Source organism: Eriocheir sinensis, chromosome 63 (assembly GCF_024679095.1).
Source record: "Eriocheir sinensis breed Jianghai 21 chromosome 63, ASM2467909v1, whole genome shotgun sequence".
NCBI classification, from domain to species: Eukaryota; Metazoa; Arthropoda; class Malacostraca; order Decapoda; family Varunidae; genus Eriocheir; species Eriocheir sinensis.
Genome location: NC_066571.1, coordinates 1,286,279 through 1,358,367, shown reverse-complemented (window position 1 = coordinate 1,358,367; position 72,089 = coordinate 1,286,279). Strand labels below are relative to the sequence as shown.

The 72,089-nt window shown below is 43.9% G+C and overlaps 1 protein-coding gene and 1 long non-coding RNA gene across 6 annotated transcripts in view; both read left to right on the top strand.

Annotated features, from left to right (window-relative positions):
* Positions 1 to 19,601: 19,601 nt before the first annotated feature.
* On the top strand, positions 19,602 to 59,006 carry LOC126986810 (ATP-binding cassette sub-family F member 2-like). Of its 4 annotated transcripts, none has more exons than XM_050843174.1 (11): positions 19,602 to 19,724; positions 21,701 to 21,812; positions 22,058 to 22,154; positions 23,630 to 23,807; positions 35,628 to 35,845; positions 38,377 to 38,681; positions 43,129 to 43,290; positions 44,397 to 44,561; positions 45,264 to 45,566; positions 56,925 to 57,173; positions 57,324 to 59,006. In XM_050843174.1, exons 2-11 carry the CDS (start codon positions 21,714 to 21,716, stop codon positions 57,450 to 57,452), a joined length of 1,905 nt encoding a protein of 634 aa, XP_050699131.1. In that variant the 5' UTR covers positions 19,602 to 19,724; positions 21,701 to 21,713; the 3' UTR covers positions 57,453 to 59,006. The 4 variants fall into 4 exon arrangements, with proteins under 4 accessions (XP_050699131.1, XP_050699130.1, XP_050699133.1 ...); XM_050843173.1 differs by having other exon boundaries at positions 22,055 to 22,154; XM_050843176.1 differs by having other exon boundaries at positions 19,604 to 19,728.
* A 9,621-nt stretch (positions 59,007 to 68,627) lies between these two features.
* The window catches only part of LOC126986815 (uncharacterized), a 9,962-nt gene continuing 6,500 nt past the window's right edge, over positions 68,628 to 72,089 (top strand). The window contains exons 1-2 of one of the 2 annotated variants that reach the window (XR_007739981.1): positions 68,628 to 69,179; positions 72,023 to 72,089. The exon at positions 72,023 to 72,089 is cut by the window's right edge and continues 11 nt beyond it. This is a non-coding gene — a long non-coding RNA (uncharacterized LOC126986815). Of the gene's footprint in view, positions 69,180 to 70,953; positions 71,287 to 72,022 lie in introns of those variants that run through there. The other variant, XR_007739982.1, reaches the window with a different exon arrangement.

Sequence of the window (72,089 nt, the reverse complement as noted above, 5' to 3'; positions counted from 1 at the left end):
TAAGGTATTGGTGGAGGAGTTCTTCTGTCGCTTCGGTGTGCCTAACGAGCTCCATTCCGACCAGGGAAGGAATTTTTAGTCAACAGTCCTTGCTGAGTGATGCAAGCTTCTGGGTATGAAGAAGACCCGGACCACCCCTCTGCACCCACAGTCAGATGGAATGGTGGAGAGGTTTAATTGGAGGTTGGGCCAGGAGTTGGCCAAGCAGTGCAACAATGATCAGTCTTCATGGGATCAGAAGCTACCTGCGCTCCTCATGGCCTACAGGTCTGCTGCCCACGAGACAACGGGGTATTCGCCGGCAAAGCTGATGTTTGGACGTGAGCTGCAATTGTCGGTGGACCTACTGACAGGAAGCCTCCTTGGGACAGCCCTCCAAGGGACGCCTCCAGTTTTGCCCGTCAGCTAGAAGAACGGCTGGAAGAGGTGCACCATCAAGTCCATGGTGCCTTGAAGTTCTCCGTGGAGGCCATGAAGCGCGGTTACAATGTGAGGGCAAGCCACGTTGACTTCAAGGAAGGAGACCAAATCTGGCTTTACAACCCGCAGAGGAAGAAAGGACAGTCTCCGAAGTTACAGAGCCCCTGGGAAGGCCCTTATACTGTACTATAGTCTGTTCGGAGCATGAAGGCGGTTCAAGGTGTGGCAGACTCCAGAATTCCCATGAGTGCAGCGCTGCCAGTTCGACCGCCAATTATCAGATTAGCACTCTCTCCCGGCCTACCCACCCACAACCCACCTGTTTCTCTCTCTCTCTCTCCCTCTCGACCCGGGGGAGGGACCTAGGGGGACACACCGACCACCACCACCACCACCACTACCAACACCACAACGTGGCAACATGGGAAAAATCGCTGCCACATGTCATAGAATTTATTCAAATCCTTGTTACAATCCTAAACATCGACACTCATTGTACTATGTAGCTTCCTTTACTATATACAGAATATATAAAATATCGCTTTCAAATAGCACATGGATGGGAAATAAGAGAGACGCATGTACGAAGGCTGATTTGGCAGAATGGGTAGAGGTAAACGACGATACCAGTTCCACCCTGAACCGCTTTCTTGCTCTGAACAGACTATAGAACGCCTCTCCGACGTGACTTACCGAATCCGGAGAACGGAAAGGACCAAGCCGAAAGTTGTCCACGTCAACCGGCTATGGAGGTACCACGATCCGGGAAACTACACCTGGAACAACTACAAACACCCAGCAGCCGACGAAAACGCAAGGGACGTCCAGGACCGAGAGGAGGTCGACGACGACATAGGCCTTCTGGACCTTTCAGCCGAGGGAGATAACCTCCCGGCTTCGGCAGATGTTCCAGGGACACCCCAAGAAGCGGACGACGACGAGGCGCACCAGGAGACAGACGCGCAGGAGGCAGCGAACAGAAGACAAAGAGAACGCAGGCGTCCACGGTGATACGACGATTATTATGTTTTTCATTAATTTTCTTATGTTTGTATACAGTTAAGTGTGTGATCGGGACGATCACAATTAAGAGGGGGGAATATTATTGTGCTGGAAGCTTCCCCCGGGGTCTATGGGCCTCTGGAAGACTCTGGGAGGAGCGAGTAGAGGGGCGGGGAGCAAGGCCCCGCCCGCGCCCCGCGGGGCTCGCAGCCAAGCGCCAGGCGGGAAGTGTTGCCAACTCGCATATATTTTTGCTACATGTTCTTGTATAATCTAATATATACTGTAACGTTCTAGACTGTACTGTTCGGTATATATATATATATATATATATATATATATATATATATATATATATAGGAGAAGAGGGCGAGAGGAGTCAGTCTCAGTCATAGTAAGCTAGTGGTCAGTGAAGAGTCAGAGTGAATTGTACTACTAAGGAAGAATATTAAACCACAGAAGCTGTGCAAGGTGTTTACATATCTCCCTCCCACGGAGTCTCCTGACGGCGACACGGAACCCAAGTAACACGTCCGGCATAACAGTAGGAAGTTGCGTGCAGCCGAGAGAAACTACTCTACGGTAGAATTAGAGCTCCTTGCAGTAGTAGAAGGAATCAAGAAATATTACTTTTACCTATATGGCGACCAATTCGTTCTCGAAACTGATCATAAGTCCCTAGCCAGTTTGAAAACTTCTAAGAACGCAAATGCACGTCTGATGCGTTGGGCGTTGTATCTCCAGCAGTTTCAGTTCACTGTAAAGTACATAAAGGGACAAGCCAACGTTGGGGCGGACTTCTTGTCGCGTCTGGTAGCAGAGTAATATGATTGTGAGTAGTGTGGGAATTCTGGAGCTGCCCCGTGTTCTTATGTCTTATGTGCTAACTAAGTGACTGAAGTGGACAGGCCCGGTTAGGTGGCTCGGAGACTATGTTCTGATCTTGGGACCTCGGATTCAGCTGAATCGAGGAACCAAGTGACGAAAGTGTGCAGACTAGGTGGTTTCGAGGATGGTTGGCGGAGCACCCCGCCATCCGGCCATGTGTTTTTCGAGCAGATAGGAGCTGTCGTGAACCGTAGGTGGTGGAGTCGTAAATGCAACCCTGCAAAGCTGGTTTGGCCGAGAGTTTTGCGGAATGCTTAAAATTTAAGTTGCATGATATGGTGCATGGTGTGATAATGTAGGAAAAATTAGGCAGATAGCCAGGAATTTATACAATAAGCTACGCCATTTTACACCTACCTACATCTACTCCACATCTGTCCCACCTACACCATGTATACATACATAACACCACTTACCTACCTTACACTACCTTACCTACATTTACAACCTTGACTCTTCTGAATTTTCCACCATCTGGCTAAGACTTCATTGTCATTCTATTACTAAATACATCTGTGCTGTTTATCTCTCACCTAACTCTACCAACTATGTAAAATTCTTTGACTATTTGAATTCTAAAGTGGAGCACATCTTGACCCACTCTCCCTTCGCTGAAATCTCCATCCTAGGAGATTTCAATGTTCACCACCAGCTTTGGCTTTCATCCTCTTTCACTGACCATCCTGGTGAACAAGCCTACAACTTTGCTATCCTCAACGACCTAGAGCAGTTGGTCCAGCACCCTACACGTATTCCCGACCGTCTTGGAGATCGGCCCAACATTCTAGACCTCTTCCTTACCTCAAACCCTTCTGCTTATTCTGTCAAACTGTTCTCTCCGTTGGGCTCCTCCGATCACAATCTTATTTCTGCATCCTGTCCTATCGCTCCTGTACACCCTCTGGACCCACCGAAGAGGCGATGCTTCTGGCATTTGCTTCAGCTCGGTGGGACGACCTGAGGATGTACTTTTCCGATTTCCCGTGGAATGATTATTGCTTCCAGGATAGAGACCCCTCTGTGTGTGCTCAGCGCATCACAGAGGTGATTGTCTCTGGAATGGAGGCATACATTCCTCGTTCTTTCTCTACTCCTCACGCTAAAAAGCCTTGGTTTAATCACGCTTGTTCTCGTGTTGTCAATGATAGAGAGGTAGCTCACAAAAGATACCAGAGCCTTCAAACTAATGCTAATTATGAACTTTACATTTCTGCCCGAAATCGTGCCAAATCTATTCTCCGACTAACCAAAAATTCTTTCATTAATAGAAAATGTCAAAACCTTGCTTTCTCTAACTCTTCCCGTGACTTCTGGCATCTAGCCAAAAACATCTCCTCTAACTTCACTTCTTCATCTTTCCCTCCACTCCTCAGTCCTGACGGCAACACTGCCGTCTCATCTATCTCTAAGGCTGATCTCTTCTCTCAAACTTTTTCTAAAAACTCCACTCTGGACGATTCTGGGCATATTCCTCCTACTCATCCCCCCTCTGACTCCTTTATGCCTGTTATAAAGATTCTTCAAAATGATGTTTTCTATGCCCTCTCTGGCCTCACTCCTCAGAAGGCTTATGGACTTGATGGAGTGCCTCCTATTGTCCTTAAAAACTGTGCCTCCGTGCTGTCACCCTGCCTGGTCAAACTCTTTCGCCTCTGCCTGTCAACATCTACCTTTCCTTCTTGCTGGAAGTATGTCTTCATACAGCCTGTGGCTAAGAAGGGTGACCGCTCCAATCCCTCAAACTACCGTCCTATAGCTTTACTTTCTTGTCTATCTAAAGCTTTTGAATCAATCCTTAACCGGAAGATTCAAAAGCACCTTTCCACTTCTGACCTTCTATCTGATCGCCAGTATGGGTTCCGCAAGGTGCGTTCTACTGGTGATCTACTATCCTTCATAACTGACTCTTGGTCATCCTCTCTTAGCCGTTTCGGTGAAACTTTTGCTATTGCGCTGGACATATCAAAAGCTTTTGATAGGGTCTGGCACAAATCTTTGCTTTCTAAACTACCCTCCTACGGTTTCTATCCTTCTCTCTGTACCTTTATCTCCAGTTTCCTTTCTGACCGTTCTATTTCTGCCGTGGTAGACGGTCACTGTTCTTCCCCTAAATCTATTAACAGTGGTGTCCCACAGGGTTCTGTCCTATCTCTCACTCTTTTTCTGTTGTTCATTGATGATCTTCTTTCCAAAACGAACTGTCCTATCCATTCCTACGCCGATGATTCCACTCTGCATTACTCAACTTCTTTTAATAGAAGACCCACCCTTCAGGAACTTAACGACTCAAGGCTGGAGGCTGCAGAACGCTTAGCCTCAGACCTTACTATTATTTCCGATTGGGACAAGAAGAACCTGGTGTTCTTCAACGCCTCAAAAACACAGTTTCTCCACCTATCCACTCGACACAATCTTCCAAACAACTATCCCCTATTCTTTGACAACACCCAGCTATCACCTTCCTCAACACTAAACATCCTCGGTCTATCCTTAACTCAAAATCTCAACTGGAAACTTCATATCTCATCTCTTACTAAATCAGCTTCCTCGAGGCTGGGCGTTCTGTACCGTCTCCGCCAGTTCTTCTCTCCTGCACAGTTGCTGTCCATATACAGGGGCCTTGTCCGCCCTCGTATGGAGTATGCATCTCATGTGGGGGGCTCCACTCACAGCTCTTCTGGACAGAGTGGAGGCTAAGGCTCTTCGTCTCATCAGCTCTCCTCATACTGATAGTCTTCTACCTCTTAAATTCCGCCGCAATGTTGCCTCTCTTTCTATCTTCTATCGATATTTCCACGCTGACTGCTCTTCTGAACTTGCTAACTGCATGCCTCCCCCCCTCCCGCGGCCCCGCTGCACTCGACTTTCTACTCATGCTCATCCCTATACTCTCCAAACCCCTTATGCAAGAGTTAACCAGCATCTTCACTCTTTCATCCCTTACGCTGGTAAACTCTGGAACAATCTTCCTTCATCTGTATTTCCTCCTGCCTACGACTTGAACTCTTTCAAGAGGAGGGTATCAGGACACCTCTCCTCCTGTATTTGATCTTCCTTTCGGCCACCTCTTTTGTTTTACTTTAGGAGCAGCGAGTAGCGGGCTTTTTTTATTATTGATTTTTTTTTTGTTGCCCTTGAGCTGCCTCCTTTGTTGTAAAAAAAAAAAAAAAAAAAAAAACATATTGTGAATAATTGTGGAGAAGTTCGCCAAGCCCGCTCTAACAGGAATGACGCCTCGCTAGGGAGATTTCCCTCCAGTTTGAGTATTAACGTAAATGTTGAGGTTTTTCACTCACAGTTACCGGAGCAGAGGTTAACTGACATACACCACAGTACGAGAGGATGTGTGAAAAGTGTTAGAACGTACTGTCAGGAACATGCTAATTCGGTAGGTGCAGGTGTAGGGCATGTTACCAGTGTTGGCAGCGTATCACAGTCAGAGAAACTTTTCTCTGAAGACAAAAGTTTTCTTAAAGGGGGGGCGAAATGTCATGATTTCATTATTCAAGAAATAGCCCGTGGAAAAATACCGCGGCAGTCCCCGCCATTTTGATTGAGAGAGCGGGAAAACCAGGCAGGCGGGAAACAGGACCCTATTCAAATCATATTCGTTATTGCTGCCAAAGCTGAACTATGTGTGGGATGCATGACTCACTATTACCTAGTGCATGGTGTTAAGTTATTAATAAATAATAAACCATAGCCGTTAGGGCGTTTAGTGTAAGTGTTACACAGAAAGAGAGATGTCAGTTGTGGCGAGTGCTGGCATCTTGACCGCGGCCGGGGCGAGCTGAGGATTCTGGGTCAGCGGGCCGCACGTCCAGCCACCTCTTCCTGAGAGATACCACCGTGACCAGACGTCCCTCACCAACCTCCCGCGCCACGTGTCCATCGTGGTGGTTTTCCTGCCCTGATAGTATCCACAAGTCAGGATGACTGTGTACTGCAGGCGAGGGAAGCCCTGAAGAGGCCACGAGACGGCGGCGTGTTGCTGAGAGGTACGAGAGAGGACTGAAGGAGGACCAGTGCGTGAACGGACCATGTGGTAGATCAGGTGTGGCTTCTGCTTCGCCCACCCACAGTTAAGTACACTTATTGCATAGGATGTTTTAAGATAGTTAGCTAGGTTGCTGTGTACCTGGAATTAATTAATTATTCCTTATTTTCCAGCGAGTTTTCTTTGTTGCTTTAAATAAACTTAAGAGCAGGTTCATCTGGTCTTTGTTTGTCGTGGGGTAGCTGTGACTGGTCATAAACAAGAGACGAGAAGGGGCTGTGAGTCTGAGAACTCAATTTTCAGATACTTTATTTTATATTTTTTTTATTGCTGAGAATTTTACGAGGTCTCAAGAAGTCCAGACCTTTCAAGAACCCCACACCTCGGTCACGCTTACCTGTCAGTTGTTCATTGTGGACCGTCCCGGTTCTGAGTGTGGCGACAGTTACGCCGGTCAGATGGAGAAACCGTTGTCGACCAGCTTAAGCAAGTTTTCTGCGAGCGAGGAGCATCTGTCGAGCTGCTCAGTGATAACGACACCATCTTCCGTGGACACAGATTCGCAGCCTTTGCCGCACGTTGGGGCGTGTCACTGCGCTACAGGGCGGCATATGCACCCACCGGCAATGGCACTGTGTAGAGGAATCATCGAACAGTTAAGGTGATCACCTCCAGAAAACGCTGTTCAATCCCCGAAGCAGTGCTGTACAACGTGACGCCGCGCGATGGGAAGACTATGGCAGAAGCTACTGCAAGCGGCGTGTACAGCTACGAGGTACGGGACTGCGTCCAACAAGCTCACGAGCAGCATGCGCGTGACACCGCGCCTGACGGTGAAAGAGGCGATGAATACAGCGAGAGAGATCCTATATGGATTAGAAACCGTGGTGAACGCTGCACCTCAACGTGTCGTCACCAGAGTGAACTCGCTGCAGGTACTGGAGGTTGACGGTGTCCCGCGGCACGTGCGGGACCTGAGGCACAGAGACCCTGCCCCGCCCGAGGAAAGCAGCAGGCCAGACGCTCACGAGGCTTACGACGACCCCCCCACTGTACATAGGAGTGCAAGCCCTGCCGCAGCCGCAGCAGGAGCAGGAACGGCGGGACCCACAAGCACAGACCAGACGGGCCGTGCACCCTGAGTCCGACCCTGCGGCGGCAGAATAGGAAATTGTACTGAGGCCTTCCTCCAAGACTGAGGCGATCGAAGTACCCGGATTCGAGACCCTGCGCAACGATTTTGCTGTGATCTTGGAGATGAGGTTGGGGTGTGATGTACTGGCGTATGGGTGTCTGTGTGAGCGTGTGTGAGTGTGCGTGAATGAGTAATTATGTTTAAATTTACTATCAAACGAGTGTAAGTGGTTGTACTAGTGCACGTATATCATTGTATAGGGCAGTGGTCAGACTGCTTGTTTAACTGTTGGTGACGTCAGGGGCGGAAGGCGAAGCAAGGTGAGGTGGTTCACACGTTGAGGCCGAAAGGCAGCTAGTGGCCTTCCAACCCACGAATCCCCCTGAGGCCTGGAGGAAATAAATGCCAACAGCATGAGAAGCTTTCATTAACAACCACAAATACAATATCAGTTTTTCTAGCACGCTGCTTATCCATCTATTTGTGTCCCATTTTTTAGTTTTCCCCTTTATTTCTTCTGATCTGTCCTTTCAACTTGGTGCAAGCTAATACCAACTATGCTCCTATAGCTTTTTACCTTATTATCCACTTGTTTCTACTGTCTTCAAACTCTTGTAGAAATATCTCATGTCATTTCTTTCTTGTAGAATGTTTGGAAAACATTTCTTAGGTTTGATGTTGCATGTTTTGCTTGATGAGGCACCTATTTCTCCCTCAAGGGTTCTGTGACTGTGTATCCCTGTAATTTCAATATTCTTTTCAGCATGCTTAGGTTCTCTTCATAGTTGAAATTTCAGATGTATACAGGGTTGATGGTAATGCCAGCCCTTTCCAACAAGTCTTGCCTAACAGGAGTCTGTTGTAACTTCTCTCTAGCATTTCCCATTTTTGTAGCCTTGTTTATCCTGTTCTTTATACGTTCCTTGAAACATATTGTATAGCTGGAGTTGGCGTTCATGAACTATTCAGGTAATAGGCCTCAAATCAGTCTCACAAATTAATTGCTGGTTTGACACAAAGCAATTCCAGTGATATCACATGATGCTGCATAGGCACTTATTACCAAAGGCATCAATTCGCCTCTTTAAGTTGTTATGCAGTGCCCATGTCTCATAGCCATTGAGTAAGACCCGGAGCACAAGTGATTTGAAGATCCGAGTCTTCGCCCTCTTGCATAGGTATTGACAACACCATATACTCATTCTGAGCGAGTCCACAACACCTTGGGCCAAGCCTGTCCTCTAAAGTTTCCTGATGAGCCGCTGCTGTTTTTCTGAGCTCTGCCACCAAGGTATGTGACATTTTCCAAGATACCAATATCCTCATCACATGCATGAACAAACTGTACTGTTTCATTTAGAAAGTCTCTAGACACCTGTACCTTGGTATTGGCCTTGGAGACCCGGGGTCCCAAGGGCTTCACATCTTCATTTATGCAGTTTTGAGAGTTTGAGAGTCATCAGCTGAACCTCCAGTGACTCCGCAAGGATTACTGCATCACTGGCAAAGATAAGGTCAGCAACCCTACTATTCCCAAAAGATGATCCACAATGGCTCTGATCCACAACACTGCCAAATATATATACCCAGTCCAAACAATTGTTGAATTTCGAGATGGGACAAGGATACAGCTATGCCTCACTCCTGCATTCATGGGAAAGAAGCTTCATGAACACGCCACCCCCATACTTCACTGCAGTCTTAGTCTCAGAGTACAGGTCAGTCAATAGACCTGTTGAGCTGGAAGCTTCCCCCGGCGTCTATGGGCCTCAAGAAGGCTCCGGGAGGAGCGAGCAGGGGGGCGGGGAGCAACGCCCCGTCCGCGCCCCGCGGGGCAAGCGGCCAGGCGCCAGGCGGGAAGTGTTGCCAACTCGCACATATTTTTGCTACATGTTCTTGTATGATCTAAAATATACTGTAACGTTCTAGACTGTAATGTTCTGGATATATATAGGAGAAGAGGGCGAGAGGAGACAGTCCCAGTCATAGTAAGCTAGTGGCCAGTCAAGAGTGAAGTGTACTACTAAGGAAAAATATTAAACTACAGAAGTTGTGCAAAGTGTTTACATATCTCCCTCCCACGGAGTCTTGTGACGGCAACACGGAACCCAGTAATACGTCCGGCACAACAGACCGATGGTCCTTACAGAAATCTTACGGAATCGCAGATTCCAGATCGAGTACCTCGCGATGTACTGAATCACAAGGTAAAGAGAATAGAAGGTAGGTTCACCAGGGGGGGGGGGGGGGGCGACGTACCTAAATTTGTCTCTTCTGCGCATGACGTCACGTGAAATATGACTGAGGGGTCCGCCCGGTCCGACCAAGTAAGAGAGGTCAGTCTCGCGCGCACCAGCCTCCTGACTTGAGCTCTCACTCACTCAATGGGAAACTTAGCTAAAATGTGTTTTCTTTCAATATGCCAACTATTTGTATTGTGCGCGGTTGACGAGTAGTTTATGTGAGAGGAAACAGTAATATATTGTTACACCACCGGCCCGCGCGCCACACCCCAAACACGGGCAAGCGGTGTGCCTCAACGCCAGACCACCACACACGGGCGGTGAACACCCAGAACAGCCACGATCGACACACCACGCCAACACTCCCAAGGCCGCCAACGCGAGGGGTCAAGGCAAGGCAAAGACAGGCTCACAAGGCAGGTTTTCCACTATAATCCACAGCTCCAACCACTAGTTTAAAGGCACAGTAACTCCAGGCACTCACAGGGGGCACAGATACGACACTGGGCTCACAGAAGCGGGCGGGGGCACGGAGACAAGGCAGCGCGTGTTGACCGGGCAGTCGCTCTATCTATCCTCGGCAGCTCAAACCTCTCTGCCTCTCCGCGACGGGGCTCGCTTCCTTCCCGCCCGCCGCGATGCACCCCACGCCGCCGGCCATCACACAGCCCTCCGCGCCCCAAACTAGCACCCCCCACACAAACAATACTGTTATGCCGGACGTGTTACTTGGGTTCCGTGTCGCCGTCAGGAGACTCCGTGGGAGGGAGATATGTAAACACTTTGCACAGCTTCTGTAGTTTAATATTCTTCCTTAGTAGTACACTTCACTTTGACTCTTCACTTACCACTAGCTTACTATGACTGGGACTGGGACTCTCTCGCCCTCTTCTCCTATATATATCCAGAACAGTACAGTCTAGAATGTTACAGTATATTTTAGATCATACAAGAACATGTAGCAAAAATATATGCGAGTTGGCAACACTTCCCGCCTGGCGCTTGGCCGCGCCCCGCGGGGCGCGGACGGCTCGCCTTGCTCGTTTCTCCGGGAGCCTTCTAGAGGCCTATGGTCGCCGGGGGAAGCTTCCAGCACAACACTATCCCCCCCTCTTAATTGTGATCGTCCCGATCACACACTTAACTATATACAAACGTAAGAGAATTAATCAAAAACATAATAATCGTCGTATCGCTGTGGACGCCTGCGTTGTCTCTGTCTTCTGCTCGGTGCCTTCTGCACGTCTGTCTCCTGGTGCGCCCCGTCGTCGTCCGCTTCTTGGGGTGTCCTTGGAACATCTGCCGAAGCCGGGAGGTTATCTCCCTCGGCTGAAAGGTCCAGAAGGCTTATGTCGTCGTCGACCTCCTCTCGGTCCTGGACGTCCCTTGCGTTTTCGTCGGCTGCTGGGTGTCTGTAGTTGTTCCAGGTGTAGTTTCCCGGACCGTGGTACCTCCATAGGCGGTTGACATGGACAACTTTCGGCTTGGTCTTTTCCGTTCTCCGGATTCGGTAAGTCACGTCGGAGAGGCGTTCTAGCACAGTGTAAGGGCCTTCCCAGGGGCTCTGTAACTTCGGAGACTGTCCTTTCTTCCTCTGCGGGTTGTAAAGCCAGACTCGGTCTCCTTCCTTGAAGTCAACGTGGCTTGCCCTCATATTGTAACCGCGCTTCATGGCCTCCCCGGAGAACTTCAATGCACCTCGGACTTGATGGTGCACCTCTTCCAGCCGTTCCTCTAGTTGACGGGCAAAACTAGAGGCGTCCCTTGGAAGGCTTTCCCCAGGAGGCCTTCCTGTCAGTAGGTCCACCGGCAATCGCAGCTCACGTCCAAACATCAGCTTTGCCGGTGAATACCCCGTAGTCTCGTGGGCGGCAGACCTGTAGGCCATGAGAAGCGCAGGCAGCTTCTGATCCCATGAAGACTGATCATTGTTGCACTGCTTGGCCAACTCCTGGCCCAACGTCCAATTAAACCTCTCCACCATTCCATCTGACTGTGGGTGCAGAGGGGTGGTCCGGGTCTTCTTGATACCCAGGAGCTTGCAGCACTCAGCAAGGACTGTTGACTCAAAATGCGGCGGCACATATTCTGGACGCTTTCCCTCTGGAGGCAATGTTGACACTCAGGTTGGCAGGGGCGCCGGCTCAAGCTGTCCGCGTTACCGTGTGTTAGCCCAGATCGATGCACAATAGTGTAGTGATGTTGCTCTAGTTTACCTATCCAGCGAGCAAGCTGGCCCTCAGGGTTTTTCAGTGACTTCAACCACCGCAATGCAGCGTGATCCGTGCGGATGGTGAAAGTTGCACCGTACAGGTAAGTATGGAAAAAGTCAAGGCTCTTGACTACTGCCAGGAGTTCTTTCCGGGTCACGCAATAGTTTTTCTCGGCTGGGGTGAGCTTCTTGCTGAAGTAGGCCACAACCCGTTCCATGTCGGCACATGCCTGAGACAGCACTCCACCAATCCCCTCATCACTGGCATCACAATCCAGTATAAAAGGCTTAGAGGGGTCTGGGTAGGTGAGTACGGGCGAGCTGATGAGGGCCTCCTTGAGCTTCTCAAAGGCAACCTGAGTTTCCGCTGTCCACTCAAACTTGCGCCCCTTCTTCGTCAGGAGGTGCAGTGGTGCAGCAATCGTAGCGAAGCCTTTCACAAACCTGCGGTAGTATGAGCACAACCCGAGGAAGCTCCGCAGCTCCTTCACGTTAGTGGGTGTCGGCCAGTCCCTTACCGCAGCCACCTTCTCAAGATCAGTGCGTACTCCAGCCTCGCTCACGATGTGTCCCAAGTATTGGACCTCCTTTTGGAACAGACAGCATTTCTTCGGGCTGAGCTTAAGGTGTGCAGCTCTAAACCGGGCGAAAACCTCTGATAGCCTTTCCATCTCCTGCTCGAAGGTCTGGCCAAAGACAATCACGTCGTCGAAGTAGATGACTGCCGTCTTCCAGTGAAGTCCCTCCAGCACCCTCTCCATCAGCCGCTCGAACGTGGCCGGCGCGTTGCACAGGCCAAAGGGCATGACCTTAAACCGCCACAGGCCTTGACCGTAGGAGAAGGCTGTTTTCTCTTTGTCCTGCTCCGACATTTTGACTTGGTGATACCCAGACTTCATATCCAGTGTTGAAAACCACTTGGAGCCCACCAAGGCGTCGAGCGTGTCGTCGATCCGTGGGAGTGGGTATGAATCCTTGATGGTGAGATCGTTGAGGGCTCGGTAGTCCACACAGCACCTGAGGGAACCGTCCTTTTTCCTGACGAGCACTACAGCGGACGCCCACGGGCTGCTGGACCGCTCGATTAACCCCTGTTGCCGGAGATCATCCATCACCTCATCCATCTCCTTGCGACGGACTGGTGCCATCCTTCGAGGAGCTTGCTTCACTGGGCGGTGGCTACCTGTGTCGATGTGGTGCTCTACCAGGTCCGTACACCCCAAGTCCAGGTCTCCTGTGGAAAACACATCTGCATTCCTCACGAGAAGCTTCCTGAGCTGTTCCACTTGGGGTTCCTCTAGACACTTGGAGCTCCAGTCAAACAGGTCGCGCAGGTAGTCAGGCAGCTCCTCCTGGGGCTTCGTCAGGGTTCTCCTGCAGACACAGGTTCTTGGTTTCTGGTCGATCTCTTGGCACAACCCCACCATGGTCCTTTGTTTTATTTTCTTTGGGCTGAAGGAGACATTGGCCACGACGACAGGCACTTCCGCTGCAGCAGGGTCTACCAAAGTACTGCCTACAATCACCCCGTTTTCTACCGGGCATCGACTTCCACTCTCTACCACACACAGGCTAGCCGGGGGGGCACCCGTAATTTGACAGGGTAACAGCATCTCCGACCTCGGAGGAATAATGGTGGTGCGCTTGACCGTCACTGGCAGGTCTACCTTGTTCACAGTCGTCAGTGGCACCCTCCTTCCTCCTACAGTCAGCTGCTTAGCGCGGAAGTCCAGCTCGCACCTGTGGGAGACAAGATAATCCATACCTAGGATGCAGGGGTCATCCATGTCGGCCACGTACACAGAGAGGAACTCTTCCTTTCCTCCGAGCTCAAACTTCACGTCCACTGGGCCTCTGAGCTCTGCGTAGTGTCCTGTGACTCCGCACAGTCGATGCGGCGTCTTAGGAAGCCGACGATGACTCACCACGTCAGGCCGCACCAATGTGCGTTCCGAGCCTGTGTCGACGACCGCAGGCCACAACACTCCGTCAACCTTGCCCTCCACTTGGCAGCTTGTCATGGTGGTTCTCCTGCACACTGATATCTTCGGGGCATGTACAGGACAGACTGGTCGTTGCCCCCGTGAACCAGTCCTTCTTAGTTTCCCGAGTGGTGGTCCCTCGTTGGGGGCACATTTTTCCGACACTCATTCTTCCAGTGTCCCTTTTCTCCACAGGTCCAGCACTTGGGTCCTTCCCTGGGCTTCTTCTTAGCGCCACCTTCATATTCCTTCTTCCTCTTATAGCATTCGTTCTCCTTGTGCCCAACCTTCTCGCAGTACCAGCACGTTCCTTGGAACCTGTCTGTGTCGCTGACAGCGCCCTTTCGTGCCCTAAAGCCAGAAGTCGAGTCGTCCCTGAAGCTTGACAAGCTAGACCTAACAAAGGACTCAAACTCCATGGCACGTGCCAGAGCTACCTGCATTGATGTTGGCTTAGCTTGGTTCACTTGTATCTTCAGCTGAGGGCTGTCCAGGGCATCGATGAATTGATCACGCAGCAAAACCGTCAGCAGGTCAGGGGTGGCACCTGGGTATGCCTTGTGCGCCATGCTCTCAAGGTCCTGAGCGAGTTCCTGAAGACACTCGCCGCGCCTCCTGTTGCGGGTTCTGAACCTAACTCTGAAGAGCTCGTTCTGGTGCTTGGTCCCATATCGTTGCTCCAGCGCCTGTGCCAGCCCGCTGTAGCTGCCCTTTGTCGCATTGTCGAGCTGAGCAAGGACCTCCAGCGCCGCCCCTTTGAGGCTAGTGGCCAGCTGTACCGCGCACTCTTGGTCATCCCATCCTTTCCGAGCTGCCAACAGCTGAAACTGAGCGCGGTAAGCCTCCCAGGAGACCTTGCCATCAAACTCCTGAGGCTTCTTTCTAACAGGCGAACCCACCAGACCCATGGGGCTGGCGGAACTTCTTGCGGGGATAAACTCAGGCGAAACAGGGCTCAAACTACCCCGGACTTGCGTAGGAGGAGCATCTTGGGTACAACTAGCCCCTGCAGGCACTGGCTGTCCGTTTCCAGCCAAGCAGTCTTCAAGGGCCTTCACTCTGTCACTTACTTCTAGTATTTCTTTGTGTGTCGTCTCCCGTACCACCTCCATCTCTTGTTGAAGATTTGTGTGTTCTTTCTCCACTTCTATCAGGCGTTGTCCTAAGTTCGTGGTCACATCAGTCATTTCTCTTCGCACTGACTCACTTCCATCTTGTACTGCTTTTAGCTGTAGCTGTAATCCTGTGAAGCGATCTTCTAGCTGTTCTTTGAGTTCTTGGAGTGTTCCTTCTTGTTGTTGCTGTGCTCTTTCTTGATGTTGCTGTGCTCTTTCTTGTTGTTCTTTGAGTTCTTGGTGTGCTTTTTCTTGTTGTTCTTTGAGTTCTTGGAGTGCTGTTTCTTGTTTCTCCCCCTGTAGTCTCAAGGCTTCCAAAAGTTCAGTCAACATGTCGTCCCTCTGGGCAGCTTGGGAACGAGTCTCCATGGCGAAAAACAAATGCCTACACTCCTGACACCAGTGTTATGCCGGACGTGTTACTTGGGTTCCGTGTCGCCGTCAGGAGACTCCGTGGGAGGGAGATATGTAAACACTTTGCACAGCTTCTGTAGTTTAATATTCTTCCTTAGTAGTACACTTCACTCTGACTCTTCACTTACCACTAGCTTACTATGACTGGGACTGGGACTCTCTCGCCCTCTTCTCCTATATATATCCAGAACAGTACAGTCTAGAATGTTACAGTATATTTTAGATCATACAAGAACATGTAGCAAAAATATATGCGAGTTGGCAACACTTCCCGCCTGGCGCCTGGCCGCGCCCCGCGGGGCGCGGACGGCTCGCCTTGCTCCCCGCCCCCTTGCTCGTTTCTCCGGGAGCCTTCTAGAGGCCTATGGTCGCCGGGGGAAGCTTCCAGCACAACAATACAAATACACCCAACAATATCATCCCTGCCGAACACGTCAGCGCGCCGAGCCAGGGTGTGGCACACCTTCTTCGTCTGCGCCTCCGTCAGGTTAGCGGCGCTCCGATGCACCAAATCCTCCAGGGAAGTCGGACAGCGGCCTCACAGCGGCCAACTCCGCGCTCCCCGACGTCTCCTCTGGGCGCTTCACCTCCTCACAGGTGCCCAGCTTGGCACCAGCGGGTACTTTCCGAGCCTCGTCGAAGTTAGCCACCAGCACCGTGACTGACTCCTCCCCCGCTCCAACGAGACTCCGTTCGACTGCCACACCATCAGCCAGCTGCAGGCCCTCCGTGGACTCCACCGTGCCTTCCGCTGGCATCGAGCTCGACCGGCAACACCGGACCCTGGCCTCCATCCCCGGGGCAAGGTGCAGTCGCTCAGCCGCGACTACCTCTGCACAGCCAACCTCCGAGAGCAAAGGCGCCTGTCCGCGCACCCTCTTCAGCTCCCGTCCAAGGTCGGCAAGTACCTCGCCCTGCGTCAGGTAGTCGAGGCCCAGCAGACACGGCTCGTCCCGATCGGCGACGTACACCGGAACATCTCCACAGCGCTGCCCACGCCGATACGAATCTCCACTGGGCCTCTGGGCCCCACACAGCCTCTGAGGCGCGTCTGGGAGTCGTGTGGTGGCCAGCATGTCAGGCCGCCCCAAGGTCCTCTCGGCCCCGGCGCCCACCGCTAAGCAGCCTGGCTCGTCTACTGAGCCCCGTCGTGCTGTTGCCAACTGCAGCGCCTTCTCAGCCTCGCCCCAGCCCTGGGCAGCAGCTGGCATTTCAAACCGGGCGACACGGGCCTCCCATGCCACCTTCCCGTCGTGCTCCGCCGGCTTGCGCCTCCCCGAACGGCGGAAAGCTGAGGGGGTGCAGGGGGGAGAGGTGGACCACGTGGCCTGCGAGCCGGTCGGCATGGCGGAGAAGGAGTCGGCGAGAGTGGCAACGGGGCGGGGTGAATGGCTCCGACTCCAGCCCCAGCTGGACCCAAAGGAGCGGCTCCAATGGCTCCCCAGCCTCCTGCGGTAGCTACTGGCTCCGACACGACACTACCAGGCTCCAGGGGTCCTTGCCAGGGGCCCCAGATAGGCCCCAGCAGCCCCGCCGCCCTGGCGTTTCCCGCCAGAACTGAGCCTTCTTCCTCTGCGTGCGACGTTGCCACCTCGCGTAACTGCCTCTCCGCCTTCACCTCCTCCCTCAAGCCCTGAACTTCGCCTTCTGGGTCTGCACCTTCTCCAGCCGTTCACTCCTCACGCTGTCACAGGCCCGGTCCGTGTGCGGCTGTGTTTCCGCCTCAAGCAGAGACGAGAAACTGCTCTGCCAAACCTCGTCAAGATGGCGGGTCCTCTCTTCTACCCTCTGAGCCTGCTCACGTGCCCTCTGTGACTGTGCCTCACGGTCCACTGCCATTTACTGCTTCATATCGGCCACCATGGCAATGATCCAGTCCATCTGGCTCGGTGCCAACTCGCCCGCGCTAGCCTCGTTCGCCTCCTCGTCTCCCTCACAGCGGCCATTGGGGGACGCCATGACGACTCGGCGTAGCTCACTGTTCACTGTTCACTATACCCAGTGCACTCCTTTGACACCAAATGTTACACCACCGGCCCCCACACCACACTCCAAGCACGGGCAAGCGGTGTGCCTCAACCCCAGACCACCACACACGGGCCATGAGCACCCAGAACAGCCACGATCGACACACCACGCCAACACTCCCAAGGCCGCCAACAACGAGGGGTCAAGGCAGGGCAAAGACAGGCTCACAAGGCAGGTTTTCCACTTTAATCCACAGCTTCAACCACGTAGCTACAACCACTAGTTTAAAGGCACAGTAACTCCAGGCACTCAGAGGGGCACAGACACGGCATAGGCTCACAGAAGCAGGCAGGGGCACGGAGACAAGGCAGCGCGTTTTGACCAGGCAGTCGCTCTATCCACTCCCCTCGGCAGCTCAACCCTCTCTGCCTCTCCGCGACGGGGCTCGCTTCCTTCCCGCCCGCCGCGATGCACCCCACGCCGCCGACAATCACACAGCCCTCCGCGCCCCAAACTAGCACCCCCCACACAAACAACACAAATACACCCAAAATTATCCCCCCGGCGTAACAATACGGTTTCATCGGCTGCCATGAGATCAAGAACTTAGAAGGAAATGGATGGAAATATGCGATATAAAAGAATTTTATTCGCGAGCAGATTCTTTAGTCTCCCCTCACATTTACATTTTTTTCTTAAAATGAATCCTGTCAGTTACTAATGGTAGACTAGAGAAGTTGAACTTTAATTTCATGCCCATAATTTCAATAAAGATTGCCAGTGTTGGGCGTAGCGGCACTACTATAGTAGCGCCGCTACGTACGTAGCGAAGCTACTTTTTAGTAGCTGTAGCGGTACGTAGTGCCACTCATTTTAAGAAAGAGCGGCAAAAACGGTAGCGGCGCTACATTTTTAGGTAGGGCTATACTCGCTACCCAGATAGCTATCTGCAATGAAACGAATATCCATCCGCCATATATAATCCGCCACTATCCGTAACATTCCGCACGGAACCGTCAAAATCCAATCCGTAATGAACCGTCGCTGAACCGCATATGTGTGACCCCAGCCTTAGACGAAGCATTCACTTTTGGACTGATATATAGAATATAGATCGTGGGACACAATATAGATTACTGTCAATTGCCTTATAAAAACTGTGTTTCCGATATTATCCAGAGAATGGAAATAAGAGCGAAATAAAACCGCGCGCGAATTTTGCAGAAGTTGATGAAAAGAAAGTTAGAAGAACTATCGACCTGTGTCCCTATAGGCCTACCTACCTCTTTAGGTCGATAGGTACCGGTACGTACGTGTGATCCAGATCTTTATCACCAAAAATAAAATGAAGTATCGGCCACGTATATAGGCTACTATCTTAACCTTCCTTTTTTTTTCTTCTTTTTTCTTTTTACGTACAGTAGCTACATTCATACATTTGGTCTACCTTCCTGAATGATTGATTGATTGATTTTATGTACGCAACTTTATTCCTCAAGTGAAGACCAACATATGGTATCCTATTAGGTAATAATGGACAATTAAGTATTACTACCGGTACAATATGCTTTTATATGATTGCATTGGTGAGACTGAGGCATATCAATGAATATTTAGCATCTTGGCCTAATATTTGCATGATGAGCACCGGTAGATTTGCCTCCAATATGATAAATATGGTCCCGGGAAAACCAAAACGCGCCTTATAGTAAAAAAAAAACCTCCAAAAGTAGCAAAAAAATCCTCAATAAAGTAGCATAATTAATACCACTCCATTTTATGTGGGTGTTTAACTACACTTATTGTCTTTAAAAATAAATAACGCGATAAATTTGCCTACAATATGATAAACATGGTCCCGGGAAAACCAAAACGCGCCTTATAATAAAAAAAAAAAAATTCATAAGTAGCAGAAAAAAAATCCTCAATAAAGTAACTGAATTAATACCACTTCATTTTCTGTAGGTGTTTAACTACACTTATTGTCTTTAAAAATAAATAACGCGATAAATATGCCTCCAATATGATAAACATGGTCCCGGGAAAACCAAAACGCGCCTTATAATAAAAAGACTCCAAAAGTAGCAGAAAAAAAATCCTCAATAAAGTAGCAGAATTAATACCACTTCATTTTCTGTGGGTGTTTAACTTCACTTATATATGTCTCACATGGACGAATTAATGTGCAAATATTATATAGATACATTACTATTTATCAATCCATGTCTTTACTTTCCATATATCAAGGCTGAAGGAGAGACATCTGGCGGCGGGCGGCGGAAGTGGTGGTCCCGGGGAGATTACTGCACGTGTGGAACGAACCTCTGCCTTTTCGCCTCATTTCCAAAGCAAGTATGGCGTTCTCCCCTCATTTTCTAGTAGGGATCGAGTTGTTGGGTGTATGTGCATGTATGGACCAAAGGGGAAGAGGCTGCGGAGGGGGAGTATGCATCAACTGGAGGTGTCAACGGGGAAACTGGGACACGAGTTTTGTGGTCAGAATCCGGGTGACACTTTCTTATTTAGCCTTGTGGTGGGTGTTCTGCCGGGCCGGGGAGGGTGGGTGGCGAGTTTGGCCAGGGGTAAGAATACTCTGACGCTGCATGAGGGGTGGAGGAGCCGAGCAAGAGGCAGGTCGTGGGGTGAGGTGGCCAGGCTGGCGGGAGGCTTGCGTCATGGCCTTTGTGTGTGGCTGCTTTACGGGTCCATGTGTCACGGTCAACGTGGCCTCGACAATATTACCAATCCTATCCCTGGTGCCCCCTATCCCGGCCCAGAAGTAGGTTGAACTAATACAGAACTTGCACCGACGCCTTGCCCCTTGGAAAGAAAAGGAAAACAGGTGTTAGGTTTACTCATTGTAGGTATTTATGTATTATGTAATTCATCATAAAAGGTGTGTCTGCTTAACTTCCTTTGGATTTATTTAAGTTTTTGTATTGTACTGCCGTCCAGTTGCTGGGGTGAGTGCAGAGGATAAGTACTCAGCATATTGTTTGTCTCTTGGTTACATAATAGTGGACACAGTTTTAACTTTGCAATTTATCCTAATAAATGTTGGAAATCCTGCATAATAGTTGGAATTATGAACAGAAAAGATGATTTCTTACAGTGAGAATCGTTTACAAAACTGCCTAATTTTATTCTTGTATTGTCTTTGGCCTTTCCAATCTTGGAGATGAAAAAAAAAAAGATGTTTGGATGAATGATATTAATGGAACTGATTTAGCACTTACTGTAGGTACTATTTAATTGGTTAATGTATTGGAAGCTTGTGCAGTCTAATTTTGAGACACTGACTTCATTGATGTGTAAAATGTGATGTATTTCCATGTGGAGAAATTTTTTTTTTGTATAATCTTGAGAGGGTAGCCTCCTCTGGTGAAGTTAATACAACATGGATCCTTTTTTAGTCTCAATGTAGTGCAGTAACAAGTTACTTTCGGTAAATAGAAGGGGGTCGAGGGGGGCCGAACCCCCATATATGAAGTATATTTTATGTCCATACAACACACTGCTTTATTGTCGCAAATTGAAGGGGGGTTGAGGGGGGCGAAGCCCTCCCGTTAGGTAGGTTATGTAAAGTTAGGTTTGGTTAATTTAGATTTATTTGACATGCATTGTGGGGTGATGGATACATGGTCCAAATTGATTTATGGATGAATTGTAGCAATGGGTATAAATATTGTGTGGACCAGCAGTAAAAGGCATACTACCAAAAATAAAGGAGAAGTGTTTCATAGATTCGTGATGTTTTCTGAAGAAAAAAATTGTTTCCTCATAAACTTTTTCCAAATTTCACCAAACTTTCGGGTTCTTAAAATTTCAATATACTAATAGGTATATATATGAAAAAACATTCTGAGCCGAAAAAAAGTTCATGTTGAAGAGTAACAGGCGGAGGGTCCCCTTAACATACATAACGAAGTTATATTTTTTCTGTCTTTTTATGTTACATATTAATATACATTTGACCCTTAATTTCCCAGACTAACAGTGGGGGGACAACCTGTCAGGGAACAACAAATGTCTGGGAATTGCTGCAGGCCGGGGGCCATTGCCCACTTCCTGACATTTGCCATATATATACTGTCCAGAAATTGCTAATATTTAGTGCATGTCCTGGAGTTTTACCACACTTTGTCTTACACATATAGGAAAAATTAACTGAAATAAGTTATATGAAGACTTGCATCATATGTCGGCAGTAACAGTGGCAGTCATATTTTCTTTTTAACTGAGTACCGGTAGCTGAGTATATCAAAGTATGTGCTTGTATATACAAGAAAAATGCTCTTCAGTTTTACTAATTGCTGTAATATAGATTTCAGACCAAGATGCCTTCCGATGCTAAAAAGAAGCGGGAACAGAAGAAGAAAGAGGCAGCCAAGGCCAAGCAGGGTGGTAAGAAGGTAGAAAACAAGGAAGACAAAGAGGTGAGTAATCATGCTGATTCATGGGAATTATATACTTCCTTTTTAATGAATTAAGAAAACTAAATAAGGAAATGTTAAAAGAGTGGAAATGATATCCCTCAGTGATGAAACTTAAAATTTTGGCCACCTTAAATCTTGATTCACATAACTTGCACCATAAGATAAAATAAAGCTAATACAAACTTTAAGCAGAAGGGAAGATGGGGAGAGGTGGATTGGGGTTAATATTGTTGCCCTTTCAGCAGGTAAAGGATAAGGGAACTAACAACAACAAAAATTCCCGCGAGACAACTCCGCTGCAGAATGGCAGTGCTAATGGCGTTGAAAAACTCAGTGCAGAAGGTTAGAGCCCCTGATCATTGTTATTTTTCTCCTCTCTTTTTTTGTCTTTATCTTAACCCTCCCACTCTGGGTGTCTTTGCAGAAGGCAACTCCCGTGTCCGAGGGTTTTGGGAAAATTTAGGGTCATGTTTACATTCTAATTGCACATAAATAAACATAATGGAAATTAAACATATACTACTTCTAGGAGTACTCTCCGTCCTCTGTCGAATGGCGTTTAGTAGACCGCTCTAGGTCCACTGGTTGCTGAGTAATCATGAGTAGAAGTTGGTCACTTTTTGTCGTAGAACTAGCCTGTGTTCGGGTGTGTGCCTGTGACACAGGCGAGGGTCTAACCCACGCTCCTCGCTTTCCTAACATTTATACTTCATTGTGTTTCAAGTACAATGTAGGCTACTTATTTCTTTTCTTCATATTTATTGACTGTTTGGTAAAGATTCGTTTTAGTACCGTGCCAGTATTTCATTACCTACCTTATGAAACATCACTAGCTCTTCATATATCTTTTCCACAAACGTTCAACAATCATGGAAACACTTTCAAAATCCAATTAAAGGACTATTTATTGTTGAATATAGTGGATAATATTCACGAAGAAGATGTAGATTGAAGGAGCCAGCTCTATCAATGTCAGTAGTAGCGTTAGCTACGTTTATGACAATGAGTGTGTCCCAAGGATGGCACTGGCTTGATATTGAGTTGAGTTTGGCAGAGACCTGAAATCCAGGGTGTGCTACAGCCTTATTTGTCTTAGACTCTTCAACTGGGGTAACCTCAACCAAAAATGGCTGCAGTTGGCTAAAGATGCCTACTGCTACCCTCTTAACTCCTAAAGGACAGGTGACCCGCAGGTGGAAATATTGGTGGGTTCTGTAAAAGGACGAGTGTTCTGTGTGGTGATGCCTCCATTTTCCATTTTATTTCCCTTTTTTTATTGGAATCTTTGCTTTTGTCCTGCATCTGAAATACACTAATTGACAATCTTAGGTCAAAATACACAAATCTAGGCCTTACATCTCAGTCAAAGGGCTAGTTGAGAGGTTGTGTTGCCCCTCCCTCTCCAGAGCCATCCACTTTCACTGGGGCTCATCTGTGTAGGGTGGCCTTGTCTCCTGAGTCATAGGGCGGTATTACAAGACACTTTCGGTTCTCACATTATCTATTTATAAAGGTCAAAGAGGGGGTCAATCGGGTTCTAATGAGTGTTTCTACAGGTTCATGGTACAGAGGAAGGGTCACACTACCGCCAGGGTCATAGAACTACTCCTGGAAATGCCCACAACTCCTACGAAAGCCTTGTCAAATGAGTGTTCTTGGGCGATGAAATGTCTTATAATACTACCCATTCACTTACACTTGGGGTTCATCCTTGTAGGATGGCTATGAACAGTAGCACTTAATCTTTGATTCCTCTGGCAACTACAGAAGTTTCAGGGTATTTTGCTCAATCTGAGAGCAGTTGCTGGTCTTTACAGAGATCCTTTGCCGGAAGCTTGAAGAGGATATGCGCATTGCCAGTGAGGCACGCTCCTGTACTGGTGTCTTGGGCATCCACCCACGTGCTCGGGACATTAAGATTGACAACTTCTCCATCACTTTCCATGGATCAGAGATGCTGCAAGACACCAAGCTGGAGCTGAACTGCGGGAGACGGTAACTATGTGCAGTGTTGGTCTTTGTGTAATCTTTAGTGATAAGTTTGACTTTAGTTTTTTTGGAAATTGGCAAGGCCAGAAGAGAGCTGCATGTGAGTGTAGTACCATGTGTATTTGGTGGTGTACATGCATTGTAGTGGAGGTGGAGTATTGTTGTGAGTTATAGCCTGAGAGTGGTGTAATGAGAGCTATAACAGCATGGTGTGACAGTTTGGATAACATCAAGTTAAGAATGTAAGGACTGCTAGAGGCTGTCAGGTTTGTATAAGGCAGCTCCTGTAAACCTAATCCTCACCTAACCTCACTGGCATGAATTAAACCTTTTCTTGAAGGTGTCTATAGTTTTGGCACTCACATGATTGCCAAGTAACACATCCACCACTTAATTGGTGAACCAAGTCTTAGCTATGTTTTTTTTAATCAGTATTTTTCCAATTTAAACCCAATACTACATGTCCTATTCAGTTCTCTTACACCAGAATCTTATTAATATCGCACTTATTAACCCTTAAAGCGCAGGTGTTGATAATAGTCGACAGCTGGTGCCTGGGCTCAACCCGCGGGTGTCGATAATAATCGACAAGGCATTTTTTGACTTTTTGCGCGCCGTCAAATTTAATTTGTTTATGCTGAAGTAGGGTAAGCATGTGGTTTTCTTTCAAACAATACCCAACCATGCTCCCTTGACTAATTATTGGTCAGTGTATTCCTTGTGTTAGCTTTGAGAAGATGTCTGCTAGACATCCAACCTCTTCTCACCTTCCAGTGAGTTTCATCCACAAGATGGAGGCCCTTCGACCTCAACACCCATCAAGGGTATCAAGAAGACCTGAAAGTTAAGTCTTTTTGGGTGTGGTTCACATAAACTGTATAAAAGTTATGCTTTTTATTGCTAAATCATAGAAGGGAAGCCCATTCGGGGTGGAAAACTGTCTATAAAAATGTGTTCTCAGGGATCCTACTTCAATATTCCTTACTCCCTCTACCAAAGATCATATAGTCTTCAACTTAAGTCAAAAAAACAGTTAAGGGTATGTACTTTGCAATGATACTATTACGTGAGTTAACCCCTTAGGGACGCCTGTCCCGCCTGCGGCCAAACGGTGGTTTACCATTGCAGGACGCTCGTCCCACCTGCAGACGGACCATTTTCTTTAAATTTCCCTCGCTTTCTCAATGTCCTTGATTGCATCCCTACTCAGATAAACACTCTCTGGCAACCCCCACGCAGTAGACATACAAACATACGCCTAGCCACACAAGTCACACACCTGTACATGATGGAGGGTGGAAGCGAGACCCCACCCTCTCCCCAGCAATCCACTTCCACCGGCACTTGTCCACGTCATGTTGTTAGGACGAGAAAAAAACATTAAACACTAGTGGTGATGTTAAGTGAGCCCTTGAGTCACGTGGCCGGCCGGGAAACGAGGAGTGGCTGAGGGGCGGGCGGCCTGGAATTTTCCAGTGACCCTTCTCCCTGGTATTTGCTCTGCCCCCCTCCCTTCCCCTCATCCCCACCACCACACCTGATATGACCTGTGTCTTCTGTAAACTTCCTCTCCTGTCATCTGCCTTGTGACAAAGGAAGCCGAGCGTGCAAATACGCGTCCGCCCGTCCGCCAGAAATTCGCTCCAATCTCCGATTTCTAGACCTCCTGAAGGTGGTTTTTTTTTTTAAATTATTATGCATTTCTGTGTTTGGCTTGCTCAAATCTACAACTTTTGTTCAGTTATTTTTTTGTCAGACGAGAAAAAGTCATTTTTTTCGGTTTTCCTCGATTTCTAGGTGAAGTATGGAAATAATCGAAATTCAGAATATACCATCAGAAAGCACTTGAAAAACTCTTAAAACTTTTGTTAAATGAATCATTGTGAAATACGCACATGAAAATCGGCATTTTTTTTGCATTCTGGCCAACACGGGCAATTATTTTTTGCGTCCGAAAAGCTGGACAAATATAGATTGAGAGACAGGACTATCTGAGTTTGAGCTCAGGCTCTGTATACTACAAATAGGTAAATACAGATATTCCCTAACTTACAAACAAGTTACGTTCCGGAAGGCTGATCGTATATTGAATTGTTCATAAGTCGTTATTTTGCCATTTTTCTATTGGTACGATCTTTATTATTATTATTATGCCATAGGCTTGCCATTAACCATGATGGAGGAGTTAATTTTCTCACAAAAAACGCAAAACACCGAGAAATGTAATGAAGAGCTAGAGCACAAGCGAACGCGTGTCATCACTAATGAGTGCCGGTTTTATATAGTTTTATATTATAGTTTATTTTGCATTAGATTCGGTGCCATATGACCCTGCAGTTGTGGCACCAAGAGCTGTTCTCCTCAATAATCAGTCACTAACAAGCGTGTTACCAAACTGCCGCTCTCGGGCAGCGTGGGTTGTGGCAAAATGTTGTACTGTGCAGAAGTTGCGCAACTCAAAATTCGGACTGGGGAAGTACAGTCAAACCTTGGTTTATGAATGCCTTAGTTTACGAGTGTTTTGATTTACGAGCCAAAAAATCCCACAAAAAAATGCTTGGTTTACGAGTGGTGATTTGGTAGTTGAGCATCCTGTTTTTTTTATTTTTTTTTTTATTTTTTTTTTTATTTTTTTTTTTTTTACATCACTTCCCCCTGGGTGCGGACACGGGCTTCCCTTCCCTTCGAGGAGGGAACACAAACCCTTGCCAGGTGACGGCACATGACGGTGAGGGGAGGATGCCGATAGACCGACTCTATTGGGTCAATCAGCCTAGCCGACCAAGTTGGTCTTTCAATGAGGCCTGGCGTGTCTCTTTGTACAAGTCAAAGATGTGAGCGTGGGTTCCCTTTGTTTGCAGCAAGACAAGTGCTCAAAGCAGAAATATTGGGAATAGAGTCTCAGTTAGGGCTGCCACCTTGATCTAAAACAAATAAGGAATGCAACGTCCCATCCTCCAGTACAGAATGAATCCATATTTTAAGGAATGGATGGCAACCCTAAAATTTCTCTGGCCTGCCATGACTGACAGCCGCTGCCCGCTGCTGGTGAAGGCAAGAGGAAGGGGGAGAGACGTTACGACATGTATTTTACACGTATTTCAGGATGACTCTTGACAAACATAGTTTTATGGACTGGTTTTGTAGTTCACTGAAAAAGGTGCTCACTATATTTTTAAAATACTGTATTTTATCTGCTTAACCATTCAGATAGGCAAATACGGAACAAATGGCGGTAAGTTTGCTACCCTAAGGCATCATCAGGATGAACTAAACAGATTGTATGACTGGGCGGAGAAATGGCAAATGGAGTTCAATGTAGGGAAGTGCAGTATTCTGAGTGTAGGTAGGAACAGCCCCTCATATAACTATTGTTTAAATGACGCTCCCATAAGCAGGTCTGGGTGCGAGAGGGATTTAGGGGTCTTAGTGAGCTCTGATCTCCGTCCAAGGGCTCAATGCATTCAAGCTAGAAATTGAGCAAATAGGGCACTAGGATTTATTTCAAGGAGCGTAAGCAACAGAAGCGCCGAAGTCTTCCTTAAGCTATATTTAGCATTAGTTAGACCTCATCTTGACTATGCGGTTCAGTTCTGGTCACCTTACTATTGAATGTATATCAAAACGTTAGAATCGGTGCAGAGGAGGATGACTAAGATGATTCAGGGGTTGAGAAACTTGCCATACGAGGAAAAACTCAAACAGTTAAACTTGCATTCTCTAGAAAGGCGAAGGGTGCGTGGAAACATGATCGAGGTTTATAAATGGATGAAGGGCTTTAATAAAGGGGATATTCATAAGGTTTTGTTGGTAAGAGAACCGGGTAGGACACGAAGTAACGGGTTTAAACTGGATAACTTCAGATTCAACAGGGACATAGGCAAAAATTGGTTTACTAACAGAGTGGTGGATGAGTGGAATAGGCTTAGCAGTCATGTGGTGAGTGCCAATACAATTGTCACATTCAAAAATAGATTAGATAAATTCATGGACAGCGATATTAGGTGGGGTTAGATACACGGGAGCTGCCTTGTACAGGCCTACCGGCCTCTTGCAGACTCCTACGTTTTTATGTTCTTATGATATATGGCCTTCTTGAACGACCCCCCATTCTTGAGACTTTTTAACCTCCCTCTCGTAATCTGCCAGAGCGCTCTATCTTGTCCATATATTTGGATGAACCAACACTATTTCTCATTTTGTCACTCATCTGGATCAACACGCATTAATTTTGTCACAGTTACGGGATCTACAGTTCATTAGGAGTATTTCAGTAACTACTTAATGTCTTTGCATGCAATGGAGTTTCTTAAAACTTCCTTTTACTCTACAAAATATTGACAAATGTCATTGTCTCACTTTCTTGTTTCTAACGATGACGATGATGTTTTCATACTGGGAAGTTCTTACTTATCCTATGGTAATGCTTAAAATGGTCTGTGGTGCAACAGTAACACAAGAGTAACCTCATGAACTCTGTGACCACCCCCACCTGGCAGGGTTACCCATAGGAAGTTCAGGAAATAGTCATCGCCATTAGCCTATGGAGGTGCGGCCAGCATGACAGTGGCTGTACCCAGCCCCGCTGTGGCTTGTGCAGGAGCCCCGATTCTTGCCAAGAATTGGGGTGAATTCTTTAAAATCTGACAGGCCAGAACAAGAAACAAGAATTTCGCAAGATTTGGGGTTAATTCCTGCTCGGTCTAAGGTAATTCTTGACTGCCAGATGACGGCTCTAGTCTCAGTCCGCATTGTAAACTCGTAGAAATAGAATCCGTGCGCTTGTGTCATGTTTTCAGCAGTATAACATGTTTTCAGCACTACAGAGTGAGTTCTTTGTGCTTTACCAATGTTCCCCAGGAAGATGGTTAAAAGGGATGATGCAAAGAAGAAAACAGGAACGGTGGATACCATGCTCTGGAACGGGGGGCGAGCCCTGGCAGCTTGTATGCCCTCCTGGATGTGACTGACTCCTGTTCACCCTCCATCTTGGATGATATGTCAGGTTAGCTTCACGATGGTGGTCGAACGTAGTTCTGGTGCCTTGAGAATAGGGAAACTGCGGCTGCTAAACCCCGGGGCGAAGCCTACACTTTGAGCATAGCTAGTGGTTGCAAGAGTCCATAACAACCGTAACACATTGATTTGTGTTTCATATTATTTATCATTGCTATTTGTTTGTAAAATTACTTAAATTTTGTAAAAAATAACTGGTAAAATTATTTTTTATAAATATTTTTTGAGATACAGGACGCATTAATGGGATATACATTAATTTCAGTGGGGAAATTCGTTTTGGTTTACAAGTGTTTTGGTGTGCTAGCAAAATTCCAGAACGAATTAAACTCGTACACTGAGGCTTGACTATTGCGAACATGATTTTAACTTACGCCGCAGCCTGTTCGTATGTCCGAATGTTCGTAAGTCAGATGTTCGTTAGTAGGGTAGTGTCTGTACACACACACACACACACACAAAAAAAAAATGGATAAAGAGATACTGGGGCTATTAAAATCACTAAATGACAAGAAGGCAATGGGTCCAGATGAAATACCAGGCCAAGTACTGAAAGAGTAGGGAACAGTTAATAGTAACAAATTATAAGTAGTTCGGTCAAGACTGAATAAGTCCTAGTGGTATGGAAGAGGGCGCATGTGGTCCTGCTATATAAAAGTGGAAATAAACAATAGATGCTAAACAGGGGCGGATACAGGAGCCCCAGCCCCCCCCCCCGAAAATCTCGAGTGTACGTGGATAGTGGGTACAGAACTGACTTGCTTGTAATGTGCTGCAAGTGCAACTATAATATGGAATGTGTCGTCGGCTGTAGGCATATGAAGGCATGGATATGGGGGTGGGGATCCAGATGGTCCGGGCCCCCCAAAAAATATTAGGATAACTAAAATATTTGAAATACCCATGAATTGAGAAAACATAAAATATATTTAAGATACCCCTAAAAAGCTAGAGAGCTGGGGACTGAAGCCAGCTGCTGCTAGATAGCTCTGGACGCTGTCATCCAAACTTTAAAAAATTCCTCCTTTATAGGTTCCTTGGGCTTTACTATGCGGAGGTGGACGGGATGCTCAGGCAAGATTTAAATTTTTTCGGTGTCTGATGTAGTTTTTCACTCCTGCAGGGCCAGGGCACAATGGGCCCTGTGCTCTTATGGGCCCCGCACTCGTCTAATAATCTATATACTCGTACAGGGCCGTAGTACGCCGTACCCAGGGGGGGGAGGGGCTGGGGTTGTCGGAAGACCCTCCCCCCCCACCCCATCTGCTAAAATGTTCACTTTCTGAGTCAAAATGAAAACTGGTACCTTTCTGTTGCATTTCTGGAGAACTCAGGATTTTCTTTATTTTTAGTATTTAAGTTACGGAATCGTATATTGAATATTATAGAGCAAGCTTTAAAGGCCTAGGAAAAATCTTTGTGACCTCATTCCTCATGTGAAACTTGACGACACCGCTGGGATCCTTCCCATCGCCTACGTGATCCCCGCTTTCTCGTTGGACTGGTTGTAGTGGAGTGTATATTGGCACATACTCTCGAGCCGAGCGGAACTCTTCAGAAAAAAGATGGCGACCCGGTGTAAGCCTATGCCACGATTCGTGGCATCAAGACCATTTTTGCCAAGTTCAGAGCAGATGCGGAGAATCATTTCCATGACGTGTTCATGAAAGCAGAAGAGCTTTTGGTCGAGGTGGGGTCATTGCATGACACCATCCCTGTGCCACGACTCTGTGGACGACAGACCCAGCGATCAAATGTTCCATGCGAGAATGCTGAGGAGTACTACCGCCGGGCGGTGCACATTCCGTTCATGGACCACGTCTTGGCTGAGTTGAAGAGTCGGTTCGGCGACGACACAGTGCCTGTCGCACTTCAAGTCGAGCAACTCCTCAAAGGCTCCGAAACGGATGTTGCAGCAAAGCTCTATGAGCTCGACATCGAATCCCTGACACTCGTGAAGGCGCTGGGCATTATCTGTTCCGGTCTTCCCAACTATCAAAGAAGCCCAGGCACACGCCAGCACCAGCATGTTCCCCAATCTCACCATTCTCTTGAAAACTCTGTTGATGCTTCCAGTCTCCAACGCGGAAGCCGAGAGGTCTTTCTTAGCATTGAAAAGGCTGAAAACCTATCTGAGGAGTACCGTCGGCAAGAGCGCCTGAACGGACTTGCCCTCCTCTGTGTCCACTATGACATCCCCATTTCAGTTGAGAGAGTGATAGGCAAATTCGGCGAAAAAAACGCCGACTACTCTTTGCTTAGTGAGGAACTTGTTGAATACTTGGGAATTTGTAAATATATTTCTTAAGATCGGCCAATCTTTGCAAATGCTCAATCCCATGTAAGAGAAGCCCTATAAGAATTCCTTTTTATCTTCAGGTGTGTCTAATTTTACATAATAACTCTTTTTTGTAAAGGTTAAGTTTGTAATTTAAATATGACCTGTATTATGATCACCCTTGCTGCTTACATATCGAAATAAACGTTTAGTTTTCTTTGAATGCTCGTAAGGTGATGATTTCTACCTGCTCAGATCTGCCTTTTCACTGGTTGGATGTACAATTTGAATTGTTTCTTGTTATTGCTTACAGCTATATATATATAGATATATATATATATATATATATATATATATATATATATATATATATATATATATATATATATATATATATATATATATATATATATATATATATATATATATATATATTATACAAGAAAAATTTATTTGTCACATATACATTGATTGCTCGGGAGCTGTGGATTTTAAGCGAAGAACCACCATCACTATCCATTGATCTTCACTGTTTTGAGGCTGTCACTAACTTATGAAATTTTACCATCGGGGCCCCCAAATTGATTTTCTGGATCCTCCCCTGATGCTAAACTATGGACCTGTATCCCAAACAAGTGTAACATGTAAACTGTGTGAGAAGGTCATTAAAAGACAGTGGTTGGACCATCTGGAAAGAATGAAAATAATAAATGAAAGTCAATTTGGATTCAGACAAGGCAAATCATGTTTCACAAATTTTATCTGTTATTGCTTAAGGGGGGACTGGCAGTAAAGAGAAAAAAAAAAAAAAAAAAAACTATTGCGAATTAAGGATTGAATCTTCATATATGAATACTCCTAACGGTTCTTGTTCTTATGAATGAGTATAAATGTTCATCATTTTGATGTCATGACGTCATTGACGTCATGATTTATTTTTACTCTTCGATGTAGAGGCCTTAATATTTGTTCAATGTAGTTGATTTTTTCTGAGAATACTTTGAAAGTGTCGAAATGTTTGGTCATAGTCTGTTTTCCTTAACTATCTAGACGCTATATATCACACGCGATGTTGTTATGCATGACGTTATGACGTCATAAAATAGCCCCCCTTTCAACACATTTATATCTGTTTTCTGTATATTTCATAAATATCTGATTGTGACCATTTATTTGCCTAAGGAAAATCAACATTCCAAAAGTTTCAAGTAAATTGAGCAGATATTGGATTTTATATGGATATTTTAACCCCTTCAGTTTTGGGGACGTATATTCACGTCCAGGTCGCCAACCGCTCCCATCTGGTGGACATGTCTATATGTCCTACTTGCCACATACGGGAGACGTGTATATGAGTCCTGTTTAATTTTAGTATGCCATAGCAGTGATACGTTTTCTGCGACATGGATGGTTTTAGAGAAAACAATATGGGTAACAAAATTAAACGGTAACGAAGAAGAAATTCTACTGTGAGAACTTTTGCAGTTTTTTGCAGACATATCTTTATCTCACACACACACATTCACACACACACACAAAGGGAGGAAGGGGGTTGATAAGTTAGGCCTATATATATCATGTGTGTGGAGTTCCTCTTCCTTTGAGTTGAGTAGCCATTACTCAATACCCCCTCGGCTCAAGGATGTGGCCTCCACTCCCTGCCTCCCTTACATCCATCCCGCTGTCTCTATTCTATTCTATTTCTTTCTTCCTTCCTTCCTTCCTTCAGTGTGTGTGTGTGTGTGTGAGAGAGAGAGAGAGAGAGAGAGAGAGAGAGAGAGAGAGGCACAAACAAGATAGAACCCGAAACTGCAGGTCACCAAAGTGATTATCTCCCTCTCGCTTGTATTTCGGTCCTTCACATCTAATCTGTGTGTGTGTGTGTGTATAATTATAAGGTTTTGTTGGTAAGAGAACCAGGTAGAACACGAAGTAATGGGTTTAAACTGGATAAATTCAGATTCAACAGGGACATGGGCAAGAATTGGTTTACTAACAGAGTGGTGGATGAGTGGAAAAGGCTTAGCAGTCATGTGGTGAGTGCCAATACAATTGTCACATTAATAAATAGATTAGATAAATTCATGGACAGCGATATTAGGTGGGGTTAGATACACGGGAGCTTAGGTTCAAAGGAGCTGCCTTGTACAGGCCTACCGGCCTCTTGCAGACTCCTACGTTCTTATGTTCTTATGTGTGTGTGTGAGAGAGAGAGAGAGAGAGAAATGCATGCTCTATACCTCTCTCCCTCCCTCCCCCCCCCTCTCTCTCTCTCTCTCTCTCTCTCTCTCTCTCTCTCTCTCTCTTCATCTCCCTTTGTATCCCTTCGTGTGTGCGTGTATGTGAGAGAGAGAGAGAGATATATGTGTGCACTTCCTATCAGTGAGGTGTCAGTCTTTTGACCCCCCACCCCTCTCTCTCTCTCTCTCTCTCTCTCTCTCTCTCTCTCTCTCTCTCTCTCTCTCTCTCTCTCTCTCTCTCTCTCTCTCTCTCTCTCTCTCTCTCTCTCTCTCTCTCTCTCTCTCTCTCTCTCTCTCTCTCTCTCTCTCTCTCTCTCTCTCTCTCTCTCTCTCTCTCTCTTACACTAACATAAGGAAATAGAATTCAGCAAACACTTCATCTACACATGATGCAAATTTCTGTGTATATATATATATATATATATATATATATATATATATATATATATATATATATATATATATATATATATATATATGCATACATCTCAGAATTACCAATTAATTTATGGTTCTTTACGTGCACCATTCAATTTTGCATATTTATATATATAATACATGATGATTATGTTGAGTTTGTGGCTTAAAACATGTTATAATCAGAAGCGACATTTGAAATTTGGCGCGCGCGGCCATCCCGGATACGAGGTGGGGCGCTGTTTTCGCCCGGCTGTAGTGAAAGGGTTAAAGCATTAAAATAACTATCGAGATGCTGGCCCGCAAAGTCGAGCGGTACATGCTTGACCTCAGCAGCATGGTCCAAAATGCTTGGATTTCACACATGTTATACACGAACACAATTTTATAATACACAGCCAGAATATGATAAATAATCTATGAAAAAATAAATAAGAAAAAAAAAATCACCAATATATATATAACTGGTGGTGGGTTTGCCATTGCCGCCTGGGCGGTCAGCTGATCCCTTCTCTGATCATTGTGACGGCTCAAATTTATATTACGCAGTCTTTTCAGACACTGACGTTTTGTTTGAGTACTTTTCTTCTTTATTTTCAAAAGGAAAACCAATAATCCAGGCTTAAAATGTAGTGAAAAGATATAAAACCGCTGATACGGCAAGGGAATCCAGAGCAACATCCTCTCTCTCTGACTCTTTGATAGCTACTGAGGTCTGTATGGGAATGTCTAGACTCTGCTGGTTTGAAAGTGATGTTACCATATCAGTGGTAACTGAATATTACCCAACTCTCAGTGTAAAGTGAGCTTTGCGGCCGAGTATATAGGGAATATTTTCGCTACGCGTGATGGCTGGGATTTACTTCAGTATCGCTTGGAGTGGCTGCCAATCCTACCAGAATATTTTATGGAGCTAGGAACAGGGTTTTATGGATTTCTGAATGCGTTAAAAATAATTTTAGCTATAGTTTTTAATTATCGATTTTTTGACACCAAAATGGCCAGTCCTCCCTTAAGAGTAATAGACATTGTACAAGAGAGGGACTGATGGGCAGACTGCATATTTTTGGACTTAAAAATGTCATTTGATAAAGTTACATGAAAAAGATTGCTGTGGAAGCTAGAACATAGAGGAGGATTAGGAAGAAAAATGACAGAATGGATGAAAACTTACCTGGCAAACAGGGAAATGAGAACCATGTTTAAAGATGAAAAATCAGATTGGAGAAAGTTCACAACTGGAGTGCCACAGGGATCAGTGTTATCGCCAATAATGTTTCTATTTTTCTTTTTCTTTTTTTCTTTGTGCTGCCTGTAGTGCTGGTAGGCTTTCTTGAGGGGTCTTATGGATGGCCCCAGCCCCTTTGTGGCGCATGTTAATTTCATTTATAGCGGCTGCCATGATGTATGTCTTGCTTGGCCCATGCTGCCCTCCAGTGCTTCTCTTGACCGAAGTCGCTGAAGTTAGGGTTGATTGAGGATCCAGACAGCATGTGGGTAATCTTCCGCCACTTACTGATGACTTGAAAAAAGTGTATTGGTGGGACTCAAAGCTAGTCCACGCTAGGTACTTGGGCTCACCAAGCCCACACACTAACCACTCGGCCAACCCTGCTGAAAGCTATTTTAAAAAGTCTGTGCTATTGGGGCTAAATAAAACACGCATTGATTTTGTAATTTTACTTAAATATTTTAGCCCTGTGATCACACATAGGAGATATTTGCAATTTTTTGCAATTTACAAGGTTTACTGGGACATGTACTTGCAGATAGCAGGGATCCATTATATGGCACTTTGTTTTTCTTATATCCTTGAGGTCACTTTGTATAACCCTATACCACTTCTCTCTTCTAACCATACTAATTGATTTTCAGGTATGGCCTGATTGGTACTAACGGGTGTGGCAAATCTACTCTGCTTGCCACCTTAGCCAACAGAGAGGTTCCTATCCAGAGCCATATAGATATCTTCCACCTGGTGAGAGAAATGCCAGCCTCGGATAAGACTGCCCTCCAGTGCGTCATGGAGGTGGATGAAGAGAGGATCCGCCTGGAGGCTCTGGCCGAGGAGTTGGCGGCCAGCGAGGGTGATGGTGAGCTGATTATCATCCCTTTATTCTTTTTATTTTATTCTTTTCCTTGTGTACAGCATTCATTTGTGGGCTAAAGTAGGGTTATAATAGGGGAGCACTTGTGAGGGCAAAGCTTATTATGGGGTAGCATCATAGTAAATTTTCATGTAAGGGGGCATATACTTTATTTGCTAGCATTCAAGACTCTTTTCTTCTCCCAAATTTAGCCTTAGAAAAGCACATTTGAGTTCTGAACTTAAAATTTGAGAAAGATTCAACCACAGGAAAGCTAATTTAATCTAAAGAAATTCAATGAGCAAGCAAACTGGAGTATATTGATGAGACAAGTAATGTACACAGAAGATGGGAGTGTTTCTTAAAAATGTACAAAGATGGAGTGGAAAACAGTGTGTCAAAGATGGCCAGAAAAGAAACCTGGAAAATGATTGGGCTGATGAAAGGTGTGATGTAGCTAAGGGTAAAAGAGATGTTGCATGGAGTAAATGGAGGAGACACACCAGAACAAGGGAGAACTGTTGGCTAGCAAGAAATGACTATGTACTTATCCATAGAGAGGAAGAAATCAACTTTGAGAGAAATGTCATGGAGAAATGCAAGGAACCCAAACATTTCTATAGCTATGTCAATAGTGAAATGAAACAAAGCAGGAATCATTAAATTGAGAATTGAAGGATATCTGTATGAGGAGGCAAAGGAAAAAGCTGAGTTTATGAACAACTGTTTTCAACAGGTTTTCACTATTGAAATTGACCTGATGGAAAAAGCACATTTTGTGAGAAAAGATATATTGAGGGACATAAAAGGGGGAGTACAAAAACTGAAGAATTTTTTAGAAAAACAGGATGGGAGGAAAGCCTTGATGGGGTCTTCACTTGGACACTGAGAAAGTCTACGGATCAACTGTAGATGTGATGCAGAAGTCTGAAGTCTGCATTATCATGCTCTGGCAACCTGCTGTCATACTGATGATCTGATTTTGTGGATAATATGATACAGATAGGAAGCAGTTGTCAGGATTAATCCCTACATTCTGGACGGGTTTGACACAAGCCGTTCACACCGTCTGGGCCTTTTTGCTGAAAATCACGTTTCCCACTACAAATTACATGAAAACCACTGAAGGTACAAAAATAAATAGAAAAGGTCATAGTTTACTTCAATCCTTCTCCTGCATTGTGCAGGAACAACTGGTTTCCTAGGTGTCATTGTTTCGTCACAGTGATGTGATGAAATAAAGTATTTTTTGCTCTCTGCGCAGTTGACCGAGGCGACCCGTGTTCCGTTACCTGCGCGCAGTCTTGTCTTTGGCTCCACATCAGCCATATTCAATACACTGATTGTCGTAGATTATTTTATCCTGACAATTATGATTACTACTACTGATTATGCTGACAGTAATAACATGTCGCTAAAGTAAAAATGTAATAAAAGTAAAAAAAAAAGCTTCATCTCTTTACACTATGATGCAAACTTCCAAATGAGGCAGACTCAGTATTTCTGTATAGACACCACATGTCAGGTGGAATATACTCCCATTTGGTGTATTACTATAGACCTAGACAATCACAGATTGCCCAAGAGCTCAAAATCACTCCGAAATCTCCATGATGTACCAGTACGTCTCCCGAACGCCTAGCCCACCGCGGTCATGACGTTCCAGTACATCACCTGTCCATTAGGGATTAATAATATGTAGACAGAAATGGTGAATATCTTCTTTTAGTCGATTTTGGTGCCTTCCGTAAAGAAAAATAGTGCACATTAAAATTACATTAAGTTAATAAAAAATTGATAATGATAAAAATAGTAACAGTGCTACTACCACTACATCTTTTATTATTATAATAGTAATATATCTTCTTCTTCTTCTTATATCAATATGTACCATATTTACTGGTGTTTAAGACTTTCTCAAAGTAAGGTAAAGTTGGGAGTATACCCTATAGCTGCACATGACCTCGTGCTCATCTCTGCCCTCGAGCCTGTGGTGGGTAGGAACCCATTACATCGGGACCCAAGACCAGCATGATATCCAGGTTACCACAGCTTACCTTCCCCAGGTTTTCCCATGTATCCATTTATCGACCATCCTGAAGGGAAGGATGAACAGCTGGGTGAGCTGCATGCAGATTGCTGGGGCAGGGATTCGACCACGGCTAGGCACGCTAATTTTTATCTAGCGTCTTGGATGCCAAATGTTGCATTATCCATAGGCATAACCTATAATCTGACTGGACTGTTTGATACAAGCTTGTCTATCGTGTGTTTGTATGGTATATTAGTGATGCAAATCGGCACGTTTGGGATTTATATAGGGTGTGATAGTTTTGTATAAATAAACTTTCAAATATGTTATTGAAGAAATAGTTTGGATGGTTATTCCAAGTAGCTAACAATATCAGACTGGATTATCACCTAATCCCACATCTATGCTTGTAAGTGGGCAGAGGGGATGAAAGAGAGTACAGTAACATTTTTTTATTTCTTTTCACCCAAACTCTATGCTAATAACTGATCCCAAATTTCCACAGAGGCGCAGGAACAACTGATGGATATTTATGAGCGTCTGGAGGATCTGGGAGCTGACACAGCTGAAGCCAAAGCCGCTTTCATTCTCCATGGTCTTGGCTTCACCCATTCCATGATGGAGAAGAAGTGCAGAGACTTTTCCGGTGGCTGGCGAATGAGGATTGCCCTGGCCCGAGCTCTCTTTGTGAAGCCCCACCTGCTGCTGCTTGATGAGCCAACAAATCACTTGGATTTAGATGCTTGTGTGTGGCTGGAAGGGGAGCTGGCCAAGTACAGGCGTATTCTTGTCATCATCTCCCACTCCCAGGTGAGAGAGAGAGAGAGGGAGAGCATTACATTTATAGTTACCAACTCTTTCATAACCAATAAAGAATTACTGTCATTGTATCATAGCAATTTTGTGTTAAGAAAACACTGGGAGTAGGAAGGTAGACACCTGCCAAACAGGCATAAGCAACTTTCTTTGAGGTATGTATGAGAGACGAGGGGGTGCTGCAAACCTATCAAAGACTTGGGGTCCACACTATGTTTCCTATATTGTGTCTACACCAAAGAGTAAAGTTAAGAGTGCTCTCAAAGGACAAATTCTCTTACTCTCTGCACTAAACTTCATACACACAACACACACCATTTCCTCAGTTAATCAGAATTTCAAAGCCAGGAATATGAAACTTGCCTTGGAGTCCCCATCTTAGGAGGGGACCAGAAACGTCCTTGGGTCAGACCTCAGTTTTGGTAACGACCTGAACAGATAGTTGATGGTTCCTTCAACTTTTTCTTCATAAACTGCTTCATAAATTGCTTGCCAAGATTCTGTCTTCATGCAAGTATTTATTTCTCCTATAAACCACCACTGAAACTCAGGTTGCTCTGGCTACTGACAGTAATCTATTTTGTTCCCTTATATTATATCCTAAATTTTAATTCAAAGCTGGATGTTGAATCTACCTACACAATAATATCACTTGCTCTCATGTCCACGATCTTGATTTCCCAGAATTTTCCACCATTTGGCTAAAACTTATTCATTCTAGAGTGGGGCCCTGTGACTAGTGTTTTTCTAACCAGCAATTTCAAGTCAAGTGATAGGAAAGAAACAATCCCAAGTTTTGTAACTAAGAAAGCCATGGAACTAGTGAAAATATTTCGATTGGCTGGAGGAATGAGTGGGCAAGTTGTGTCAAGAAGGCCCAAGAAGTTATTGCATGGGCAGTTGGACAGGAAGGGTTGGCACCTGCACCCTGCGTTCAGTTAACCCTATAACCATGCAGTGCAGTGTTACACAAAGGAGCTGTCAAGTTTTGCCAAGATAGCGGTGTTAGCCAAATGCTCCCCCAAGTCATCGTTTTGGGGGTGAGTCAGTTTTAAACAAAGCAGATGATGTAGTAATGAGTACATCCAGTGTCACCTCTTCAGCATCATCTTACCTTCTTGGAATGTTTTGCTCAACTAGAATTGCTAGTTCGAGTAAAGAGTTGCCTTTAAAAGCTGCTGAGGGAATATTGTGAGGGAGATATGTGGGACGCAATATTGGTTACGATCAGGTGATCCACTGTTGCGTTAGGCTCGTCCTCCCACCCATGAATCAACTGAATGGAGGTGTGTGACATTGCCCCTGTTAACCCTAAGGAGTTAACTGGGTTTAATGATCATGAACTGCTGCAAAGCAAGAAGAGTGAGTTGCTGAGGGAGGCTGTGCAGCCTCCCAGGTGCAGCCTGTGCAGGTGGTAGTGGTGCGAGCTCTCAGCAAGATTTAATGGCAAATTTTCAACCTTTCCATAATAATAGTTATGTTTATATATAAAAGTAAGTTTAATTGTTAACCCTTTCATTGCTAAGCCGTAGTTGCAGCGCGTTGCGTGACGTGCTGAGATGCAGCAGCTGCCGCTGAAATGAGCTCCACCCTCAATGAGTTTAAGTGTTCCAACACTATTTCTCACAACACAGGATTGTCAATTGAGTGGATTCTTCACTAAATTTGGTGGAAAATCATATCAGCCCAGTACCGCAAATCTACGGACGAGTAACTGGTGGATGTTCTTGCCCAATATAGCGGCATTTTTGCATAGCTTCACCTATCACCTGACTGATTCTTTGACCAAATAGTTGTAAATATTACAGTTGGCAATACTCCCTTGCCAGAATCTGAAGGAGAGATGTCGGCGTAAGTGTTAACATTCAACACTCCCTAGCGTGTAGCATATGTTAAGTAGAGAGGCATACATGACCGACTCCTATAGATCTGGACCTCCTCTTTCCAATGGTGTTTTTGGTTTTTAGCTGTGATGAATAGTTTTTGAGATACAGAGGTTAAAAGAGACCCCCCATGGGGGATAGTCGCATCCCGTCCTGCGCGCAAGGAAAGGGTTAAAAGCAGGTAAAATTGAGCAAAAAAAGTCAACTCCAGAAAAGTTAATCTTTTAACCCTATCATTGCTAAGCACTCGCAACAAGACTATCCCCCCAGGCACGCTCGGGCACCCCAGTGGCAGTAGGGGATCTCTTTTAACCGCTGTATCTCAAAAACTATTCATCACAGCTACAAAAAAAAACAGCATTGGAAAGAGGAGGCCAAGATCTATAAGATTCGGTTATGTAAGCCTCTCCTGCGAACATACAGGCATGTTCAGGTGGTGTTGCCTGTGAAGACGCACATTTATGCGTGCGCGATGGTCAGCCGTAATGCAACTACTGAGTAGATCTCTTGATGATGGGGTGCTGGCAGGGCAGTATTGCCAACTGCAAAATTTACAACTATTTGGTCAAAATATCAGTCATGTGATAGGTGAAGCTATGCAAAAATATCGCGCATATTGGTCAACAACATCCACCAGTTGCTCGTCCTTAGATTTTCCGCTCTTTTCTGAGCTAGGCTGATATGATTTTCCACCAAATTTCGTGGAAAACCCACTGAATTGGAAATGCTATGGGGTGAGAAATAGTGTTGGAACACTCATATGCGGAAAATTTGAGTACGACTGGAGCTTGCAGCGAGCGTTTAGCACCGTTGGCAGGTTACACTAGTGCTCACTGCTAGCGTTTAGCAACGAAAGAGTTAATTATTTACTATTTAAAGTTTGCCTCCAAAGTAGTGGTTTCAGAACTAGTGATGTTTTTTCAGTTTCTTGTTATTGCTAGACACGGCCTCACAGTGTTACTAAATACATTTGTGCTGTTTATCTCATCTAATTTTGCAAACTAAAGAAAATTCTTTGACTAATTGAATTCCAAAGTGGATCACATCTTGGCTTGCTCTCCCATTACTTAAATCTCAATCTTAGGAGATTTCAATGTTTACCACCAGCTTTGGCTTTCATCCCTACAACTTTAAGAAACATAAGAACATAAGTAGTCTGCAAGAGGCCGGTTGGCCTATACAAGGCAGCTCCTGTACTCTCAACCCCACCTTACCTCACTATCCATAGCTTTATCTAATCTCTTCTTGAATGTATCTATGGTATTGGAACCCACAACATGGCTGCCAAGCCTATTCCATTCATCTACCACTATTGGTGAACCAATTCTTGCCTATGTCTTTGTTGCTCGCCTTAATGATTTAGAGCAGCTGGTGCAGCACCTTTCACATATCTGTCCGCCTTGGAGACACATCAGTGCTAGACCTCTTCCTAATTTCTAATATTTAAGCTTAATCTGTTATATTTTACTCTGTTGGGCCCTTCTCATCACAACCTTATTTTTGTAATCTGTCCTTTTGGTCAAATACGGCCTCAAGACATACAGGGAAGCTGTTCTTTCTGTATTATGCTTCAGCTCAGTGGGAACACCTGAAGTTGTATTTCACTGATCTTCCCTGGACTGCTTATTGTTTCCAGTCCAGAAACCCCTCAGTGTGTGCCTAGTGCATTATGGAGTTGATTGTCTTTGGGATGGAGGGTTGCACTCCTCACACTTTCTCTAATCCATGCTAAAAAGCCCTGGTTCAGTCATGCTTGTTCAAATGCTGTCAAAGATAGAAGCAGCTCACAAAAGATGGCCAGAGGCTTCTTATGGAGGGAGTGCTAAACATATACAGGAATTCAATATTCATGGGGTCCATGTCCCCTAACCCCACGAATAATGGGGGACACAGGTGTACAATACGCTCTTCTGAATGATTTTTTTTTAATCAAAATATTGGTTTTATTAGTTTCCACATTCAAGATTCCTGCATTGGGCTGTCTTTATTCTGCACCACACATGTAAGCAGAACTCTTGAACAGATCTCTCTCATCTTGTCTCATCAGCACCCCCTCTCTTTCTGACAATTTTCTATCTCTTAAATTCTATTGCAATGTTGCCTCTTTCTATTTTATATTGATATTTTCATGGTAACTGCTTTATTGAACTAGCTAACTGCCTGCTGTGACCCTTCCTGTGGCCCCACTGCACTTGACATTCTACTCTGGCTCACCCCTATGCTATCCAAATCCTTTAGGCATGAGTTAACCAGCATCTTCATTCTTTCATCCCATTTGTTGGTAAGCTCTGAAACAGCCTTCATTTTGTCTGTTTCCTACTGCCTATGCTTGAACTCTTTCAAGAGGCAAGCAACACAACTCACCTCTATCCAAATTTGACCCTCTCTTTTGGAAATTCCATCTATTCTATTTTTACAGGAGCTATGCTAGTGGGCTCTTTTTTCCCGTAAGCTGCTTCCTTCACTGTCACGAACAAAATTGTTTTCCCTTCAGGATATTGAATCTGAAGCCCACAGCAATCCGTTTCCCTTATTCACTTCCCTTGCTTCCTCATCAGGACTTCCTCAACGGTGTGTGTTCCAACGTGATTCACATGGACAAGAAGAAGCTGAAGTACTATGGTGGCAACTATGATGCCTTTGTGAGGACTCGCCTGGAGTTGCTGGAGAACCAGATGAAGCAATATCAGTGGGAACAGGACCAGATTGCCCACATGAAGGTGAACTTAATATTTCTTGAACCTGGGATAACCAATTTTTGAATTGGCACCTTAGTGATTGAAGTCAAGAATAACTGGGTGGAGCTCATTGGGAGATCAGGTCAGAATGGGTCTTGGGGGCAGGAAGCATTAATGAGAAGATTAATGTTGGGGAGGAGAAAACTTGAGTTGGGAATGCTGGGTCAGTGGTCAGAGGACTTGGATCCTTATGTTAAAATCATGGACTTCATCAGAGAGATTGTTAGCTAAACCAAAGTCTGGGGGCAACACAACCGTACCTCTTAGATTGGTACCAGTTACATGCTGTATAGTCGGTACTGTTAGTACTGATCACATTGTGACTGTCGCTAAAGTTGCATCCTATGTTGACACATAATGCAAGTCTTCATATAACTTGTTTTAATTAATTTCTTGGGCATGCTTAGGTATGTGCAGGAGAAAGTGTGGTAAAAGTCTGGGGGGAGGTGCTGAATATTAGCTGGTGATTGCCAGTCTGAGTGTAGTAAACATCTGGGAATGGTCTGTGACCCCCGGACTGTAGCGATTTCTGATTCCTGGACAGGTAGTCCCCCTATTAGTCAAGGAAAATGAGGGTGGAGTGCACTAAAATTAATGGTAACTGCCCTTTGGATAATGGTGGATCAGATAAGGAAGGGATTACTGTATATTCATTCTGAAGTTATTGGGATTCTTAAACTATGGGGATACCAAGATCCAGAGCTGGACCCCAAGCTGAACCTTCACCATGCAGGATGCAAAACAGTTTTAAGGGTCAAATTAATAAGAAAAAAGTTTTATATCACACAGAAATGATATATTCTTGTGTATTCTTGTGTATTGCAGATGATGATTAACTGGTTCCCCAAATGCTGTTACAAGTGGGTTGATTTACCTCATACATACTCCTTGTATCCTTGTACAGGTTCCTTTTTTTTTTTTTTTTTTTTATATTGTGCTACTGGAAGGTGCTTGTTTTGACTAGTGTCCTGTGAAAATAGTATCAAGACAAACTCCACTTCCAACATCAAGATTGATGTGAAGAAACAAGGGTAAAATGATGACAGTGCAATGCAGGGACATCCTCTCTAGCTGAACCTCCTTTTCAGAACTACATAGCTCGGTTTGGTCACGGCTCTGCCAAGCTTGCCCGCCAGGCTCAGTCCAAGGAGAAGACCTTGGCCAAGATGGTTGCTGGTGGACTCACCGAGAAAGTATCCAGGGATAAGAGCCTCACTTTCTTTTTCCCTGATTGTGGAAAAGTCCCTCCTCCGGTAAGTTTGGAGCATGCAAGGATTAAGGTATGGAAAGGAATGATAGTAAACTTGTTGTAAACCCCTTCATGAAGGAGTCTAAATGAGCAGTCATCATAGTAGGTAAGTAGATGATGATGTTGTAAGATTTATGTTTATTTTATTATTTTATTTATTTATTTGTTTTTATTTTTTACGTTTCTGCCTATGGCACCGGTAGGCTTTCTTGGTGGGGCCTGATGGTCAACCCCAGCCCTTTATGGCACTGGCAAGTGTTTATAGTGGCGTCATCTTGCTTGGCTCATGCTGCTCCCCAGAGCTTGTCTTTGATTCTCGCTCTTAGAGAGAATCTAGAGTCTAGGTTGATAGGTTGTCTTCAGGACAGCATGTGGGTAATCTTAGGCCACTTGGAGGTCACTGAAAAATCCAAGGCTGTGGCAATGGACTGTATGCGAACCCGTGTCCTCTTTGATGCTGGGTTCACACGATAACCGCTTAGCCTTTGCCTCTAGTAGTACTGAAGAGGACAGGTTGGAAACACTTCATTATTTTTAAGTTGAAGTTCCTTGCACATTTTTTATACTGTGACAGTTTAAGAATAATTAAGTGTGTTGAATCCATAGCTCCTCCTCAATAAGAAACCCAATAGAAGTATGACTTGGGGGAAAACATTCTGATGGTAAACAAGATGATTATTGAATCATATGCTGCATCTCATTACAGGTCATCATGGTGCAGAATGTCAGCTTCCGGTACAATGAGAGTACGCCTTTCATCTATAAAGACCTAGAATTTGGCATTGACTTGGACACTCGGCTGGCACTAGTGGGGCCAAATGGTGCTGGGAAGTCTACGTTACTGAAGCTGCTCTACGGTGAATTGAACCCCACCACTGGCATGATCCGCAAGAACACTCACCTCAGGATCGCTCGCTACCACCAGCACCTTCATGAACTCTTAGATTTGGATCTCTCGCCCCTGGACTACATGATGACGCAGTTTCCTGAGCTTAAGGAGAGGGATGAGGTGTGTAATTACCTAATTGTGATATGCAGAAAGCAGTCCACATGTTGCAAATCTCTGTTTTTCAAGTTATGCATGATATTCATAATTATTTTATTTGCTTGCCTCTTGCAGACTCCTTACGTTCTTATCTCTTTCTCAAGGTCATTCCAGGTATCAATGTATCTAAAAGGAAAACAATGTTTCTTGATATCTTAGCCACCTTGTCTTCCTCTATTTCTTATTGTGACCTCTAGTATTTCTAGTATCCCACATTAACAGGTCTTCCCTGTTGATCATTTGCATTTCTTTCATCGCTTTGTACAGTACAATCAGATCTCTTTCTTTTACCTCCTCCAAGGTAGGTGAAATCTTTACTCATGTCATATCTCTAGAGTTTGACACAATTTTTGTAGCTGCTTTTTGAATTCCTTATATTTTTCTAATATTTTTCTTGCTGCATATGCCAATCTTGGTCAAATTACTGACACATCCAGTTTCATTGTATCCTCATCCTTGTAGTGGAATGCCTTCCTACTGTTTCTAGCGACAAGTTATATTGGAATGTAAACTTAAGTCTTGTGCCTTTTTAATTTGATTATTCCCTATTTTATAACTTCAGATCGGTCTCCTGATTCCTTTGTCCAATTCAAGAACTTTACATTTCTCAAGGCGTTATCTGGCGAGTGAGGATTACCCCAAATTTTTCACTCTTGCACCCACCATAGTGCTCTTTCTTCCTCATATGACTAGATGAACCAACACTGCTCCTCATTTTTTCATTGATCAAGGACAACATACATTATCCCTTTCCTTGTGCGCGGTGCGGACGCGACAATCCCCTCAGGTGCAGTCGGGGAGCGCAATGGGGGGTCTCTTTTAACCTCTGTATCTCAAAAACTATTCATCACAGCTAAAAACCAAAAACACCATTGGAAACAGGAGGTCCAGATCTATAGGAGTCGGTTATGTATGCCTCTCTTGCAAACGTGCATGCACTTTCAGGGAGTGTTGAATGTGGCTGTGCCCCTACCCGGGGGGTGGCCAAAAAAAAAAAAAAAAAAAAAAAAAAAAAGGAACAGGATGCTCGTATGCCAAGTAACCACTTATAAACCAAGGCATTTTTTGTGGTATTTTTTTGCTCGTACAGGTAACTCTATTTACGCGGGTATTGTGTCCTTGAAGAGGTCGCGTAAATCAAAAACAATGTAAATCAAACAAGAGGTAGGTTCCTATTGAAAAATTCACTTCATTCAGTGGAGAGAGAGAGAGAGAGAGAATATCCATATCACTGAGATATCCACTCAGGCACTCAGTCTCAGCCTCACTTGTGTGAGGAAGAAATGAGGGACACCATGTGTGACTATAGTCTGTTCAGGGCATGAAGTTGGTTCAGGGTGGAGCTGGTATCGTCGTTTACCTCTACCCATGCTGCCAAATCACCCTTCGTACATGCGTCTCTCTCTTATTTCCCATCCATGTGCTATTTGAAAGCGATATTTTATATATTCTGTATATAGTAAAGGAAGCTACATAGTACAATGAGTGTCGATGTTTAGGATTATAACAAGGATTTGTATAAATTCTATGACATGTGGCAGAGATGTTTTCCCATGTTGCCACGTTGTGGTGGTGGTGGTGGTCAGTGTGTCCCCCAGGTCCCTCCCCCAGGTCGAGAGGGAGAGAGAGAGAGAGATAAACAGGTGGGTTGTGGGTGGGTAGGCCGGGAGAGAGTGCTAATCTGATAATTGGCGGTCGAACTGGCAGCGCTGCACTCATGGGAATTCTGGAATCTGCCACACCTTGAACTGCCTTCATGCTCTGAACAGACTATAGCTAGTATTGGTACCAGTACCGAGCAGTCTGGTACCGGTACCGTATCGTCTAGCTGGTACTGTTAGTACCGGTACTGGTACCGTACCTGCCCACCCCTATTGTTGAGTAGTGTGTTCAAGTGGCGCGCGGGAAGAACTGAGCTCAGCTGTGTGGCTGCGGCGCCGTGTGAGTCCAGATGCGTGAGACATCTTGTGGCAACTCCATAAAATATCACGTATAAGTCAAAAAAACGTGTGAATTAAACATTTATTTGGATTTTGGACCCCGCTTTATTTAAAAAAACGCATAAACCAAACTCACATAAATTGAGAGTTACCTGTATATCAAAACACTCGTAAACTAAGGCACTCATAAACCAAGGTTTGACTAGTCGGTTCCACCAGACCTGGTGGGCCTAAGCCTTCAAGTGTGGACTCTTGGACTTGGCATCATTGCTTGGGTGATGGTGCTGCACGATCATTGGCCAATTCTTAATAGGTTCCAACTCGTATAAAATTAAATTTGTATTCCTACCAAAACCTCTTTGAGCAGTAAGGTAACAAATTACACCGATAAAAACTAATGCAATAATATCTTTATTGATAAGTATGTGCCTTTTGCACTATTATAAATATATCTGAAACGACATTTATAACAAAACTAAGTCGGAACTGCACGTGAACGAACAATGTCAAGCGACTGAAGTTACTGTTAAGGCTAGACATTTTTACTACTTCAAAGTGCTAGGCTACAGTCTAATTAACTTATTTATTGTAAGATTTCTTAGTATATTTTTAGTCCTGGCTTAGTCATAATGTGTAGTGACGCTACGTAGTCATAACGTAAACATTGGTCTAAGGCAAGTACCTTCTCATTTCTTTCATCGTCCATCCTATCATGAATCCTGAAATATGTTTATATTATTTGTGGGTAATAAACTGCAAAATAGCCATAAGGAAGAGCAATTATAAGAATAACTACATTTATATACCAATAGTGTTGATTTTAAGAGGTAGCAAGCAGAAAGCGAGAGATAGTAGGCTATGTTATGGCAAACAAAATTGTTGCAGCTTAGATCTAGTAAACAACAGCCAATGAGCAGCACAGAGACCGTCTCTCAAGCAATGATGCCAAGTTCGCGAGTCTGCCCGAGGGAAAATCTACGCCAGCTCTCATGGAACCAACTATAGGATGTGGCTCTGTTCTCTAGTTTTAGTTTATTGGTTCATCTCTATTCCATTCCCTTTCTTGTTTATTGGCACTATGTAAGAACATTTCCAATCAAGTGGTACCTTATGTTAGACTTTTATATCCAGTTTGAGATCCCATCAGTGCTTGGTGCCTTCCTTACATCTTGTTTTTATAAAAGATCCTTCACTTCTTTTACTTTCACTTCCATGGCCCTCAATACCTTTTCCTTCAAAACTCTCTTTATTCATCAAGTCACTTTACACTATGAAAACTTGTTGAAAACTTTACTGATATCTGCTTTGTTTTATTTTACTGTTACTCACACGGATCAGACTTTCAAATCATTTAGTGGTATCATTCACCATATTTTTTTCCCTCCCCACAAGACATCGATATCTACATGCTTAATACTTATGCTATGCCCTTCCTCATTTCTGCTTTATCTACCATGTTGTTGTTTCTTACTGCCACTGTTCCTACTACTCCCAACTTTTCATTTCTATCTCCAGATTAACCCTTTCATGCACCATGACACAATTCACGTCAAAACGGAATCGTCTACATCTGAGCTTTTGACTTGAATCGTGTCATAAAACTTAAACATTCGCCAATAAATATAGTATCTTTCAGAATTGCGAAGTTTTTTGCATCAAAGATTCAAGCTAGACTTATAAAATTAACTAATCCTCAACTCTCGTGCCGTTGGATTTGAAGTGATAAGGGCCCGTGGCTTTGTTGCCTCTCAGCAGGCAGCCTGTGAACACAGACTGTTGCCCCTTTAAATTGTGTCTGGAGCCTGGTAAGCCTGGATTATAGTTGTCAGGTGAAATTGCTGAAATTTATACTTCCGATGTAAAGTGATCGTGCCGTGATACAATATTTTGATTTATATTCGCAGGGACGAATAACTGTTACTATTAGAAAATATGGCTAAAAACTTATCAAGTGAAGAAATTTTGAGACCCATTTGTATAGAGCATGGTGATGATTCTTATGAAAGTGATGGTGATGATAGAAAAAGTGAAAAAAACTCCAGCAGAGAGAGGGGCTTCGTGGTGCAGTGGTTAGCACACTCAGCTCACAACCGAGAGAGCCCGGGTTCGATTCCCGGGCGGAGTGGAAAAATTTGGGCGGCTTTTCTGATACCCTACGCCCCTGTCCACCCAGCAGTGAATGGGTACCAGGTATTAATTGGGGGCTGTGTCCCGCCTCCTGGGATCTGTTCCCTTCTATAATTCCTTCCCCTTCTGTCTCTCTCCGGCATATGACCACAGATGTTGCGCCGACTAAACAAAACTTTCCAAACTTTCCAGCGGAGTGTTAGGAAGAGAGACTTAATGGTAGTTATTATGATTATTGTTGCATCTGGCGAAGTTCTTCCAGACAGCTGTTATTATTTTCAAAACTCTATTCCAGCCAAAATTGACTTCTATTTTGACTGCCTTGACCTGGCCATTGTGTTTTGTTTGCTGCCCTTGAGCTGTTTCTTATACTGGAGAGAACAGAATAAATAGAAAAATATAGTTATCCTCCATTTTCTCAAGAACTACTGGTCGTATGAAATATCCAATGATAGCATTTGAGTCCTCATAAAAATCCCCTTTTATTGGCATATAAACCATTGAAAGTCAACTTAGGAAGTTTCAAACAATGAGGTGGTGAATGTTTTTTTTTGCTAATTATTTGCATTTTTTGATATTTTTTCTTTACAAGGCAGAATAATCTCTTCCGAAACCTATATATAATAATGCAAGGAAAAAAGAATACTCATGGGTGAAATCGATAACATGAAAAAGATTTTCGCCGCACGGTCAGGCCATTCCGCGAGGCCCCTTAGGGAGCCCCAGACGGATGTCGCAGTGGAAAGAGAAACTTATTAAACTAAGTGCGTGGAAAGGTTAACTTATTTTTTTTCCACATTTAAAATCAGCATGTATTTGTTCAACTTTGCTTCTACAAGGCATAATATATCTGGCCCCTCATTTTAGATAATCATTTATCACCACTTTATGTGCCTCCGTGGAGCAGTGGTCAGCGTGCCTGACTACAACTTCGCGTGGCTGGGTTCAATCCTGGCTGAAGCAGTTGGCATGCAGTTCATCTGACTGTTCATCCTCCTTTTTGGGCTGGTTGATAAATGGGTACCTGGGGAAAGCTAGGGAAGGTAAACTGTGGCAATCCCGGGTTTCACATTGGCCCGTCTCCTTGGTTAATAGATTATTACCTACCACAGGCCCAAAGGGGCAACAGTATGGAAATGAGCACTGCAGTCATGCCCAGCTATAGTGTACGCACCCACCTATACCTTCTCCAATTTGTCTGATAGAACTCCATCAACATTTGTATATGTTATTTTCAACTCTCATTCACTGATTGCCCTTGTTGACTAAGCTTCTCCCAAAATACCATTTTCTCAAGCTTTGGTCTAACACTCTCCAGTAGAATCTTGTCTTGTGCTCCTCCATTCTTGAATAGTTTTTTCTTCAGTCTCTTTTATATTTTTTCCATCTCCTCATTGTCATCCAACATTTGCCTTTACAGACTAAATTAACTATCTTAACCCTCTTAACCCTTTCCATCCATGACGCAGACGTTGGCGTCACAGTATGGAAAGGGTCAAGAGGAAATGGAAGAGGATTAATCCTCTTGTAAACCTCTTAGTCCTCCTCTAAATTCCTCATAATCCTCTTCCATTTCCTCTTAAGAGGTTTAGAAGAGGATTAAGGGGTTTAGAAGAGGACTAACGGCCATACCATACATCTCCCTCAAAACCTTCCTCTTCCTCTTCCTTTAAACAGTGTCCCCTTTCTGCTGGATAATGTATTATGATCTGGACCCCTTCCTTCGCTAGAGCTTCTTCCAAGTTGGGTCCGAGTTGGGTCTGCAAACACCTCCACACGGAAATCTTGATAACTGAAGCATTTTACATACATTGGTGTGATTATACTATATAGTAGGATTATACTTTGGTGATTATATCAAATAAAATGGTTGATTGAATGGTAAATATATAGGTATAATTGGGTACATAGCGAGTGATAGGGCTGGCATCCCTGCGCGGCCCGGGTTTCCACCTCTCTCTATGCACTCAGCCAGGAGTCCACATGTGCCCGGCGCTATCACTTCTCTGCCCCTCGCTACCATCTTGTCAAGCAAGGAGCCGTTAGAAAAGTGATCGAGCCCCATTGGAACTATAGGAAAAGACTACCTGCTCAAGTTAATTAAAGCAGGTGTGTTGACATGGAAAGGGTTAAAAATCATAATGCAACCCTAAAATCTTTAACAGCATTTTAAATAATTTATTAAAATAACCTTTTGCCGATTCATATTTGATCAAATACGTTTTATTATAATTCCTGGATCATTTACTACTATATTAATGAGAGAAATGCAGAATTGACGCATTAAATATGCGAAGGGGGTGACGAAGATGTGCCTATCTCAACCCCTTGCCAGATCCCAACAATTTCGCCATCCAACACCTTGTCCTCCGCTTCGGAGGAAACCCTTCGAGTATTATGGTAGGAGAAAATGGCCGAAAAGGTTCTACAGTTGAAGAGGTTGCCTTATGGTACAACCTAAGTCCCTTTCCATACGGTGATGCCGTCAGACGCCGACGTTGGCATCGCCGGAGTGAAGGGGCTAATGATGGAAGCAGCTCAAGGGGAACAAAAACAAAACATAAAAGCCAACTAAATGCTGTCCAGAAAAAAAAGTGGCCAAAAGAGAGGTCAATTTTGGTTAGAGAGGTGTCTTTATATTCCCCTCTTGAAAGGGTACAAGTTGTTAGCAAGAGGAATTAGATAATGGAAGGCTGTTGCAAAGCTCATCAGCAAAAGGGGTGAAAGAATTAAGATGCTGGATTTGGATGGATGTCTGTATTTCCTCCTGCCTGCAACTTGTACACTTTTAAGAGGGGAGAATCAAAACGCCTATCAAACCAAATCTGACTTTTCTTTCAGCTATTCTGTCCTTATTTGCAGGAGCAGCACTTGGTAGGCTTTTTTTGTACTTTTTTTTATTTTTTTGTTATTTATACATTTATTTTGCCCTTAACTCTTTCTTTGCGCGTGGGACAGGACGCGACTATCCCCCCAGTGCAGTCAGGCAGCCCAGTGGGGGGTCTCTTTTTAACCTCTGTATCTCAAAAACTATTCATCACAACTAAAAAACAAAACCATCATTGGAAAGAGGAGGCCCAGATCTATAGGAGTCAGTTATGTATGCCTCTCCTGCGAATGTACATGCACGTTCAGGGAGTGATGAATGTGAACACTTACGTCAATGTGTGCGGGATGATCAGCCATATTGAGGGAATTGCGGACATCTTTCCTTGAGATTCTGGCAAGGTTGTATTGCCAACTGCAACATTTACAACTATTTGGTCAAAGAATCAGTCAGGTGATAGGTGAGGCTATGCAAAAATGCAGCTATATTGGACAAGAACATCCACCAGTTACTCGTCCGTAGATTTGCCACGCTGGGCTGATATGATTTTCCACCAAATTTAGTGAAGAACCCACTCAATTGCCAATCCTGTGTTGTGAAAAATAGTGTCGGAACACTCATACTCGGGAGATTTGAGTGCGGGTGGAGCTTGCAGCGAGCGTTTAGCACCACCAGCAAATATGCCTAACGCTCGCTGCGAGTGTTTAGCAATGTAAGGGTTAAACAGCCTCCTTTGCTGTAAAACGATACAGGAAGCAAACTACACTCATAGGTTTGTATCCAAGCCTCACTTCTTTCCTTTTCCTTTACAAGTGTCAATGCATCTATGGGGAAAGCTCTGTTTCTTCATTTTTTATTGTGTGCGTGACCTTGTATTTCTAGTGTTCCCTTTAAACAAGTCATCCTGGTTGGTCGTTTCTACTTCCTTCATCACCCTGTACACAGCAATCAGACCTCTCTCTTTTTGTGTGTGTGTGTATTTACCTAGTTGCAATTTTACAGGGCCTGGGCTTGCGCTCGTTTGGTCCCGTCTCCATATCTGTACTTGTCCAGTTTTTCCTTAAAGTTGTGCACACTCCTCACCGATACTACATCCTCACTTAGGTTGTTCTAAACCCATATTTTTCTTTGCGGGAAGCTATATTTTTTTATCTCAAACATCTTCCTTTCCTCAATTTTTTACTGTGTCTTTGTTAGTTGCTGGTGTTTCTTCTCTTAGTAGCAACTCCTCGTTATCTACTTTTTCCATTTTATTCCACAATTTATAAATTAGTATTAGGTCTCCTTTTTCTTCTTAGTTCCAATATTGGCAGGTTCATTTCCTTTAACCCTTCTTCATATGACAATCCCTCCAGTTCTGGAACCATCTTCGTTGCCATCCTTTCTAGTTTTTTCACGAGTTTTTGCATATTCCATCTTTGGTGTAATCATAGTGGTAATCACCTTTTTCATCATATCTTTATCCATGTAGTGGAATGCTATTCCTATATTTCTTACCATTCTATACATACCTCCGAATATCCTATTTACATGACTCTCTGACTGTTGATTATCTTGTATTAACACTCCCAGATCTCTCTCTTCTTGAACTTTTAATATTTCTCCATCTCCCTTTCTATATGTCCATTTTGGTCTCCTTTCACCCTTTCCCATTTCCATTACATGACATTTCTTCACATTAACCGTCTCGCACACCATAAGTTTCAGTATTTTCTTTACTGCACTCATTTCAAATATCGGGTCTCTCGCCAGTTGAGGCATTTTTTTTGGCACAGCGAAAAAATTTGTTTCTCAGCTACTTTCTTCCCCCAAACCTGCATTTATTATTATACATAATATATCCATGGCTTCCTTATTTGTTGTAGTTTTTCATGAATCAATAAAGAAATAATAATAGTAATTCATAGGACCGTTTATAGACATGGAATAAAGTGCACATAAACAATTTTTCTACTTAGGTCATGTTTTCACCTCCATAACTAAAAACTTTGTGGGTCAACTTTTCAAGGTAGATGTATTTATAATAGCAGAATTTTATCAGGATTCTTATGGTTCCTTCAAATCTCCAATCGGACAATTAGCACCATGCGGAATAGTAAAAATATTTATTTATTTATTTATTTATTTTTATATATTTATTTATTTATTTTTTTTTTTTTTTTGTCCTCCATGCTGTTCCATTCCGTGCCTTCATTTCCTTCTGAATCTAAGTCTTTTTCGCTCTCAACACTTTCTCTCGCAAAGTGGGGAATGCTCTCCATTTCACTCTCACCACTACTTTCACTGTTTGAGTACAAGAGTGGGTAATATTCCTCAGGTTTCAGGGGCCTCCGTGCCATTACGTATTTACGTCCTTACATAATTCACAAAGTATAATACGCTACTGCCTGTAAAGAGAATAGAATACAAATTACACCCAATCAAATCACTGTATTGCACTATATAACACTATTATCGCTGTTATGCGGTGGGCCGCTTGGGTGCGCAGAAGCCCACAAAAAGTTTAAAGCCCATAGCAGCAGACATGCAGATTGATTGATCAGAGAGTGACAGGAAACTGTCTTTGTTTTCTCAACCGCTCTCAAATTTGTGCATGCGGAGATTGTTGCCAACTAGTTAATTTCGGAGAGGGTGAGGAAACTTACCCTCAAACGAAAAATGATGCGATTGAAGTGAATATAACTATTTAAAAGTAATATTTTTGTTCAAATTGACGCTAATGGTGTCACGGTGCACTTTGGCCCTAAAAAAATTTACGCGCCTTTGGTGTCACGGTGCTCGAGCGGGTTAAACTCCATCTCCCATTTCTTACTCCAATCCCAAATCTTATTTAGGTCCTCTTGCAGAATTTCAGTCTTTACTATTTGAGGCCCTGTAAAATCGCGTTTTGAGTAATTGCGCGTTAAAGTTATGTAATGAAAATTTGTATGTAATTGTACAAAATGCATTTTTATCATATATCAAAATAATCAAGTCTAGATCTACCATTTTATGCATAATTTGAGTAAATTTTATTAAAATAAGATTTAAGTAAAATTTTTTTTTTTTACCGTATTATGTAGCCAACCCTAAAATATTGCAATATTTATAATTTAGATATACAAGATAAAAAAATGTGTAAATTTCAGCCTGTTAGGTATATATTTTGAATTAAGAAATTTATGAAATTGGAAAATATGCATAATTTATGTTTTGAGACCTGAAAATACCAGTAGAAATACATAATTTTGATTAAATAATTCATACTGATATAGTTTGAGTATTCACCATTGCCAGAGAAGACAATGAACTTGATGGACTTGAAGTTGGGGGGTGGGGGTTAGTAGGTGTCGTGGTCATTGGGATCAGGGTCATCCCCCTGATCACCGCTCCCCACCTGAGTAGGTATATGCTCCTGAACTCTAAATAGATCCGTGAAGAAGGATTGATGTGATGGCTCAACGAACTTGGAGAGGTACTTAAGGTCTCTGACCTTATCTGCCTTCAGTTTAACACCATGAGGGTACTTCTATGGGAGATGAACTGTCGAGAGGTTGAAGTGAGGCTCATAGATCTGTCCTCGGCCTTTCTGGAATTGATGGGGGCGGGTGCATGCATATCACTATAACCAGGCTTGACCATTATCCCTATCATGTACTTCTTGTTGGCAATGAAGACCCTGCCATTCTTGAAACCTGCTCCAGTAAAGCCCGCTTTGGTGACACGGTTCTGCAATACATCAAAGTCAAAGAAGTCCTGCCTACTCATCACCACAACCTTGAAGGGATTATTATCACACCACGAGGTCATTAGTTCCATGTAATGCGGAGTTGTGTAGACTTGTTTTCCTTTGAGTCTGCCCTCTAAGAACCCGAAGTGACACCAGCGCGTAGGAGTTAAAAGGATGATTGAGTCAGCTGGTGGGAAGGCGAGCGCGCTTATTGAGTGCAGCGGGGTGTGTGTTCCGAGCCGGCTCTCCCACTGGCTCTCGAGTCCGCCCCTCTTCCACACCTCCGCAAACTTAACATGATGTTTTGATCAGATGAAAACACGTGGTTTCAAGCCTTCATACCACGAACACAGAGCTGCTTTTTGCCTGAAATTTACCACCACGTGGTTTGTGAATGCCTCTGGTGGCCGGAGCTGGCAATAACTCAAAACCACCAATTTTTGGGTTACGCCCCTCTGGCACACGGGGCCTCATTTCTTATGTGTCTCAGTAATTTCGCATCGTCTGCAAACAAGCTCATGTAACTATTTACTTTATCTGGCATGTGTGGGTGGGTGTGGGTGCAGTTTTTATTTTCTATCTATCAGATTGTAGCTCCTTTGGATCTTGTAATACAAAATCTCAGTCCTCATTAGTTTACAGACACAAACATATCTCTTCCTTACAATGCACACACACTAGCTCTTGGCTCCTAACAGTAAAGTGTCTCTTCACATCAGGTGAGGAAGATCATTGGGAGGTACGGCCTGACGGGGAAGCAGCAGGTGTCGCCCATCCGCCAGCTGAGCGACGGACAGCGATGCCGAGTGGTGTTTGCCTGGCTGGCCCATCAGGCACCCCATCTCCTCCTGCTAGACGAACCTACCAACCATCTGGACATGGACACGATCGATGCATTGGCTGAGGCTGTGAATGACTTTGAGGGAGGCTTAGTGTTGGTCTCCCATGACTTCAGGCTCATTTCTCAGGTGTGTAACCTTAATAAAGGGATGATTATTCTTTTTGGGTCATTATACAACTATTGACTAAATGGAATGGTGTAAAGTCATTAGCTGTTATTTGATGACAGGTATTTATATATTGGGTTTTTCATATGCTGATCTCATTTTGATTTGCAGGTTGCTGAAGAAATTTGGATCTGTGAGAACCAGAGAGTCACCAAGTGGGAGGGAGACATCCTTTCCTACAAGGAAATGCTCAAGAAGAAGGTAATGAAAGATAATGAAAAACGAAAGAAACTGTTCTAGGTGAATTATTTTGGCTTACAAATGTGAATTAACTAGCATTTATTCATCCATCTTATTTTATTAATACAAAATAAATCTGAACATGTACATTGAACAAATGTTTTGTAACAACTTAATTCCAGAATTTTATTATTTTTGTTTACATTTATTTATTTATTATTTTTATAGATCTGTCCAGACCACCATATTTTTAACCTAAATTATCAAGACATTTTATCAATTATTAGACTTCAATGCTATTTTTCCACTATTTTCAGGCACAAGATCTTTATCACATCCCACATTTACTCTCAGATGCTTCTCCCTCTCTCCTCACAATTTCTCTCTGATGTCTTACACAATCTTCTCATATTTACCTTCTCTAATGCTTCTCAAATCTCATATATGCACTCTGTCCTTTGCCAAACATACCTTTTTTTATGTATTGAAAATGATGTTATTAGTAGACTATTACCATTTCTTTCCCCAAAGCCTTTTGGCATAATTCAACACTAGCCCTATTTTTTTCAATATCAGGGAACTTATAATTATATGTAACATTATTTTTTGTGCTTGTGTTCTTAACTTGTGTTTACCAGCAGCCTCCATTAAGTGTGGAATGATGCTTTTATACTCAACAATGTGTCAGGAACAAAAATTAGTACAAAAGCAAATGATTTCTGCTTTTGGGAAGTTCATCAGGGAAGAAGGTTGCTGGTGTTGGATAATTTGACTGGATAATGGCAAAATTTCTGCTTGTGTATAGTTCACAGTAGAAGAGTATTGCTACTGATATATTATTTAGCTCTTGAATCTTGCCTTGGTCTCATACTTTCTGCAGTTGTGATACTTATGATGTGACAGATGCTCAGTGAGGGTGTGCAAGACTCTTATTGTGTGACGTGTGTCTGCTGCATAAATGTTGAGAAAAATAAGTGTATTTGCACAACATTTTTTTTTAAAAGCTTTTCACAGGTGAAGAAAAGATGTTGATCTTGTGTTGGTGATGGCTGTGGTGCACCATCATAGCTACTAATATGGGCTGTACTTCCTTTGCTCTGGATGGTTATAGACTACCTTTGTATGAAATTGATTTAGTACTCACTCATTTTATGATGCAGATATAGACAAAATACATTTTGCATGCTCGGATGCCAAAAGGACCTAATAAAAATATGATACAAAAGTATACATAGTGTATTTAAATGTTGGAGTCTATAAATGAACATGGACATTATCACTACGTGATCCATCCACCTTCAGAGGTTTGTCTGAAGTGGATCACAACCTCCAGATTTTTGTACTTTTTCCTTTGCTATCATCCTGGGGCCTTGAAAACTCACGTTATGTCAAGGCTGCCTGCTTACTCATTTCAATGACACTAAATTTCTGACAGCATATTATGTACATTATGAATTGCACACTATGTAGTGCTCTTGTTCTGTAAAGTATTTGGCTTTAACACAGTTTTACTGTGAGGAACTCTTATTAACATCCATAGGATGTGAATCTGTGCTCTTCATATAATATGGATACAGAAACTGTTTAAAATTGCAATAAAATCATAAGTAGAAACTTGTCTTTAAATTGACCTGTCATATTAGTATTAAGTAGGGAGTGTTGTGAGGGATAGGATCCAAGGTTTAACTCTTTCCTTGCTAAGCGCTCGCAACCAGACTATCCCCTCAGGTGCGCTCGGGCACCCCAGCGGGGGAAGGGTATCTCTTTTAAGTGCTGTATCTCAAAAACTATTCATCACAGCTACAAAACAAAAACACCATTGGAAAGAGGAGGCCAAGATCTATAAGATTCGGTTATGTAAGCCTCTCCTGCGAACGTACAGGCACATTCAGGTGTTTTTTTTTTCGTGGTGAGTGCGACTTGCGCTCGCAGCGAGCTTTTAGCACCACCAGCAAGTGACGCTAGTGCTCGCTCTTTTAGCCCCTGTATCTCAAAAACTAGTCATCACAGCTAAAAAACAAAAACACCATTGGAAAGAGGAAGCAAAAATTTATAAGATTTGGTAATGTAAGCCTCTCCTGCGAATGTACAGGTACATTCAGGGACGTGTTGCCTATGAAGACGTACATTTTTACATGTGCAACGGTCAGCCGTAAGGCAACTACTGAGTTAGGTCTTTTGACGATGGAGTACTGGCAGGGCGCAGTATTGCTAACTGCAAAATTTACAACTATTTGGTCAAAATATCAGTCATGTGATAGGTGAAGCTATGCAAAAATGCCGCTATATTGGACAACAACATCCACCAGTTGCTCGTCCGTAGATTTTCCGCGCTAGGCTGATATGATTTCCCACCAAAGTTCGTGGGAAACCCACTGAATTGGCAATGCTGTGGTGTGAGAAATAGTGTTGGAACACTCTCCTACGCGGGAAATTTGAGTGCGACTGGAGCTTGCAGCGAGCGTTTAGCACCACCGGCAAGTTACGCTAGTGCTCGCTGCGAGCGTTTAGCAACGAAAGGATTAATGGTGATGTCAGGCATCATGCAATACACTATTAGTAACAACACCTCAAGTGACTTTCCTTCAGACACTTAATGAAATGGTTACCATTATGCTAATGTAAATTACCTAACCACATGCTCACAATGTTCTCTAACATTTTTAGTAAGTGAATTGACCGAATTGGTTATGCACGCAGTGCTACGTTCGGCTACTCAGTAAATTGTCTAGGAGGTAGTAGTCCTAGTACACTAGGTTCATTTTCTATTTTGAGCTAAAGGTTATTCTTTAGAAACAAATGCCCAAATTCAGTACCTGCTGGTCAGTAAAATTGTATATTGCTCATCGCTCTTAACCCCTTCAACACAAGGACACGTATAATGAGTCCTTGTGTGCCCCGTACCATATCCGAGGACGTGCATACTGTGTCCTGGCATGCTTTAGCCAGCATATGAGTTATTTCTTCCCGGATATTGTATGATTGTTTTTAGGATGTAAGTTGTATATGATACGGTGTCTCATTTGACTTTCAATGTTATTATTGTGTAAGAACGTAAGTGTGTCTTGCAGGCATTTATACTTCCCTGGCAGAAACAGAGGTCATAGAGAAACTTCCTCTACATTTTATGTATCCTCTGTATTTCCTAAGACCTCTGTTTCTGCCATAATGACTTTTTACTGGTTTGCTCATAAAAGCTATCTCTTCTGAAAGCATAATGTGCCCTGATCAACTTTCATCAGCTTTTGTTACAGTTTGTCTATTAAATCAATCAATGATTTATAAATACACAACTAACGAATGATTCTGGATACTCATTTTTTAAATTTCCATTATGATAGTATGACAAAAATAACAATTTATTAACTCATCCTGCATAAAATCAGTAATAAGATCAGCCCGGGCAGGACTCAAGAATGTGGCATTGGTACAGCTAATTGTGGGGCACCTGCGGGCGTGAGGCACCTTTGATGCACTTGACAGTACCGTTGCCTTCATCAAAACATTGAAACAAAGCCGCAGGCTTGCATAAAATGGAAATTAACTTAAATATGTGGATGATAATACAGAGTGCACATACCGGAGGAGGCAGGCATCTTGAATCCTCATCGAGTGATACTACATAGTCTTGAAAAAAGAAGTAAATAGTCACCTCTCGATTAACGCAAGGGTTACGTTCCTGGAGATGTCGCGTTATTTAAAATCGCGTTATTTAAACATAATTTCCCCATAGGAAACTATAGTAATAGGGGGGTTACATTACTGGGAAACAATGCCTATTTTGGGGATTTTGTTACTTTAACCTTAAAAAAAGAAAATAATAATAATAATAATAATAATAATAAAAAATAATACATTAGTGGGTCACGGAAACAGCAAGGGCGTACGCTCTCATTTTGTTTGAATTTGTTCTTCACCCGCGTCGGCCACCCTCCCTCCCCACCCCGCGCTCCCATCACCGGCCGCTCCCCTCACTTCCGCCACCCTGCCTCGCTTGCCTCCCTCCTCTTCTTATGACTGCCCATGCTGTTGGTGACAAGGATGACTCCTTTAAGTTGGAGTTTTCCAAAGAAAGGAACTGCAGCTCTGCACTTGCGAGTTGCTGACACAACAAAGACGCGTCCCCGCCGCCGGTCGCCGGCGTCGTCTGTCGGGTCCCCGCCCAGCGGCGGCGACAGGCAACGCATCAATAGGGTGGTGATGGTGAGTGCGGGGGACGCGTCTTTGTTGTGTCAGCGACTCGCAAGTATTGTGCAGCAACTCTTTCTTTAGAAAGCTCCAACTTGGGGGAGTTGTCCTTGTCACCACTAGCATGGGTGGTCGGGGGAAGAGAAGGGAGGCAGGTGAGGCGGGGTGGCGGAGGCAGTGGCGCCACCAGGGGGGTGTGGGGGGGTGACCGCAGCCACCCAATTGGTCAACTGGCCACTGGCCACCACCCCACTGGGCCACTGAAATAATGCAACATCCACATCCCACCAGGGTCAGGTCAGCTCTAGGCTTAGGGCTGAAGGGCATTACACATCCAATAGTTCAAGTCAAAACAAGTTAAGACAAGAAGTCATTTCGGACAGGTATTATTTTTATTTATTTTATTGCTTCTCTCTCTCTGAGGTGAGATTTAAAAAAAGCAAAATCAGCGCAAAGGGAGGGATACAGGCCATGAGCCCACCAGGCCAGCAGTTTTTGAGAGTGATGTTTTAGTGAACGGCCTCAATATAACTGTGCAATGAGCAATCTACAATACGAAATCCCCCAGCTCAAGCGCACTTGAGAGAGGAAGAGCGAGCAGGAGGAAACACCAAAGAGTTTAATGGAGCTCACTGCCTTCTGAGCCATAGGGAGGGTATTCCATGAAATGTTTAAGAAGTAAAAAATGCAAACTTGCATTTACAAGCACCTCATCCTGTGATCACGAGCTTTCTGTGCTTAAGTTAATCAAAATAAGCCTGCTCTGGGCGGAGGTGAGGGGAGCGGCCGGTGGCGGGGGCGTGGGGCGGGGAGGGGCAGCAGCCGGCACGGGCGAGGAGCAAATTTGAGTACAGTGGGAGCGTGCGCCTTTGCTGTTTCCGTGATCCACCAATGCACCAATAATGTGTCATCAATGACGTCACGCTCGATGACGTCATCAGTGAAACTCGTGTAAAATCGAACCTATCGCGTTAGTCAAACGTATCTCCTTAAATATCAACCTTTTAAAATTAAAAACGCGTTATTTAAACTCGTGTTAATCGAGAGGTGACTGTACATCGATATTTATATAACTACAGTACCCTCTCGAGTTTCGCGCTATCCGAGTTTCGTGCTATCCGAGTTTCGTGGTTAGTCCTAAATTCTTACCATTCCGACTCTCGCTCATTATTAGCCCGAGTTTCACGCTGCTGTCACACGTACGGGGTCACGTCTACTTACCATCGGCGTCACGCACGCTACCTTTAAAGGTAGTATCACACTGGACATTTTCCTCCAAACATTGTGGCAGCAAGAGAGAGAGAGAACAGGTCATTTTGAAGCTGCAGTTGAAGGTGGCTGCCTTACGATTGACTGACATTTCTGAAAACACGCTTGTGATTCACTGGGAGTCTGATGACGTCATCGCCGACGCTCACCCTATCAGCGGCTTCACTGCCTTAAGGCGGTGTCACAATGGCCGTTTTCGTCCAACCGTTGGGGCCACGGGCAATTCCCGTACGTCCAACCGGGAGCGAGTTCACGGTTATCCTTAAGCTGGTGTCACACAGGGCTTTTTTCTTCCCACCGAGTTGGCGCCAGCTAGGGCAACTGGCAACTCCAACTTTTCCAGGTGTGTGTAACACACAGCCAAGGTCAGTTGCCCGTATGCACATCCACAACGTGAACAAAGCACTTGCCCTGTATCAACATGACGTCGTCTGCTAAAGTAAGGGCTGTCGCGGCTTGTGCTGCCATTAGGGTGCGGCCACACTGCACGCGGTTTGCTGGGAGGGTAGAGGGTAGCGGGACGCCTATCGGGTCAGAGGCAAGAACAAACACATGTTATCTAATAGGAGTGGCCATGCAGGACGCGGGTAGCGGGTAAGCTTGGAGGGTACCCGCTACCCGCGTCCTGTATGGCCACTCGTATTAGATAACATGTGTTTGTTTTTGCCTCTGACCCGCTAGGCATTCCGCTACCCTCTACCCTCGCAGCAAACCGCGTGCAGTGTGGCCGTACCCTTACCCAAGTTATGGACTTGTTGCTGCAGTTAAATGGAAGGAAGAAACAGTTGTGGGTGTGGCATGGCTGTAGTTCATCCATGCCAGTTCTCATTGTCACCACTGCGCATGCGCAGCCAACCCACCCATCTTGGCTCAACCACATAAACACATGGATCGAATAACAACACACACACACACACACAACCAGACTCATTAGGAACCATTGCAGATGTTTCTGACAAATAGAAACTACCACCATTTCTTGAGTGTGTTAGAACGTGTTTGGTGCGTGGCTCACATGAACCAAACCTGGTTCTTGGCAAGAAGAGAGCAGTCGTCTTTAACACTGCTCTCTTCTTGCCATTGAATATGTTTGGTTTGTATGAACCACTCACCAAATACGTTCTACCCCACTCTAGGAAATGACAAAGCCATTTTTGTTTGTGAGAAACATCTGCCATGGTTCATGATGTCTGGTGTGTATTTACCTAGTTGTAATTTTACAGGGCCTGGGCTTACGCTCGTGTGGTCCCGTCTCCGTATCTATAATTATCCAACTTTTCCTTGTGTGCGTGTCTTTGTTGTTACTCGATCCATGTGTTTATGTGGTCGGAGTCTAGATGGGTGGGTTTGCCGCTCACGCGCAATGGTGACAATGAGAACTGGCATGGTGGAACCACAGGCACGCCACACCCACAAAAGCTTCTTCCTTCCATTTAACTGCAGCAACAAGTCCATTACTTGGATAATGACAGCACAAGCCTCGAGAGCCCTTACTTTAGCAGACGACGCCATGTCGATACAGGGCAAGTGTTTTGTTTACGTTGTGGATGTGGATATGGGCAACCGACCTTGGCCATGTGTGACGCACACCTGGAAAAGTTGGATCTGCCGGTTGCCCAACCTGCCGCCAACGCGGTGGGAAGAATATGGCACAGTGTGACACCAGCAGGTTACGGACAACCAACAACTCGCTCCCGGATGGGCACACGGGCGTTGCCAGTAGACACAACGGTCAGAGGAAAATAGCCAGTGTGACACTGCCAGCAGCAGCAGCACTGGCAGCGAGGCCACTGACTGGGTGAGTGCCGGCGATGACGTCATCAGACACCCAGCGAATCACAAGCGTGTTTTCAGAGCTCAGCCAATCGTAAGGCTTCATCTGTGGCTTTAAAATGACCCGCTCTCTCTTCCTGTTTTCTTTCTTTTTCCAAGGTACGTATTTTGAGATAACAAGGGAGTAAAGGAGGAAAAAAGTGAGCTCCGGGGGGCAGTATGAGCCAATTATAATGGCGCCACTATAAACAGTTGCCTGCCCCATGACGGGCTCGGGGCCGACCAGATGGATAGTCTACCGGCACCACAGCCCACACGTAAAAAAAAAAAAAAAGAAAAGAAATAAAACTCCACGGGTCAGAATGGATAAGCGCTTTTTTAGTGTTTTCAATACCTCGAGTTTTGCGATCCTCGAGTTTAGCGCTATACCTTCGGAACGAAGCGAGCGCGAAACTCGAGAGGGTACTGTAGTTTGAGTTATTTCAAAAATAAATTAGTGCGTCTTTCCTAATTCATTCAACTTCTCATGCTACTGCAGACATAGTAAAATAATTCAAAATTATGCCTTTCGCCAGTGGGAAAGGAAGGCCCCGCCTGGACTCTCGTTCGGCGGCAAGTTCCAATACTATTTCGTCCTCAGGGCTGGCGAGGCTTAGCCCAGTGAAGCGTTCGTTGTGTCTAATAGTACCAAATAGCGGATCGCCTGGAAAAATCCAATATCAGGCCTGGCGAAAGGTTTTTAAAGTACAGCCCTAAGAGACGCCTGACAGTTACTTCACCCCTGGGAGAAGGGAAGGAAGAGTGATGCTGCCAGCTCTGGTCGTCATTCCAGTTTGGTGTTTTCGAGGCTATTAGGAGTTGATAGTAGGGCCTACATAAAAAAATTATGTAAAATATTTTGACTGTCAGATGAAATTTAACTGAGTAGGACACTTTTTAAAAGCTAAAGAACTGTATCTTAATTCATGAAAATTAGCTAAAATATTGCATTTAAACTTTGTAACAATACAAATTTGATTAAAATTACATGAAGAAAAAGGAAATTGTACTTTTTTAAGTGGGGAAACATTCTTCATTCTCTAACTTCTAAATTAAGTATGACATGAGCTATAGGGAAGAGAAAGATGAGGTATAACCAGAAAACTGGCACTGTATGACAATGTTATGTCGTAATCACATGACATTTCAGACATATGATAAATTTTACAAAACTGAAATTGAAGAAATTTTTGGAAACTAGATTACTATCTATAGCCAAAAAATCATACATTTTGAAGAGAAATTTAAGTTGGCAAAAAAAAAAAAAAAAAAAAAATATATATATATATATATATATATATATATATATATATATATATATATATATATATATATATATATATATATATATATATATATATATATATATACACAATCGTCCCTCAAATAGTACGGTTTCCAATAGTACGGTTTCGGTTTTATACGGATTGTCATAGAAGACTTTTTCTAGGATTTTTAAATTTTCCGCTCATTGCACCAAGTAGCCATGGCGTGAGAGACAACACTGTTCTACCAGACTGCCACCCATGCGCATCTCCTCAGTCCATATGTGTGCACATCAGGAACACTGTTCTGCCAGACCTATGCGCTTTCCCTAAGTCCGTGGGTGTGGACAAGCTCAGCTACGCTTCTCCATTAGCACATAACATGAACATGGGACCCAAGAGACAAGCCAAAACACCTGCTTAAGATCTAATTAATTAATACGTGATTCATTCCCCTTCCTCCCTCCCTCCCTCTATCTCTCTCTTCCTCCCTCCCTGCTTCACTTAAGGGAGACTAAGTGTATTAAGAACTCCCTGAAGCCATTATTCCCACATATAAGCTCATTAATATCTTATTGTAAACCCGTCCTGAAGGGTGATAGAATTTTACACTTTCTGCAGTTTCGTTCGCAATATGTGTCAAGACCCAGACCCAGATCAAGGCAAGTATAGAACGTGAAGAACCAAATTTTGAAATGAGCTTTTTTATTAGGACCTCTCGGATGTTTTTTATGTTATAAACTACTACAATAAAATAAAATAAGATGTTGATTTTTCGTTATATACCTTATGAAGCAATTGTCGGTGAATAAAAAATATAAATAGAAATGTTCACGGCATCTCATCCTGGACGATGATTGGCTGGCGTTTCGATAAGCTCCGCCCCTTCCTGGAGCCTAATTAAGCCCCGCCCCATCCTCGTCGTCTGCCCAAACCGACGACTTCACACACCTCACTCTCACCCTGTTTCCTGACCCCAAAATTCATTTTTACGAAAAACTGAGACCACCATCATCTTCCTGAGAAAATTCTGCATCACACGAGCATAATATTGTAACCATAATGTAAAATTACACATACAAAAATCAGAGTTAAATGAAGTAGGGAATACATATTTTCTTGCACTTATTTCCCTTCAACTCCTTAGTACTTAGCTGGTTTTCGACGCATCACTTTTTGAAGCACAGATCCTAAATCTGTATGCTTTTCTGCTTCTGATGATGTAGGGTACGTCCCGAGGTAAAAATATACATAGGGTCAAAATCGCCTCCGAACATAAGCCGAGCCGTGACGGGGTTCATTCGCATCGGCTTTTGTTTACTCAAGTCAGGCTCGCCGCTCACCTCACGCCGTGGCCTTGGGGCTGTGCGTGAGCGGCGAGTCTGACTTGAGTAAACAAATGCCGATGCGCATGAACGCTGTCACGGCTCGGCTTATGTTCAGAGGCGATTTTGACCCTATGCGTATTTTTACCTCGGGACGTACCAGGGAATACGTAGGGAATACATATTTTCTTGCACTTATTTCCTTTAAACTCCTTAGTACTCAGCTGGTTTTCGACGCATCACTTTTTGAAGCGCAGATCCTAAATCTGCATGCTTTTCTGCTCCTGATGATATGTGGTACGTCCCGAGGTAAAAATACGCATAAGGTCAAAATCGCCTCTGAACATAAGCCGAGCCGTGACAGCGTTCATGCGCATGCGACTTGAGTAAACAAAAGCCGATGCGAATGAACCCCGTCACGGCTCGGCTTATGTTCGGAGGCGATTTTGACCCTATGTATATTTTTACCTCGGGACGTACCCTACACCATCAGAAGCAGAAAAGCATACAGATTTAGGATCTGTGCTTAAAAAAGTGATGCGACGAAAACCAGCTGAGTACTAAGGAGTTGAAGGGAAATAAGTGCAAGAAAATATGTATTCCCTACTTCATTTAACTCTGATTTTCGTATGTGTAATTTTACATTATGGTTACAATTTGATGCAGAATTTTCTCAGGAAGATGATGGTGGTCTCAGTTTTTCGTAAAAATGAATGTTGGGGTCAGGAAACAGGGTGAGAGTGAGGTGTGTGAAGTCGTCGGTTTGGGCAGACAACGAGGATGGGGCGGGGCCAAGCGTGAAGGCTATAGGAGTTGCCAACGAGTGATTTCCTCCCGCCTGTATGACGATACCTTCTCTATACTTGCCTTGGACCCAGATAAGCCTATGGTAGAGCAAGAGTAAGAGCAGTGTCGTTTTTCCGTGCGAAATAACTCGTTGAAAGATACTTCGATCATTACACACCAGAAAAGCTTATTGATTTGCCTTATTTTGATGTTATTTGTCCACCTGTGATCTTTATAAGGGCTAATATTGCCTGTAAGGTAATAATACACCAGACACACGTACGAACCATAAATGCAAGAAATGAGGGAAAATAACGTCTGCTATAATTCTGTCAATAATCAACCATATTCGTTTGTTATTCAGCCTTCCAACGTGATAAAAAATGTTTCTCTGATGTTTATGCCGTGTATTGGAGACGAAATAGGGTCATAGAACGATAGAAGTGACACTGAAATATGGAAAAAAAGGAAAGTTAGACGTGTGAGAGTTATTTCCAAAGACTATAGAAGAAAGATAGGAAAGCTGAACGAAACTCTGTGAGCATCCTGGCGTCGGCTCGCTAGATGGCATAGGTGTAATATCGACACCCAGGTCCCAGGATCAAGACCAAGACCCAAATCTGTTTGTTTACCTTTGACACGTGGATTCGTGGAGTACCTGACAGGACACGCCTTCGCCTGGACCACACACGCCTCAGCGCCTACCTCCACCGCCTGCGCCTGACCTCCGACCCTCACTGCCCCTGGTGGTGCAGGACCGTCGAGGAGACCATTGAGCACCTCCTGCTGCACTGCCCACGCTTCCACTCCAAGCGAGTGCTGCTCAGACACCACCTCCGCGCCCTAGGCGTGCCCACCTTTAACCTGCCCACGCTGCTGGCGGTGGCAGGCGTCCACCCCTCACGACAATAAGCTGTCATCCGCCTCACCTGCGCCTTCCCCAGGAAGACGGGGCAGCTGACGCGCCTGTGAAGCCCTGACAGGACGACACCAGGGCTCAGGTGAGCGACTAGATCGCCGCCGCCCGAAACAACAACAACAACAACAATGTCGGGGATGTCCCATCCGTGTTCCCTCTGTGGAAGACGGAAGGGAAAGGATGCCAATCTTATTTTTCACGTATTCCTGAAGGATGAAAAAAGGTAAGCATCGTGTATTATCATATAAACCGTTAGAAACGTAGTTACGAGAAGCAAACATTTATCAGAAGCAAATGGTATCATCTTATTAAATGCCATGCTCCAGATCTTTGATTCTGACATATTTCATGGTATAGATTTGGTCAATCTGTGTACTACTGATGTTGAGGTGCCTTGGCATATCATGACTGACCTCATAGTAGTGATAAGACAGAATATCACTATGTGGCCCAACATCATAATTGAGTGCATTTACATATCTAGATAGGCTTAGTTATATGAAATTAGGTTGGGCAAACTAGAGTAAATAATGTATTTGTACCCTTCAAGTGTCACAGTAATAGTGTTGGCACATGGTCCAGGCTAACCTCACCTTACGTCCAGATATTTTCTCATATTGGCATTTTGTACTTTACTAGAGCAAGTATTTTGTGCATGTAATGTGTGAAGAAAGCCTTGTATGAAACTACCGCTGCAAATCAATAGTTAATGAGGTAACCACCTTCCCCATCTCCCCCAACAAGTATGGGAACCTGTGTGAAGACCTGTGGCAAAGATGAAGTGAAGAACTTTACTAAACTAGCCAAAAATATATAATGTTGGTAATTTCATGGTATGATGTTGCTATATTCAGGGTATAATGTTGCTATATTCAGGGTATAATGTTGCTATATTCAGGGTATAATGTTGCTATATTCATCATATAATGTTGCTATATTCATCATATAATGTTGCTCTATTCATCGTATAATGTATAATTCAGGGTATAATGTTGCTATATGCATCGTAGTGTTGCTATATTCATCGTATCATGGTACTATATTCATCGTATAATGGTGCTATATTCATGGTATAATGTTGCTATATTCATGGTATGATGTTGCTATATTCAGGGTATAATGGTGCTATATTCATGCTATAATGTTGCTTCATCGTATAATGTTGCTAGATTCATCATATAATGTATAAGGAGTGTAAGAGGAAATTTTATTTAGGTGTTCAGTTTTTCAAAGAGTATAATAAATTCGATCTAGAGAAAAATCTTGTGGTTAGGTAGTAGTTAGGTCAGGACTATAAATGATGGGTTTAAGCTGGGAAAATGTAGATTCAACAAGGAAATAGAAAGAAATGGGTTTTCATAGAGGGTGGTTGATGACTGGAACAGACTTAGTTGTCCAAATATATATATATATATATATATATAATATATATATATATATATATATATATATATATATATATATATATATATATATATATATATATATATATATATATATATATATATATATATATATATATATATATATATATATATATATATATATATATATATATATATATATATATATATATATATATATATATATATATATATATATATATATATATATATATATATATATATATATATATATATATATATATATATATATATATATATATATATATATATATATATATATATATATATATATATATATATATATATATATATATATATATATATATATATATATATATATATATATATATATATATATATATATATATATATATATATATATATATATATATATATATATATATATATATATATATATATATATATATATATATGTGTGTGTGTGTGTGTGTGTGTGCGCGTGTGTGTAAAAATACACCATGAACTATGGTCCTCGCAGTTACCACCCACCACTGATGAAAGATTGCATATAATAATCATATAATACATAATGAATGATGAAAAAATAAGATTTACGCATATGATACAAACTACAGAGCGATAAGGTCACAAGAAGATGAAGAGGGGACCGTACACCTGCAGACGACGTACTTGATATAGTTTGCCGTCGGCCCAACAGATGGCGCTGCTGGTCTATATCTGCCTCACATTTTCTTTATCGCTTTTTGACAGAAGCTTTCCCATCTTTCTTCTATAGTCTTTGGTTATTTCGTGGAAGTTGGCGAAGTTATTCCCTTATGATGACGTCACCCGCCTTCCTCCCCGGTGAATTTGCTTTGTCTTGACGCCATTAAGAGTCCTGTCTATTTTATGTGATTTCGTGGGATTTAGCCACTGTACAGGCACGCCATGCAGATCAAAGAGGTGAGGAATGCCTTGTGATTGTTTTGACATGGGTGATAACGGCGAAAAGTGTGATGAACGTGATCAAAGGGGATTTAAAAGTGGGTTGACCGCGGGGCCTTGTGTGAATATGGCGGCGCGTGTTGGAGTGAGAAAAAGATTTGTATATATATTTTTCTCGTAAACTACCGGGTATACCGAGATGGGGCTTGAGGTCATGACAGATAAGGTCACTATACTTCTTGAGGTCAAGCGGTGATGTGGGGAAAAGGCGGAAAATGTGTGATATATGCAAGATAAGAGGCGGCCATCAGCTTAACATGTGAACTTTTATTATCGATACCTAGTAAGCCCTTTGACCTCTACAGAGTGAAGAATTAAGGGGGATTGACCTGATATATGAGGTCAGATGAGGCGTGAATGTCGTAAACAATGAATTAGGTTTAGGGGTGAGCTCACAAAGGCGACCGTGTGACCTTATTTCTGACCTTATTACCGACACCTAAGACCTATGATATGAAGAATAATATGCATTGAGCTCTTACATGAGGTCAAATGGGGCGTGGCTGTCTTAAGTACTTAATAATGGGCATTTAGCGGCCAGGTCCAGCAGGTCAGAAATGGCCTGTCGCTGTTACACGGTAAAGCCACAAATTTGGCCCTTCGCTGCCACTACTACCGGGTTAAAAAAAAAGACAACAGGAGGTAATTTTATACGGAAATTTCCAACATGTAACCTTTTTTATTGCTATTCCAGAAGTACACCCGATGGCTGGCCGGACCCTATCTCTCCTTCGGGGGCCAAGTTGTGATTTGCTTGGCAG

What these genes read in the sequence shown, in the direction of transcription:
- LOC126986810 (XM_050843173.1), top strand. Translation starts at nt 21,714, where the DNA reads ATGCCTTCCGATGCTAAAAAGAAGCGGGAACAGAAGAAGAAAGAGGCA. An exon ending in TCATCATCTCCCACTCCCAG is followed by an intron (nt 38,682 to 43,128) that starts GTGAGAGAGAGA and finishes CTTCCTCATCAG; the next exon opens with GACTTCCTCAACGGTGTGTG. An exon ending in ACTTCAGGCTCATTTCTCAG is followed by an intron (nt 57,174 to 57,323) that starts GTGTGTAACCTT and finishes TTTGATTTGCAG; the next exon opens with GTTGCTGAAGAAATTTGGAT.